Source organism: Alosa pseudoharengus, unplaced genomic scaffold (assembly GCF_046254945.1).
Source record: "Alosa pseudoharengus isolate Yale_2024_CS ecotype anadromous, Long Island Sound unplaced genomic scaffold, YU_APseudo_1.1 YU_APseudo_1.1_scf_21, whole genome shotgun sequence".
NCBI lineage: Eukaryota > Metazoa > Chordata > Actinopteri > Clupeiformes > Clupeidae > Alosa > Alosa pseudoharengus.
The window spans coordinates 8,654,839-8,726,927 of record NW_027468674.1 but is presented as its reverse complement, the minus strand read 5'-3'; the positions used below and the strand labels follow the sequence as shown (position 1 = coordinate 8,726,927).

At 39.4% G+C, this 72,089-nt stretch overlaps 1 protein-coding gene, 2 long non-coding RNA genes and 1 other non-coding gene across 4 annotated transcripts; all 4 read left to right on the top strand.

Moving 5' to 3' along the window:
- The first annotated feature begins 26,847 nt into the window (after positions 1–26,847).
- Positions 26,848–28,786, top strand: LOC143137555 (uncharacterized). The gene is made up of 4 exons (XR_012990015.1): positions 26,848–27,053; positions 28,350–28,458; positions 28,548–28,610; positions 28,756–28,786. It is a non-coding gene; the product is annotated as an uncharacterized LOC143137555 (long non-coding RNA).
- Positions 28,787–36,769: 7,983 nt separating this feature from the next.
- On the top strand, positions 36,770–36,851 carry trnas-cga (transfer RNA serine (anticodon CGA)). The gene has a single exon. It is a non-coding gene; the product is annotated as a tRNA-Ser (tRNA).
- Positions 36,852–38,799: 1,948 nt separating this feature from the next.
- On the top strand, positions 38,800–62,483 carry LOC143138712 (complement factor B-like). Its single transcript, XM_076299130.1, has 8 exons — positions 38,800–38,863; positions 41,271–41,486; positions 42,535–42,720; positions 44,166–44,339; positions 46,727–46,804; positions 47,272–47,411; positions 62,070–62,217; positions 62,479–62,483. The coding sequence occupies exons 1-8, from the start codon at positions 38,800–38,802 to the stop codon at positions 62,481–62,483; spliced, it is 1,011 nt and encodes a 336-aa protein (XP_076155245.1).
- A 554-nt stretch (positions 62,484–63,037) lies between these two features.
- On the top strand, positions 63,038–64,315 carry LOC143137553 (uncharacterized). Its single transcript, XR_012990014.1, has 3 exons — positions 63,038–63,146; positions 63,259–63,348; positions 64,265–64,315. It is a non-coding gene; the product is annotated as an uncharacterized LOC143137553 (long non-coding RNA).
- The last annotated feature ends 7,774 nt before the right edge of the window (positions 64,316–72,089 follow it).

Here is a 72,089-nt window from a genome sequence, read left to right as displayed (position 1 = left end):
AAAGATCTAGGATTGACAGTGGCTTAGTGGGATAATGCCTTGTACTGGTCATCCTTAGGTTGAGAGTTCAAATCCCACCTGAAGCATTAGTGTTCAAATACTGTTGGGTTGTGGAGGTTAGCATACTAGAATAGAATGCTGTTGAGTTGTGGAGGTTAGCACACTATAACATTACAGCATTACAGCTACTTGTCAATATGGACTTGTAGTGAAAGGCAAGTATAACTGTATAATTATAGGCTGTTTATCTTATTGACACCGACACAGAACCCACCACCACAAATACAATTCAATTCTGTGGGAAACACTGCCTTCCATTATCAAACCCTTCATCTTATCCACAACAAATATATAGTCCTGTAGAATCAAGTATTGTTAGAATACTGTTGGGTTGTGGAGGTTAGCACACTATAACATTACAGCACAGGGTAATCCTAATTTTATGGATCAAATTTATTCCAATCTAACTCAAAAGTTTTGAACAACACAAAGGTTTTATCCAGATCATAACCAAGAATAGATTATGTTATTTAATCCAATTTCAGGATCCTTGTTTCCTTTTGAACAACCCATTTTCAAGATTTGATCCAATCCGATAGCCGAAATCCAGTAAATGAAATCCGATAACCGAAATCCAATCACATTTCTTTTGAACAATTGTGCCCAAACAATCAAAGCATATGTAAAACTAAAAAGCTATGCTACCTCATGTTCGTTTTGCTCGGACCCCGTAAATCACCGCTTGCGGTTATATTTAGGGGTCCGAGCAGCGTAGCTGCAGGAACCCTATTGTTTCTGTACCGTTCATTTTTTGGCCAAAATTCTGTAAAAATCATACTGCAGCCTAAACCGTAACTCCAAAACTCTTGAAATTTTCAGGTATGGTTACCAGTACCCCCCTCTACCCATAACCCAAAATTTGGGGTACTGCACCCAAAGGTGGCGCTATTGAAAAAAAAAGTTAATTATGCTTATTTCTCCTTACCAGATTCACCTAGACTCAAAATTCTTTCAGAATATTAATCTCTAAACTCAGATGCATCTTTTTGGCCCTGGTCTTATGGTCTACAAATGTTTACTTTTTCCACAATTTCATGGAAAAGCCAAACATTATAAAAAGTTTCACACTCTTCAAAAATAATCGAATCTTCACCAAAATTCTCACAGACAATGTTTAGACCAAGCCTCACAAAAGTTATCGCTCAGAATTTTGATATTTTGTTCCATTTCAGAGATATAGGCCAATAAAGTTAGACCACTTAGGCCTTTTTTCCTAGATCACCTATATTCCTATAAACCGTAAGTCCTAGAAACTTGACATTTTCAAGTATTGTTACCAGTACCCCCCACTACCCATAACCCAAATTTGGGGTACTGCACCCAAAGGTGGCGCTCTTGTCAAAAACGCTTATTTCTCCTTACCAGATTCACCTAGACTCAAAATTCTTTCATCATATTAATCTCTACATTCAGATGCATCTTTTTCACCCTGGTCTTATGCTCTAAAAATGTTTACTTTTGCCACAATTTCAGAGAAAAGCCAAACATCATAAAAAGTTTCACAGGCTTCAAAAATTATCAAATCTTCACCAAAATTCTCACAGACAATGTATAGACAAAGCCTCACAAAAGTTATCAAAAGAATTTGGATACGTTGTTCCATTTCAGAGATATAGGCCAATAAAGTTCGACCACTCAGCCCATTTCTCCTATATCACCTATATTCCTATATGAGTAATTTTTTTTTCTTGGATAACAACCATACAACCATCATTAGGTGGATACCATTAACAGTGCACATTTTCAGATATGTACTCTTTTTTATAAAGCCCTTAATTCTATTGTCAAATGTATGCTAGGAATTTTCTTGATGTTGTGTGTTTGCCAACACACATTTTCACCATTTGAATGTGACTGCTCAATGTGTATGATTGTCAGTGGCTGAGTGGGATAATGCCTAGTGCTGGTGTTTGTTAGGTTGAGAGTTCGAATCCTGCTAGAGCTTTAGGCTCAAGATGCACATGCTATTGGTTATTGAAGATTCACACTATTGAACAGCACCTGAATGACATCAGACAATTAACATTCACACTCATTAGTTGCCAAGAATCAGAATGCCGACACACTCTATGACATATAGGGGAACTTCTTTGTTTACTATTTTTCCTTCATCATTAAGTCTATCATATTTATATTTCATCCATTACTGTTCTTCTCTATAAATGTCTAATTGCCCCAGAATATCCAAAAGTTTTCAGGTGTACTCTTTCAGGAAAGCCCTTCATTTTATTGTCAAATGTGTACTTGGAGTTTTTCTTGTGTGTTTACCAACACACATTTTCACCATTTGAATGTGACTGCTGAATGTGTATGATTGTCAGTGGCAGAGTGGGATAATGCCTAGTGCTGGTGTTTGTTAGGTTGAGAGTTCGAATCCTGCTAGAGCTTTAGGCTCAAGATGCACATGCTATTGGTTATTGAAGATTCACACTATTGAACAGCACCTGAATGACATCAGACAATTAACATTCACACTCATTAGTTGCCAAGAATCAGAATGCCGACACACTCTATGACATATAGGGGAACTTCTTTGTTTACTATTTTTCCTTCGTCATTAAGTCTATCATATTTATATTTAATCTATTAGTGTTCATCTCTACAAATGTCTAATCGCCCCTCCATGCTTGGAGTTTTTCTTGTGTGTTTACCAATACACATTTTCACCATGTGAATGTGACTGGCCAACATGTAGGATTGACAGTGGCTCAGTGGGATAATGCCTTGTACTGGTGATCCTTAGGATCCTTAGGTTGAGAGTTCAAATCCCACTTCAAGCATTAGTGAGTTGTGGATGTTAGCATACTACAACAGAATGCTGTTGGGTTGTGGAGGATAACACACTATAACATTACAGCTACTTGTCAATATGGACTTGTAGTGCAAGGCAAGTATTACTGTATAATTATAAGCTGTAGCCTATAATTATTTGTTATTCTTATAATATTTGTCATTTCTTATACATATTTAGTCGGCTCTTCCACTTGACAGAACAACTCTATATCGGTTAAGGATGTCACGCATGAAACAATGCTGCAGAAACACGAAAATACGACTTTGAGTTTAGTAGGCTATAATTTTCAGTTCCTGTTTATCTATTGCACAATGGGTAATAATTTAAAGGAATCATGTTGCAGTCTTGTAAATAGTGAACCTGCAAGATCCCTAGTCATTGCAAAATCATAGTCTGTGACTTAAAACTCTACTACTTGTCTTTAGATGTGAGAGGGTCTGAGACTGTAGTCTTTCAAAAATCTTTTCCAAATCTTTGCAAATCTTTCCAAAGTTTACCCGCTGGGAAACCCTGTAGCTCCGGAGCAGGGGCTCAGACCAGGATAAATTGTTTGCTCGCCCTCAGTTCGCTCTTTTGTTCATCTCAACCCAGCACTCCAGTGTGTCCTGCTCTGTGTGCGTCTTTGAGTTAACGTAAGTCATCACTTTAATCACCCTCACTATGACTTTTGTGATGTTTATCAGTTTGTAGAGTAGCTCTGCCATCATGTGTAAAGTTAAGGTCTTTGTTTGTTGGTTTGGTGTGTTGGAGTCCCATGTGAGAGATGACTAGGTGATGTTGGTTGACTTGGGATGTCAAGTATTGTTTAGTTGTACCTTATATAGCCATATGATTTCAGTTTATTGTTCAAATGTCAATTGGTTTGTTTGTGAGTTGGGATCTGTACTGATTTACCCCATTTCACTGATTACTCCATTTTCTGTTTGTTTCCTCTTTGATGCAGCACACATACAAGTAAAGAACAAAAGAACAGATGAATTGAAACTCAAATAAAGTTAACTTGTGTTGCACCGAAACCTGCCATCTCCGTGTCATCACTCCATACCATTGAGCCTTCTGAGTCACACCATTGAACAGCACCTGAATGACATCAGGCAATTAACATTCACACTCATTACACACTGCTGGTGTTTGTTAGGTTGAGAGTTCGAATCCTGCTAGAGCTTGAAGCTCAAGATGCACATGCTATTGGTTATTGAAGATTGACACCATTGAACAGCACCTGAATGACATCAGGCAATTAACATTCACACTCATTAGTTGCCAAGAATCAGAATGCCGACACACTCTATGACATATAGGGGAACTTCTTTGTTTACTATTTTTCCTTCATCATTAAGTCTATCATATTTATATTTCATCCATTACTGTTCTTCTCTATAAATGTCTAATTGCCCCAGAATATCCAAAAGTTTTCAGGTGTACTCTTTCAGGAAAGCCCTTCATTTTATTGTCAAATGTATACTTGGAGTTTTTCTTGTGTGTTTACCAACACACATTTTCACCATGTGAATGTGACTGCCTAATATGTCGGATTGTTAGTTGCTCAGAGGGATAATGCCTAGTGCTGGTGTTTGTTAGGTTGAGAGTTTGAATCCTGCTAGAGCTTTAGGCTCAAGATGCACATGCTATTGGTTATTGAAGAGTCACACCATTGAACAGCACCTGAATGACATCAGGCAATCAACATTCACACTCATTAGTTGCCAAGAATCAGAATGCCGACACACTCGAAGACATATAGGGGAACTTCTTTGTTTACTATTTTTCCTTCATCATTAAGTCTATCATATTTATATTTCATCCATTACTGTTCTTCTCTACAAATGTCTAATTGTCCCAGAATTTCCAAACATTTTCAGGTGTTCTCTTTCAGGAAAGCCCTTCATTTTATTGTCAAATGTATACTTGGAGTTTTTCTTGTGTGTTTACCAATACACATTTTCACCATGTGAATGTGACTGGCAAAGATGTAGGATTGACAGTGGCTTAGTGGGATAATGCCTTGTACTGGTCATCCTTATGTTGAGAGTTCAAATCCCACCTGAAGCATTAGTGTTAAAATACTGTTGGGTTGTGGAGGTTAGCATACTAGAATAGAATGCTGTTGGGTTGTGGAGGTTAGCACACTATAACATTACAGCATTACAGCTACTTGTCAATATGGACTTGTAGTGCAAGGCAAGTATAACTGTATAATTATACGCTGTTTATCTTATTGACTCCGACACAGAATCAAGATTTGATCCAATCCGATAGCTGAAATCCGGTAACTGAACTCCGATAACCGAAATCCGATCATGTTTCTTTTGAACAATTGTGCCCAAACAATCAAAGCATATGTAAAACTAAAAAGCTATGCTATTATGGTCGTTTTGCTCGGACCCCGTAAATCACCGCTTGCGGTTATATTTGGGGGCCAAGCAGCGAAGCTGCGCGGCAACCCATAGTGATTCTACGTATTCTTATTAGGGGTCCGAGCAGCGTAGCTGCAGGAACCCTATTGTTTCTGTACCGTTCATTTTTTGGCCAAAATTCTGTAAAAGTCATACTGCAGCCTAAACCGTAACTCCAAAACTCTTGAAATTTTCAGGTATGGTTACCAGTACCCCCCTCTACCCATAACCCAAAATTTGGGGTACTGCACCCAAAGGTGGCGCTATTGAAAAAAAAAGTTAATTATGCTTATTTCTCCTTACCAGATTCACCTAGACTCAAAATTCTTTCAGAATATTAATCTCTAAACTCAGAATCATCTTTTTGGCCCTGGTCTTATGGTCTACAAATGTTTACTTTTTCCACAATTTCATGGAAAAGCCAAACATTATAAAAAGTTTCACACTCTTCAAAAATAATCGAATCTTCACCAAAATTCTCACAGACAATGTTTAGACCAAGCCTCACAAAAGTTATCGCTCAGAATTTTGATATTTTGTTCCATTTCAGAGATATAGGCCAATAAAGTTAGACCACTTAGGCCTTTTTTCCTAGATCACCTATATTCCTATAAACCGTAAGTCCTAGAAACTTGACACTTTCAAGTATTGTTACCAGTACCCCCCACTACCCATAACCCAAATTTGGGGTACTGCACCCAAAGGTGGCGCTCTTGTCAAAAACGCTTATTTCTCCTTACCAGATTCACCTAGACTCAAAATTCTTTCATCATATTAATCTCTACATTCAGATGCATCTTTTTCACCCTGGTCTTATGCTCTAAAAATGTTTACTTTTGCCACAATTTCAGAGAAAAGCCAAACATCATAAAAAGTTTCACAGGCTTCAAAAATTATCAAATCTTCACCAAAATTCTCACAGACAATGTTTAGACAAAGCCTCACAAAAGTTATCAAAAGAATTTGGATACGTTGTTCCATTTCAGAGATATAGGCCAATAAAGTTCGACCACTCAGCCCATTTCTCCTATATCACCTATATTCCTATGAGTAATTTTTTTTTCTTGGATAACAACCATACAACCATCATTAGGTGGATACCATTAACAGTGCACATTTTCAGATATGTACTCTTTTTTATAAAGCCCTTAATTCTATTGTCAAATGTATGCTAGGAATTTTCTTGATGTTGTGTGTTTGCCAACACACATTTTCACCATTTGAATGTGACTGCTCAATGTGTATGATTGTCAGTGGCTGAGTGGGATAATGCCTAGTGCTGGTGTTTGTTAGGTTGAGAGTTCGAATCCTGCTAGAGCTTTAGGCTCAAGATGCACATGCTATTGGTTATTGAAGATTCACACTATTGAACAGCACCTGAATGACATCAGACAATTAACATTCACACTCATTAGTTGCCAAGAATCAGAATGCCGACACACTCTGACATATAGGGGAACTTCTTTGTTTACTATTTTTCCTTCATCATTAAGTCTATCATATTTATATTTCATCCATTACTGTTCTACTCTATAAATGTCTAATTGCCCCAGAATATCCAAAAGTTTTCAGGTGTACTCTTTCAGGAAAGCCCTTCATTTTATTGTCAAATGCATACTTGGAGTTTTTCTTGTGTGTTTACCAACACACATTTTCACCAATTGAATGTGACTGCTGAATGTGTATGATTGTCAGTGGCAGAGTGGGATAATGCCTAGTGCTGGTGTTTGTTAGGTTGAGAGTTCGAATCCTGCTAGAGCTTTAGGCTCAAGATGCACATGCTATTGGTTATTGAAGATTCACACTATTGAACAGCACCTGAATGACATCAGACAATTAACATTCACACTCATTAGTTGCCAAGAATCAGAATGCCGACACACTCTATGACAAATAGGGGAACTTCTTTGTTTACTATTTTTCCTTCATCATTAAGTCTATCATATTTATATTTCATCCATTACTGTTCTTCTCTATAAATGTCTAATTGCCCCAGAATATCCAAAAGTTTTCAGGTGTACTCTTTCAGGAAAGCCCTTCATTTTATTGTCAAATGTATACTTGGAGTTTTTCTTGTGTGTTTACCAACACACATTTTCACCATGTGAATGTGACTACCCAATATGTAGGATTGTCAGTGGCTCAGTGGGATAATGCCTAGTGCTGGTGTTTGTTAGGTTGAGGGTTCAAATCCCCGGTAGTGCTTTAGGCTCTAGCTCGAATACTATTGGTTATTGAAGATTCACACCATTGAACAGCACCTGAATGACATCAGGCAATCAACATTCACACTCATCAGTTGCCAAGAATCAGAATGCCGAGACACTCTATGACATTCAGGGGAACTTCTTTGTTTACTATTTTTCCTTCGTCATTAAGTCTATCATATTTATATTTAATCTATTAGTGTTCATCTCTACAAATGTCTAATCGCCCCTCCATGCTTGGAGTTTTTCTTGTGTGTTTACAATACACATTTTCACCATGTGAATGTGACTGGCCAACATGTAGGATTGACAGTGGCTCAGTGGGATAATGCCTTGTACTGGTGATCCTTAGGTTGAGAGTTCAAATCCCACTTCAAGCATTAGTGAGTTGTGGATGTTAGCATACTACAACAGAATGCTGTTGGGTTGTGGAGGATAACACACTATAACATTACAGCTACTTGTCAATATGGACTTGTAGTGCAAGGCAAGTATTACTGTATAATTATAAGCTGTAGCCTATAATTATTTGTTATTCTTATAATATTTGTCATTTCTTATACATATTTAGTCGGCTCTTCCACTTGACAGAACAACTCTATATCGGTTAAGGATGTCACGCATGAAACAATGCTGCAGAAACACGAAAATACGACTTTGAGTTTAGTAGGCTATAATTTTCAGTTCCTGTTTATCTATTGCACAATGGGTAATAATTTAAAGGAATCATGTTGCAGTCTTGTAAATAGTGACCCTGCAAGATCCCTAGTCATTGCAAAATCATAGTCTGTGACTTAAAACTCTACTACTTGTCTTTAGATGTGAGAGGGTCTGAGACTGTAGTCTTTCAAAAATCTTTTCCAAATCTTTGCAAATCTTTCCAAAGTTTACCCGCTGGGAAACCCTGTAGCTCCGGAGCAGGGGCTCAGACCAGGATAAATTGTTTGCTCGCCCTCAGTTCGCTCTTTTGTTCATCTCAACCCAGCACTCCAGTGTGTCCTGCTCTGTGTGCGTCTTTGAGTTAACGTAAGTCATCACTTTAATCACCCTCACTATGACTTTTGTGATGTTTATCAGTTTGTAGAGTAGCTCTGCCATCATGTGTAAAGTTAAGGTCTTTGTTTGTTGGTTTGGTGTGTTGGAGTCCCATGTGAGAGATGACTAGGTGATGTTGGTTGACTTGGGATGTCAAGTATTGTTTAGTTGTACCTTATATAGCCATATGATTTCAGTTTATTGTTCAAATGTCAATTGGTTTGTTTGTGAGTTGGGATCTGTACTGATTTACCCCATTTCACTGATTACTCCATTTTCTGTTTGTTTCCTCTTTGATGCAGCACACATACAAGTAAAGAACAAAAGAACAGATGAATTGAAACTCAAATAAAGTTAACTTGTGTTGCACCGAAACCTGCCATCTCCGTGTCATCACTCCATACCATTGAGCCTTCTGAGTCACACCATTGAACAGCACCTGAATGACATCAGGCAATTAACATTCACACTCATTACACACTGCTGGTGTTTGTTAGGTTGAGAGTTCGAATCCTGCTAGAGCTTGAAGCTCAAGATGCACATGCTATTGGTTATTGAAGATTGACACCATTGAACAGCACCTGAATGACATCAGGCAATTAACATTCACACTCATTAGTTGCCAAGAATCAGAATGCCGACACACTCTATGACATATAGGGGAACTTCTTTGTTTACTATTTTTCCTTCATCATTAAGTCTATCATATTTATATTTCATCCATTACTGTTCTTCTCTATAAATGTCTAATTGCCCCAGAATATCCAAAAGTTTTCAGGTGTACTCTTTCAGGAAAGCCCTTCCTTTTATTGTCAAATGTATACTTGGAGTTTTTCTTGTGTGTTTACCAACACACATTTTCACCATGTGAATGTGACTGCCTAATATGTCGGATTGTTAGTGGCTCAGAGGGATAATGCCTAGTGCTGGTGTTTGTTAGGTTGAGAGTTTGAATCCTGCTAGAGCTTTAGGCTCAAGATGCAAATGCTATTGGTTATTGAAGATTGACACCATTGAACAGCACCTGAATGACATCAGGCAATTAACATTCACACTCATTAGTTGCCAAGAATCAGAATGCCGACACACTCGAAGACATATAGGGGAACTTCTTTGTTTACTATTTTTCCTTCATCATTAAGTCTATCATATTTATATTTCATCCATTACTGTTCTTCTCTACAAATGTCTAATTGTCCCAGAATTTCCAAACGTTTTCAGGTGTTCTCTTTCAGGAAAGCCCTTCATTTTATTGTCAAATGTATACTTGAAGTTTTTCTTGTGTGTTTACCAATACACATTTTCACCATGTGAATATGACTGGCAAAGATGTAGGATTGACAGTGGCTTAGTGGGATAATGCCTTGTACTGGTCATCCTTATGTTGAGTGTTCAAATCCCACCTGAAGCATTAGTGTTAAAATACTGTTGGGTTGTGGAGGTTAGCATACTAGAATAGAATGCTGTTGGGTTGTGGAGGTTAGCACACTATAACATTACAGCATTACAGCTACTTGTCAATATGGACTTGTAGTGCAAGGCAAGTATAACTGTATAATTATACGCTGTTTATCTTATTGACTCTGACACAGAACCCACCACCACAAATACAATTCAATTCTGTGGGAAACACTGCCTTCCATTATCAAACCCTTCATCTTATCCACAACAAATAAATAGTCCTGTAGAATCAAGTATTGTTAGAATACTGTTGGGTTGTGGAGGTTAGCACACTATAATGTTACAGCACAGGGTAATCCTAATTTTATGCATCAAATTTATTCCAATCCAACTCAAAAGTTTTGAACGACACAAAGTGAAGGTTTTATCCAGATCAAAACCAAGAATAGATTATGTGATCTAATCCAATTTCAGGATCCTTGTTTCCCTTTGAACAACCCATTTTCAAGATTTGATCCAATCCGATAGCTGAAATCTGGTAACTGAAATCCGATAAACTAAATCCTATCACGTTTCTTTTGAACAATTGTGCCCAAACAATCAAAGCATATGTAAAACTAAAAAGCTATGCCATCATGTTCGTTTTGGTCGGACCCCGTAAATCACCGCTTGCGGTTATATTTATTATTGTTATTCTACTTTTTTGCTTTCCTGTTTTTGAGGTAGTTAACATGGTCGAAAATTCTTGAAATTTGGCACACACCTCAGGTGTCACGCAACGCAGTTAGGTACAAGAGCTTGACCCCGGGCGTGGCCCAGGGACTCGCTAGCGCCCCCTTAGGTGACTGATCCCGTGGTTGACATATATTTTGAGGTGGTTAACATGGTCGAAAAGTCTTGAAATTTGACACACACATCAGGTGTCACACAAAGCAGCTAGGTAAAAAAGCTTGGCCCCGGGTATGGCCCAGAGACTCGCTAGCGCCCCCTTATGTCACTGTGATTTGTGGTTGGCATATAGTTTTAGATACACACACCAAATTTGGTGGGTGTATGTAACTCCAAAAAACAAACAACTTTTGTATTAACATGGCATTAGCCACGCCCACAGGAAGTGAGGTAATTGAGAATTTGTGCGTTGTGGACATGATCAATTTTAACGTACTCCTCCTAGACGGTTGATCCGATTCATGTCAAAGTTGGTATACATGACGCCGAGATGTTCCTGATTCTAAATTGTGAAGCCTTTTTTTGATATGTTGTAATTTGACAAAATGGCGAAAATGTTAATTTTAATACCATTCCACACAAACAATAAATGTGTCATAATTCACCATGCATGGCTTGAAATGTTTTAAATTTCACAGGTCATTGAAGACCATGTTAATGATAATATTCTCATGCCCATAATGCATGTTTGTCATAGCGCCACCAACTGGCAACAGAAAGAATGACAATTATACTGATGTCACATGATCAATTTGAACATACTCCTCCTAGACGGTTTGTCAGATTCATTTGAAATTTGGCAAACATTATGCCAAGATGTCGCTGATGTTAAATTGTGAAGGGATTTTTGAATGTTGTAATTTATTTGATATGATTTTAATATCTCACCACATAAACAGGAAATGTGTCATAAATCACAGTGCATTGAATGAACGGTCTGAAACTTCTCAGATTAATAGATATCATGATTATGATGATATCCAGACACCCAATGGGCCTGCCTGGCATAGCGCCACCACCTGGCCAAGAAGGAAATGTGCCAGAAATGGAAAATGCCTTAAGTAATTGATCTGAAACTTTATAAAATATTGGATATCATTATTGTGATGATATTCACATGCGTAATTCAAAGGCCTAGCATAGCGCCACCATCTGGCCAAGCAGGAAATGTGCCAGAAATGCTCTATGCTTTGAATAAATGGTCTGAAACTTCTCAGGTTAATAGATATTATAATTATAATGATATCCAGACACCCAATGGGCCTGCCTGGCATAGCGCCACCACCTGTTCAAGCAGGAAATGTGCCAGAAATGGACAATGCCTTAAGTGATTGATCTGAAAGTTTAAAAACATTTTGGATATCATTATTGTGATGATATTCACATGTGTAATTTTCATGCCTAACATAGCGCCACCATCTGGCCAACCAAAAAGTGTATCAGAAATGTTCTTTGCTTAAAATGAATGGTCTGAAATTTCTCAGGTTAATATATATTATGATTATGATGACACCCAATGGGCCTGCCTTGCATTACGCCCCCACCTGGCCAAGCGAGTAAATGTGGCAGAAAATAAAATACAAAAACAAATAGCACACGCATCAAATATGTACATTTCACAAACGCACCACGTCGGTGCTTTGTTGGATTCTGACATGTCACGGGTTGAGGCCCGCAGGTGCTCGGGCCCGCCATTGCCGCTTGCGGCTATATTTAGGGCCCGAGCACCGAAGGGCGCAAGGCCCTATTGTTTTTGTAAGGATTATTATTAGGGCCCGAGCACCGAAGGGCGCAAGGCCCTATTGTTTTTGTAAGGATTATTATTATTATTATTAGGGGTCCGAGCAGCGTAGCTGCAGGAACCCTATTGTTTCTGTACCGTTCATTTTTTGGCCAAAATTCTGTAAAAGTCATACTGCAGCCTAAACCGTAACTCCAAAACTCTTGAAATTTTCAGGTATGGTTACCAGTACCCCCCTCTACCCATAACCCAAAATTTGGGGTACTGCACCCAAAGGTGGCGCTATTGAAAAAAAAAGTTAATTATGCTTATTTCTCCTTACCAGATTCACCTAGACTCAAAATTCTTTCAGAATATTAATCTCTAAACTCAGATGCATCTTTTTGGCCCTGGTCTTATGGTCTACAAATGTTTACTTTTTCCACAATTTCATGGAAAAGCCAAACATTATAAAAAGTTTCACACTCTTCAAAAATAATCGAATCTTCACCAAAATTCTCACAGACAATGTTTAGACCAAGCCTCACAAAAGTTATCGCTCAGAATTTTGATATTTTGTTCCATTTCAGAGATATAGGCCAATAAAGTTAGACCACTTAGGCCTTTTTTCCTAGATCACCTATATTCCTATAAACCGTAAGTCCTAGAAACTTGACATTTTCAAGTATTGTTACCAGTACCCCCCACTACCCATAACCCAAATTTGGGGTACTGCACCCAAAGGTGGCGCTCTTGTCAAAAATGCTTATTTCTCCTTACCAGATTCACCTAGACTCAAAATTCTTTCATCATATTAATCTCTACATTCAGATGTATCTTTTTCACCCTGGTCTTATGCTCTAAAAATGTTTACTTTTGCCACAATTTCAGAGAAAAGCCAAACATCATAAAAAGTTTCACAGGCTTCAAAAATTATCAAATCTTCACCAAAATTCTCACAGACAATGTTTAGACAAAGCCTCACAAAAGTTATCAAAATAATTTGGATACGTTGTTCCATTTCAGAGATATAGGCCAATAAAGTTCGACCACTCAGCCCATTTCTCCTATATCACCTATATTCCTATATGAGTAATTTTTTTTTCTTGGATAACAACCATACAACCATCATTAGGTGGATACCATTAACAGTGCACATTTTCAGATATGTACTCTTTTTTATAAAGCCCTTAATTCTATTGTCAAATGTATGCTAGGAATTTTCTTGATGTTGTGTGTTTGCCAACACACATTTTCACCATTTGAATGTGACTGCTCAATGTGTATGATTGTCAGTGGCTGAGTGGGATAATGCCTAGTGCTGGTGTTTGTTAGGTTGAGAGTTCGAATCCTGCTAGAGCTTTAGGCTCAAGATGCACATGCTATTGGTTATTGAAGATTCACACTATTGAACAGCACCTGAATGACATCAGACAATTAACATTCACACTCATTAGTTGCCAAGAATCAGAATGCCGACACACTCTATGACATATAGGGGAACTTCTTTGTTTACTATTTTTCCTTCATCATTAAGTCTATCATATTTATATTTCATCCATTACTGTTCTTCTCTATAAATGTCTAATTGCCCCAGAATATCCAAAAGTTTTCAGGTGTACTCTTTCAGGAAAGCCCTTCATTTTATTGTCAAATATATACTTGGAGTTTTTCTTGTGTGTTTACCAACACACATTTTCACCATGTGAATGTGACTACCCAATATATAGGACTGTCAGTGGCTCAGTGGGATAATGCCTAGTGCTGGTGTTTGTTAGGTTGAGGGTTCGAATCCCCGGTAGTGCTTTAGGCTCTAGCTCGAATACTATTGGTTATTGAAGATTCACACCATTGAACAGCACCTGAATGACATCAGGCAATCAACATTCACACTCATCAGTTGCCAAGAATCAGAATGCCGACACACTCTATGACATATAGGGGAACTTCTTTGTTTACTATTTTTCCTTCATCATTAAGTCTATCATATTTATATTTAATCTATTAGTGTTCATCTCTACAAATGTCTAATCGCCCCTCCATGCTTGGAGTTTTTCTTGTGTGTTTACCAATACACATTTTCACCATGTGAATGTGACTGGCCAACATGTAGGATTGACAGTGGCTCAGTGGGATAATGCCTTGTACTGGTGATCCTTAGGTTGAGAGTTCAAATCCCACTTGAAGCTATTAGTGGGTTGTGGATGTTAGCATACTACAATAGAATGCTGTTGGGTTGTGGAGGATAACACACTATAACATTACAGCTACTTGTCAATATGGACTTGTAGTGCAAGGCAAGTATTACTGTATAATTATAAGCTGTAGCCTATAATTATTTGTTATTCTTATAATATTTGTCATTTCTTTGACAGAACAACTCTATATCGGTTAAGGATGTCACGCATGAAACAATGCTGCAGAAACACGAAAATACGACTTTCAGTTTAGTAGGCTATAATTTTCAGTTCCTGTTTATCTATTGCACAATGGGTAATAATTTAAAGGAATCATGTTGCAGTCTTGTAAATAGTGACCCTGCAAGATCCCTAGTCATTGCAAAATCATAGTCTGTGACTTAAAACTCTACTACTTGTCTTTAGATGTGAGAGGGTCTGAGACTGTAGTCTTTCAAAAATCTTTTCCAAATCTTTGCAAATCTTTCCAAAGTTTACCCGCTGGGAAACCCTGTAGCTCCGGAGCAGGGGCTCAGACCAGGATAAATTGTTTGCTCGCCCTCAGTTCGCTCTTTTGTTCATCTCAACCCAGCACTCCAGTGTGTCCTGCTCTGTGTGCGTCTTTGAGTTAACGTAAGTCATCACTTTAATCACCCTCACTATGACTTTTGTGATGTTTATCAGTTTGTAGAGTAGCTCTGCCATCATGTGTAAAGTTAAGGTCTTTGTTTGTTGGTTTGGTGTGTTGGAGTCCCATGTGAGAGATGATTAGGTGATGTTGGTTGACTTGGGATGTAAAGTATTGTTTAGTTGTACCTTATATAGCCATATGATTTCAGTTTATTGTTCAAATTTCAATTGGTTTGTTTGTGAGTTGGGATCTGTACCGATTTACCCCATTTCACTGATTACTCCATTTTCTGTTTGTTTCCTCTTTGATGCAGCACACATACAAGTAAAGAACAAAAGAACAGATGAATTGAAACTCAAATAAAGTTAACTTGTGTTGCACCGAAACCTGCCATCTCCATGTCATCACTCCATACCATTGAGCCTTCTGAGTCACACCATTGAACAGCACCTGAATGACATCAGGCAATTAACATTCACACTCATTACACACTGCTGGTGTTTGTTAGGTTGAGAGTTCGAATCCTGCTAGAGCTTGAAGCTCAAGATGCACATGCTATTGGTTATTGAAGATTGACACCATTGAACAGCACCTGAATGAAATCAGGCAATTAACATTCACACTCATTAGTTGCCAAGAATCAGAATGCCGACACACTCTATGACATATAGGGGAACTTCTTTGTTTACTATTTTTCCTTCATCATTAAGTCTATCATATTTATATTTCATCCATTACTGTTCTTCTCTATAAATGTCTAATTGCCCGAGAATATCCAAATGTTTTCAGGTGTACTCTTTCAGGAAAGCCCTTCATTTTATTGTCAAATGTATACTTGGAGTTTTTCTTGTGTGTTTACCAACACACATTTTCACCATGTGAATGTGACTGCCTAATATGTCGGATTGTTAGTGGCTCAGAGGGATAATGCCTAGTGCTGGTGTTTGTTAGGTTGAGAGTTCGAATCCTGCTAGAGCTTTAGGCTCAAGATGCACATGCTATTGGTTAATGAAGAGTCACCATTGAACAGCACCTGAATGACATCAGGCAATCAACGTTCACACTCATTAGTTGCCAAGAATCAGAATGCCGACACACTCGAAGACATATAGGGGAACTTCTTTGTTTACTATTTTTCCTTCATCATTAAGTCTATCATATTTATATTTCATCCATTACTGTTCTTCTGTACAAATGTCTAATTGTCCCAGAATTTCCAAACGTTTTCAGGTGTTCTCTTTCAGGAAAGCCCTTCATTTTATTGTCAAATGTATACTTGGAGTTTTTCTTGTGTTTACCAATACACATTTTCACCATGTGAATGTGACTGGCAAAGATGTAGGATTGACAGTGGCTTAGTGGGATAATGCCTTGTACTGGTCATCCTTATGTTGAGAGTTCAAATCCCACCTGAAGCATTAGTGTTAAAATACTGTTGGGTTGTGGAGGTTAGCATACTAGAATAGAATGCTGTTGGGTTGTGGAGGTTAGCACACTATAACATTACAGCATTACAGCTACTTGTCAATATGGACTTGTAGTGCAAGGCAAGTATAACTGTATAATTATACGCTGTTTATCTTATTGACTCCGACACAGAACCCACCACCACAAATACAATTCAATTATGTGGGAAACACTGCCTTCCATTATCAAACCCTTCATCTTATCCACAACAAATAAATAGTCCTGTAGAATCAAGTATTGTTAGAATACTGTTGGGTTGTGGAGGTTAGCACACTATAATGTTACAGCACAGGGTAATCCTAATTTTATGCCTCAAATTTATTCCAATCCAACTCAAAAGTTTTGAACGACACAAAGTGAAGGTTTTATCCAGATCAAAACCAAGAATAGATTATGTGATCTAATCCAATTTCAGGATCCTTGTTTCCCTTTGAACAACCCATTTTCAAGATTTGATCCAATCAGATAGCTGAAATCCGATAACCAAAATCCGATCTCATTTCTTTTGAACAATTGTGCCCAAACAATCAAAGCATATGTAAAACTAAAAAGCTATGCTATCATGTTCGTTTTGCTCGGACCCCGTAAATCACCGCTTGCGGTTATATTTAGGGCCCAAGCACCGAAGGGCGCAAGGCCCTATTGTTTTTGTAAGGATTATTATTATTATTATTATTCATTATTCTACTTTTTTGCTTTCCTGTTTTTGAAGTGGTTAACATTGTCGAAAACTCTTGAAATGTGGCACACACGTCAAGTGTCTCGCATCGCAGTTATGTACAAGAGTTTGACTCCGGGCGTGGCCCAGGGTCTCGCTAGCGCCCCCTTAAGTGACAGATCTTGTGGTTGGCATATATTTTGAGGTGGTTAACATAAACGAAAAGTCTTGAAATTTGACACACACATCAAGTGGTACAGTGTATAGACAGGGATAAAAGCTTGGCACCGGGCGTTGCCCAGGAACTCCATAGCGCCCCCTTACGTCACAGTGACTTGTGGTTGGCATATAGTTTTAGATACACACACCAAATTTGGTGGGTGTATGTAACTCCCAAAAACAAACAACTTTTGTATTAACATGCCATTAGCCACGCCCACAGGAAGTGAGGTAATTGAGATTTTGTGCGTTGTGGACATGATTCATTTTAACGTACTCCTCCTAGACGGTTGATCCGATTCATGTCAAAGTTGGTATACATGACGCCGAGATGTTCCTGATTCTAAATTGTGAAGCCTTTTTTTGATATGTTGTAATTTGACAAAATGGCGAAATTGTTAATTTTAATACCGTTCCACACAAACAATAAATGTGTCATAATTCACCATGCATGGCTTGAAATGTTTTAAATTTCACAGGTCATTAAAGACCATGTTAATGATAATATTCACATGCCCATAATGCATGTTTGGCATAGCGCCACCAACTGGCAACAGAAAGAATGGCAATTATGCTGATTTCACATGATCGATCAATTTGAACATACTCCTCCTAGACGGTTTGTCAGATTCATTTGAAATTTGGCAAACATTATGCCAAGATGTTGCTGATGTTAAATTGTGAATGGATTTTTGAATGTTGTAATATATTTGATATGATTTTAATATCTCACCACATAAACAGGAAATGTGTCAGAAATGCTCTATGCTTTGCATAAATGGTCTGAAACTTCTCAGGTTAATAGATATTATGATTATGATGATATCCAGACACCCAATGGGCCTGCCTGGCATAGCGCCACCACCTGGTCAAGCAGGAAATGTGCCAGAAATGGACAATGCCTTAAGTGATTGATCTGAAAGTTTACACAAATTTTGGATATCATTATTGTGATGATATTCACATGTCTAATTTCCATGTCTAACATAGCGCCACCATCTGGCCAACCAAAAAGTGTATCAGAAATGTTCTTTGCTTAAAATGAATGGTCTGAAATTTCTCAGGTTAATATATATTATGATTATGATGACACCCAATGGGCCTGCCTTGCATTGCGCCCCCACCTGGCCAAGCAAGTACATGTGGCAGAAAATAAAATACAAAAACAAATAGCACATGCATCAAATATGTACATTTCACAAATGAACCACGTCGGTGCTTTGTTGGATTCCGACATGTCACGGCTTGCGGCCCGCAGGTGCTCGGGCCCGCCATTGCCGCTTGCGGCTATATTTATTATTATTATTGTTATTCCACTTTTTTGCTTTCCTGTTTTTGAGGTGGTTAACATGGTCGAATATTCTTGAAATTTGGCACACACGTCAGGTGTCACGCAACGCAGTTAGGTACAAGAGCTTGACCTCGGGTGTGGCCCAGAGACTCGCTAGCGCCCCCTTAGGTGACTGATCCCGTGGTTGGCATATATTTTGAGGTGGTTAACATGGTCGAAAACGCATGAAATTTGGCACACACATCAAGTGGTACAGTGAATAGACAGGGATAAAAGCTTGGCACCGGGCGTTGCCCAGGAACTCCATAGCGCCCCCTTATGTCACAGTGACTTGTGGTTGGCATATAGTTTTAGATACACACACCAAATTTGGTGGGTGTATGCAACTCCCAAAACCAAACGACTTTTGTATTAACATGCAATTAGCCACGCCCACAGGAAGTGAGGTAACTGAGAATTTGTGCGATGTGGACATGATCAATTTTAACGTACTCCTCCTAGACGGTTGATCCGATTCATGTCAAAGTTGGTATACATGACGCCGAGATGTTCCTGATTCTAAATTGTGAAGCCTTTTTTTGATATGTTGTAATTTGACGAAATGGCGAAATTATTAATTTTAGTACCCTTCCACATAAACAATAAATGTGTTATAATTCACCATGCATGGCTTGAAATGTTTTAAATTTTAACAGGTCATTGAAGACCATGTTGATGATAATATTCACATGCCCATAATGCATGTTTGGCATAGCGCCACCAACTGGCAACAGAAAGAATGACAATTATACTGATGTAACATGATCAATTTGAACATACTCCTCCTAGACGGTTTGTCAGATTCATTTGAAATTTGGCAAACATTATGCCAAGATGTCGCTGATGTTAAATTGTGAATGGATTTTTGAATGTTGTAATATATTTGATATGATTTTAATATCTCACCACATAAACAGGAAATGTGTCATAAATCACAGTGCATTGAATGAATGGTCTGAAACTTCTCAGGTTAATAGATATCATGATTATGATGATATCCAGACACCCAATGGGCCTGCCTGGCATAGCGCCACCACCTGGCCAAGCAGGAAATGTGCCAGAAATGGACAATGCCTTAAGTGATTGATCTGAAACTTTATAAAATATCGGATATCATTATTGTGATGATATTCACATGCGTAAATTCACAGGCCTAGCATAGCGCCACCTTCTGGCCAAGCAGGAAATGTGCCAGAAATGCTCTATGCTTTGAATAAATGGTCTGAAACTTTTCAGGTTAATAGATATTAATATTATGATGATATCCAGACACCCAATGGGCCTGCCTGGCATAGCGCCACCACCTGGTCAAGCAGGAAATGTGCCAGAAAATGGACAATGACTTAAGTGATCGATCTGAAAGTTTACAAAAAATGTGGATATCATTATTGTGATGATATTCACATGTGTAATTTCCATGCCTAACATAGCGCCACCATCTGGCCAACCAAAAAGTGTATCAGAAATGTTCTTTGCTTAAAATGAATGGTCTGAAATTTCTCAGGTTAATATATATTATGATTATGATGACACCCAATGGGCCTGCCTTGCATTGCGCCCCCACCTGGCCAAGCAAGTACATGTGGCAGAAAATAAAATACAAAAACAAATAGCACACGCATCAAATATGTACATTTCACAAACGCACCACGTCGGTGCTTTGTTGGATTCCGACATGTCACGGGTTGCGGCCCGCAGGTGCTCGGGCCCGCCATTGCCGCTTGCGGCTATATTTATTATTATTTTTCTATATTATTATTGTTATTCTACTTTTTTGCTTTCCTGTTTTTGAGGTGGTTAACATGGTCGAAAACTCTTGAAATTTGGCACACACGTCAGGTGTAACACATCGCAGTTAGGTACAAGAGCTTGACCCCGGGCGTGGCCCAGGGCCTCGCTAGCGCCCCCTTAGGTGACTGATCCCGTGGTTGGCAAATATTTTGAGGTGGTTAACATAATCGAAAAGTCTTGAAATTTGGCACACACATCTAGTGATACAGTGAATAGACAAGGATAAAAGCTTGGCACTGGGCGTTGCCCAGCAACTCCATAGCGCCCCCTTATGTCACTGTGACTTGTGGTTGGCATATAGTTTTAGATACACACACCAAATTTGGTGGGTGTATGTAACTCCCAAAAACAAACAACTTTTGTATTAACATGCCATTAGCCACGCCCACAGGAAGTGAGGTAATTGAGATTTTGTGCGTTGTGGACATGATCAATTTTAACGTACTCCTCCTAGACGGTTGATCCGATTCATGTCAAAGTTGGTATACATGACGCCGAGATGTTCCTGATTCTAAATTGTGAAGCCTTTTTTTGATATGTTGTAATTTGACAAAATGGCGAAATTGTTAATTTTAATACCGTTCCACACAAACAATAAATGTGTCATAATTCACCATGCATGGCTTGAAATGTTTTAAATTTCACAGGTCATTAAAGACCATGTTAATGATAATATTCACATGCCCATAATGCATGTTTGGCATAGCGCCACCAACTGGCAACAGAAAGAATGGCAATTATGCTGATTTCACATGATCAATTTGAACATACTCCTCCTAGACGGTTTGTCAGATTCATTTGAAATTTGGCAAACATTATGCCAAGATGTCGCTGATGTTAAATTGTGAATGGATTTTTGAATGTTGTAATATATTTGATATGATTTTAATATCTCACCACATAAACAGGAAATGTGTCATAAATCACAGTGCATTGAATGAATGGTCTGAAACTTCTCAGGTTAATAGATATCATGATTATGATGATATCCAGATACCCAATGGGCCTGCCTGGCATAGCGCCACCACCTGGCCAAGCAGGAAATGTGCCAGAAATGGACAATGCCTTAAGTGATTGATCTGAAACTTTATAAAATATTGGATATCATTATTGTGATGATATTCACATGCGTAATTCACAGGCCTAGCATAGCGCCACCTTCTGGCCAAGCAGGAAATGTGCCAGAAATGCTCTATGTTTTGAATAAATGGTCTGAAACTTCTCAGGTTAATAGATATTATGATTTTGATGATATCCAGACACCCAATGGGCCTGCCTGGCATAGCGCCACCACCTGGTCAAGCAGGAAATGTGCCAGAAATGGACAATGCCTTAAGTGATTGATCTGAAAGTTTACAAACATTTTGGATATCATTATTGTGATGATATTCACATGTGTACTTTTCATGCCTAACATAGCGCCACCATCTGGCCAACCAAAAAGTGTATCAGAAATGTTCTTTGCTTAAAATGAATGGTCTGAAATTTCTCAGGTTAATATATATTATGATTATGATGACACCCAATGGGCCTGCCTTGCATTGCGCCCCCACCTGGCCAAGCGAGTAAATGTGGCAGAAAATAAAATACAAAAACAAATAGCACCCGTATCAAATATGTACATTTCACAAACGCACCACGTCGGTGCTTTGTTGGATTCCGACATGTCACGGGTTGTGGCCCGCAGGTGCTCGGGCCCGCCATTGCCGCTTGCGGCTATATTTATTATTAGGGCCCGAGCACCGAAGGGCGCAAGGCCCTATTGTTTTTGTAAGGATTATTATTATTATTATTATTATTATTATTATTATTTATTATTGTTATTCTACTTTTTTGCTTTCCTGTTTTTGAGGGAGTTAACATGGTCGAAAATTCTTGAAATTTGGCACACACGTCAGGTGTCACGCATCGCAGTTAGGTACAAGAGCTTGATCCCGGGCGTGGCCCAGGGACTCGCTAGCGCCCCCTTAGGTGACTGATCCCGTGGTTGGCAAATATTTTGAGGTGGTTAACATAATCGAAAAGTCTTGAAATTTGGCACACACATCAGGTGTCACACAAAGCAGCTAGGTAAAAAAGCTTGGCCCCGGGTATGGCCCAGAGACTCGCTAGCGCCCCCTTACGCCCCCTAAGATGACTGATCCCGTGGTGGGCATATACTTTCAGCTACACACACCAAATTTGGTAGGTGTCTGTATCTCCCCAAGATGAACAACTTTCGTATGTACAATGCATTAGCCACGCCCAACAGGAAGTGAGGTATTTGGGATTTTGTGCAGACTAATATGTGATGAAATATGTGATGAATCATGATGTCAAAAGAGGTGCTTCCCATCGGTGAAAACGCATGAAATTTGGCACACACATCAAGTGATACAGTGAATAGACAGGGATAAAAGCTTGGCACCGGGCGTTGCCCAGGAACTCCATAGCGCCCCCTTATGTCACTGTGACTTGTGGTTGGCATATAGTTTTAGATACACACACCAAATTTGGTGGGTGTATGTAACTCCCAAAAACAAACAACTTTTGTATTGACATGCCATTAGCCACGCCCACAGGAAGTGAGGTAATTGGGATTTTGTGCGTTGTGGACATGACCAATTTTAACATACTCCCCCTAGACGGTTGATCCGATTCATGTCAAAGTTGGTATACATGATGCCGAGATGTTCCTGATTATAAATTGTGAAGGTTTTTTTTGATATGTTGTAATTTGACGAAATGCCGAAATTATTAATTTTAATACCCTTCCACATAAACAATAAATGTGTCATAATTCACCATGCATGGCTTGAAATGTTTTAAATTTCACAGGTCATTGAAGGCCATGTTAATGATAATATTCACATGCCCATAATGCATGTTTGGCATAGCGCCACCAACTGGCAACAGAAAGAATGACAATTATACTGATGCCACATGATCAATTTGAACATACTCCTCCTAGACGGTTTGTCATATTCATTTGAAATTTGGCAAACATTATGCCAAGATGTCGCTAATGTTAAATTGTGAAGGGATTTTTGATAAATTATATATTTGATATGATTTTAATATCTCACCACATAAACAGTAAATGTGTCATAAATCACAGTGCATTGAATGAATGGTCTGAAACTTTTCAGGTTAATAGATATCATGATTATGATGATATCCAGACACCCAATGGGCCTGCCTGGCATAGCGCCACCACCTGGCCAAGGAGGAAATGTGTCAGAAATGGACAATGCCTTAAGTGATTGATCTGAAACTTTATAACATATCAGATATCATTATTGTGATGATATTCACATTTGTAATTCACAGGCCTAGCATAGCGCCACCTTCTGGCCAAGCAGGAAATGTGCCAGAAATGCTCTATGCTTTGAATCAATGGTCTGAAATTTCTCAGGTTAATATATATTATGATTATGATGACACGCAATGGGCCTGCCTTGCATTACGCCCCCACCTGGCCAAGCGAGTAAATGTGGCAGAAAATAAAATACAAAAACAAATACAAAAACAAATAGCACACGCATCAAATATGTACATTTCACAAACGCACCACGTCGGTGCTTTGTTGGATTCCGACATGACACGGGTTGCGGCCCGCAGGTGCTCGGGCCCGCCATTGCCGCTTGCGGCTATATTTATTATTATTATTATTATTATTGTTATTCCACTTTTTTGCTTTCCTGTTTTTGAGGTGGTTAACATGGTTGAAAACTCTTGAAATTTGGCACACACGTCAGGTGTCACGCAACGCAGTTAGGTACAAGAGCTTGACCTCGGGTGTGGCCCAGAGACTCGCTAGCGCCCCCTTAGGTGAGTGATCCCGTGGTTGGCATATATTTTGAGGTGGTTAACATGGTCGAAAACGCATGAAATTTAGCACACACATCAAGTGGTACAGTGAATAGACAGGGATAAAAGCTTGGCACCGGGCGTTGCCCAGGAACTCCATAGCGCCCCCTTACGTCACAGTGACTTGTGGTTGGCATTTAGTTTTAGATACACACACCAAATTTGGTGGGTGTATGTAACTCCAAAAAACAAACAACTTTTGTATTAACATGCCATTAGCCACGCCCACAGGAAGTGAGGTAATTGAGATTTTGTGTGTAGTGGACATGATCATTTTTAACGTACTCATCCTAGACGGTTGATGCGATTCATGTCAAAGTTGGTATACATGATGCCGAGATGTTCCTGATTATAAATTGTGAAGTTTTTTTTTGATATGTTGTAATTTGACGAAATGGCGAAATTATGAATTTTAATACCCTTCCACACAAACAGTAAATGTGTCATAATTCATCATGCATGGCTTGAAATTTTTTAAATTTAACAGGTCATTGAATACCATGTTAATGATAATATTTGCATGCCCATAATGCATGTTTGCTATAGCGCCACCAACTGGCAACTGAAAGAATGACAATTACACTGACTTCAGATGATCAATTTTAACATACTCCTCCTAGACGGTTTGTCAGATTCATTTGAAATTTGGCCAACATTATGCCAAGATGTCGCTGATGTTAAATTGTGAAGGGATTTTTGAATGTTGTGATATATTTGATATGATTTTAATATCTCACCACATAAACAGGAAATGTGTCACAAATCACAGTGCATTGAATGAATGGTCTGAAACTTCTCAGGTTAATAGATATCGTGATTATGATGATATCCAGACACCCAATGGGCCTGCCTTGCATAGCGCCACCACCTGGCCAAGCAGGAAATGTGCCAGAAATGGAAAATGCCTTAAGTGATTGATCTGAAACTTTATAAAATATTGGATATCATTATTGTGATGATATTCACATGTGTAATTCACAGGCCTAGCATAGCGCCACCATCTGGCCAAGCAGGAAATGTGCCAGAAATGCTCTATGCTTTGAATAAATGGTCTGAAACTTCTCAGGTTAATAGATATTATGATTATGATGATATCCAGACACCCAATGGGCCTGCCTGGCATAGCGCCACCACCTGGCCAACCAGGAAATGTGCCAGAAATGGACAATGCCTTAACTGATTAATCTGAAACTTTATAAAATATTGGATATTATTGTGATTATATTCATATGTGTAATTCACATGCCTAGCATAGCGCCACCATCTGGCCAAGCAGGAAATGTGCCAGAAATGTTCTATGCTTTGAATGAATGGTCTGAAAAAAATAGCACACGCATCAATTTATTAGATTAATAGATATTACGATTATGATGATATCCAGACACCCAATGGGCCTGCCTGGCATAGCGCCACCACCTGGCCAAGCAGGAAATGTGCCAGAAATGGACAATGCCTTAAGTGATTGATCTGAACGTTTACAAAAAATGTGGATATCATTATTGTGATGATACCCCACTAACACAAAACGTTAAGGGAACGTTCGGGAACGTTAGTGTATGGTTCCCTAAAGGGTAGTTCGAACCAAACCAAAAACTAACGGTTAGGGAACGTTACCTAAGGGTTTCTTAACGTTCCTAAACGTTAAGGGAACCAACCAACCAAAACGTTTTCCTGTGGTTGCACAGTACCTTCACACAACGTTCCCGTTTAGTTGTTATTGGTTGTTTTTGGTTGTTCTGAGTGCACCCCCACGCCAGTAGGGGGAAGACGCCTGGTCTGCATTCAGAACCGATTGCAGTTTCACGTTGGATTAAACAAACAATAATACTTCGGTAAATAAAATATAAAATATTTTTATAATAGTTTTCTGCTATCACTAGAATACATTCAGAACATGTTTCATTTGTTCCTGTAGCCTACCATTACCATTTTACATTCACACATTTTACATTATTTGCATTCGAGGCTTCTGATTAGGTGGCAATGACGTCAATGGTAATGCGTCTCTATTCATTCCAATTCCATGCCGTGTTAAATGTGTTGGCATTGTGTGATTGATTGCGCCTCTATCAGCTTTAGAAACTGGAGACAATAACAGCTATAGTCGATACTAACACAAGCTCCATTTCAGTTTTTGAAGTAAGATACAAAATGTTTGCAGTCACTTGATTTAGATCCACTCAAATGATTGGTCTTATAAAATCTAAGTAAGGTAAACATCATATCAAGATAATATTTATTTTAGGCTAATATCAATTTTACTAAATAAAAAATATATACTTTTGTGCTTTTTTTTACGTATTAGGTGAACTTTAAACAAAAATCTATCAATAGAACACTTTTCACAACTAAGAAAATTCACTTCTTTCATTTCACAATTCACTTCAGTTCAATCAGACAGGCTCTCCCTTACACGTAGGCCTACCCCCACGCCAGTAGGGGGAAGACAGCGCCTCTGCTTTCAGGTGATCGATTGAAGTCTTGTCCTGACTTCCGTAAACGGGCTCTGTTTGAATTCCGTGATTCTTGAACGCCGCTGGAAGAAGTCTTGGAATGGATTACACTCGTCTTGAATTCGATTTCACGAAAGTAAGTGAAATATGTTACAGTTTCATGATGTAGGCCTAGTGGTTGTAATGCAAGAGTTTGAGGTTTAACCTTAAGTCCTTTCACTTGTAGGGCTTTGTTATATTCCGATTCTGCCAAGTTTGTAATTTACCAGAGCACATTGCTCGTTCGTCTTTGTTTGAGCTGTTCTCAACGTGTTATGTTTTGCAGCATTGTATGTTTTGTGTCATCGTGTTAACCTGCTCGCGTTGATGTTACAAATAATAGCACTAGGCTACCGTTTCTTTTAATTAGTTTTAGTGTACAGTCAGTCCTTTTAGGCAAGTCACTCGGCAGCAGTGGTGTAGGCTAGTGGATATAGTCCTACTGTATGTAGCTGGATCTAGGCTACTGTGATGTAGGCTAGTTAGCTGTAGTGGGTAGGCTATACTGTGATCAACCCCAAATGTATCCTAGTCTATTTTAAGTGGGTATACTGAGATGGTGATGCTTTTTAAGTTGGTATAACCTACTGAACAGTCCTGCATATGTAGGCTACACTAGAGCCATAGAGATGGCTATAGATAATGTCAGAGAATGTCTAATAATCCTTAGAAGGGCTCTGATAATGTATAGGCTACAGTACACTGTCGGCGGCCATTTTGTAACACAGTTGATCGGATAGACGATTCAAGTGAATAGACCTCTGAATTTTGCCTTCAAAAAGCTGAGATCCGGTAGCCTATCTTGCAATTTTTGCTATGGGAAAATAACATGGGGAGAGAATTATTGCACTCTCCCGGGGACGAAGAAGTCTGAAATGCAGACATTTTGCTCAACACACGTTTGTCCTCTGCCTTCGAGTGGTAGGCTAACTGTGATCTTCAACAGGCCTACGTTAAGACAGCAACTTAGATTTTTGCTACCCCAGACCTAACTTGCAATGTAACTTGTCATAGGTAGTTAGGTTAAATTAACACCCTGATCTCCTTATAGGCAAAGATGGCAGTTTTGGTTCCTTTTTGTAGGCAAACTTCAGAGGTCTGTTGGGAAGCATACAGGAAGGGGCGGAATGTGTGTAGTAGGCTATACACAGCTGCCATACTGGCTTTACAAACTAAGCCCATGCATTTCTATGGATGCTGTGTCTCCCCATTAGAAATTCTCTGGGCTACAATACAAAAATCAAGTCAAAAGTTGGGCCAAATATCCAGTCAAGAAAATCTGGTTGTGTACAGATGACTGATTGCTACAATACTATCAATAATAGTTTTCTCTATATGGAAATACTGCTTTGCTCTACTACTGGCTCACAAAAACGTTGTTCTCTTAACGTAGATTCATACACCAAAGCTATGGAAAAATGTCAGCGGCTGATGGACACTTCTAGCATTGAGGCGGAAGAAGATGCGAGCGTCCACAAAAGGCAGTGCATGGTCACGTGATGGTAAGACCTCTTAAATACAGACTACATTATTTGCACAATTCAAATATTCTTTTTGCAATCAGTGCAGATTGTATGGTCTTTTATTTCAGATGAATCCGTTCCGCAAGCAAGAAAGCATTCCAGGATGGTGCGTGTGCCTGGAAGCCCTGTCTGTAAGTTAACATTTATACATGTATTATTTAAGAAAACCAGTTGAGTCATATTTCCTACCATGGAACTACTGACATTCATGTTTATTAACCTAGTGCATATCATGTTACTGTTCTGATGTATTTGTCTCTTCCTGCCTTTTATTAGGTCAGCAGATGTCACTGCCTCCACCACCTGCATGTGAGTTTTTCTTTTTAGCGATTGTTTAATGTAACAGCATAGGTTTATCTTTTGCAAATGTCATGTGCAAGAAACCTACCATAAATTAACTGACCAATATTCATATTTACTTTCTTTTTAGATGAGTCAACACCACACAGGCAACCAGCTCATTGCCCAGAGCTGGATGGGTCTATTATAACGCCTGCCACTTCATCTTGGGACCCAGTTGAAGGTACAGTGTCTTTGAATTTTCCATTTCCAAGTAAATACAATTTCATGACAAGGAACTTGAGAGTAAGTAACTTTTTTTGTTGTTGTAAACAGCACAAGTGACTCATCACACAGAGGGAGGTGGCTTGGCTGAGCTGCAGGAGAGGAGGAACAAAATGCCCTCCATCCAGGACTTGGGTGCCAGTTGAAGGTACAGCGGCTTTGAATTTTCCATTTCCAATTAAATGCAATTTCATGACAAGGGATTTGAGTGTAACTTAACTTTTTTGGTTGTAAATAGCAGAACACGTCGCACAGAGGGAGGTGACTCCTCGCACAGAGGGAGGTGACTCAGCCATCGAGATGGAAATGAGAGGTAAGAAGACTCGCTTAATTTGTTTACATATGTAATTTTATAATGTATAACAACTAACACTATCAACTTTTCCATAGCTGTGAGGACATCCATGGTCCGCATGGCACAGCGAATCGACTTGATTGAGGGCAAGATCGAGGAGGTGCTCAGCCTCTTAAGGGGCTCACAGTCACTTCCCTCTGGTCCGGTTGAAGACCTTTTGCTGTCCCCCTGCTCGACAGTCACCGAGCTGCAAGACTTGGACCAGAGTCTTGGTAACCAGGAGAGGAGGAACAAAATGGTAATTAAATGGCCATAGTCCTGCCCTTAAGATAAACACTATGTAATTGCATAAATTCAAATCATTATAACTGAACTGACTTACAATATGAGATTGTATAAGCTCTCCACTTTCTATATGTTGTTCTATATAATTTGTATTTCTATGTTTTACAGCTACTTTTCTTGGCGTCCCTTGGAGGGTTGACTCCAGGTGCTGCCATCCGTCGTATGCTACGGTGGGTGGCAACCAACAACGTTCTAAAGGAGTACAGCCTGCGGGGCAGGAAGGCCAAGAAATCCTTTCAGGACCTAACCCTCTGCAGGGTTTTAACAGGCAGGTGTTATTTTATTGTTCACATCAGTATTATGCTTAACTTGGCTGATAAGAAGTTTTAATTTGACTTAACTTTTCTCATTTGTTGATTTCTACTATAGCTGCGGCCCAGAAAAACTTCCCTGCGCTAAATGCTGCAGAGGCGGAGGACCTGATTGGGCTAGCACTGAAGTTTGCCCCACACAGACGGTAAATTGAAATTTGTTCATAACAATCAAAGGAATGGGAAAACTACTTTTTTTGTGATCAGAAAAAAAAGGGTTGTTAGTAAGGCACTTTGTCTTGTTTTTTTCAACATGTTCATTCTTAGTATGACATCAAACTTTTTTTTTTCTTTTTAGGCAAGCTGAGGACTGATCTTGTTGAGACTCGACTCGGACTTGAAGGACTGGAGCTCTATTTTTTTTTAATTATTTTTAAAGCTTTTGTATTTTTTTGTTGTTGTATTAAACCTTTTGTATTTTTCTTTAATTAAAGCTATAGTATTGTCTATCAAAGCTATAGTATTTTTTTGTATTACAGCAATTGTATTTTTTACACACAAAAACAACCACACACAGGAGCAGCTTCTTTCGCACTGTTATCACTCTGTGGATAAGTGGAGTCATCCCCACTTTGACCACACCTGCACATTACTTACTTTATCATTCCAATATACGTCTTGCACTCTACATTTGCACTATTACTTTGCACTCAACAGCCCACTCCATGTGTACTTGTATTGGTATTATGTCTTTGTATATTGTGTTGGTATCTGCCACAATGTATATTGTTGTCTATTGTACAGTGTGTCTATTTGTTGAATGTAGCACCTACCAAAGTCAAATGCCTTATGTTAATATACTTAGCTAACACTAAGTCTAATTTATATATATATATATATATATATATATATATACAGTGAGGCCTTTTATATTGTTTTTTTTGTCTTTTGATAATTTTATATTAAAGTTATAAGTTCCATCGATTTTGCCTGTTCATTCTTTCCTGCTAATATATAATAATGCATTCCTGCTCGTGCTGTTTAAAGTAATTGGTATGCAAAGGTTGCAATGTTAGGGGAGGGTTTCCTAAAGGTTGCAATATTTAGGGAAGGGAACGTTCCCTAAATGTTAGGGAACGTTATGGGAACAGTTAGGGAACGTTAGGGGAAGGTTTTTTAAAGTTTGCAACGGTTGGGGAACGTTAGGGGAAGGTTCTCTAAAGTTTGCAACCTTTAGATAACGTTAGGGGAACGTTCAGGGAACGTTTTATATAACCAAGAACTAACGTTTCCGGAACGTTCAGCAAACTTTCCATGGGAACCAAAACTTGCTCAAAAACTAACCTTAGGGTAACGTTTGGGAACCAAAAACTAACGTTTCCGAAACCAAAAACTATGGTTCCCAGAACGTTTTGGAAACCATAAATTGTTAGCTGGGTATTCACATGTGTAATTTCCATGCCTAACATAGCGCCACCATCTGGCCAACCAAAAAGTGTATAAGAAATGTTCTTTGCTTAAAATGAATGGTCTGAAATTTCTCAGGTTAATACATATCATGATTATGATGACACCCGCCTTGCATTGCGCCCCTACCTGGCCAAGCAAGTAAATGTGGCAGAAAATAAAATACAAAAACAAATAGCACACGCATCAAATATGTACATTTCACAAACGCACCACGTCGGTGCTTTGTTGAATTCCGACATGTCACGGGTTGCGGCCCGCAGGTGCTCGGGCCCGCCATTGCCGCTTGCGGCTATATTTATTATTGTTATTCCACTTTTTTGCTTTCCTGTTTTTGAGGTGGTTAACATGGTCGAAACCTCTTGAAATTTGGCACACACGTCAGGTGTCATGCATCTCAGTTAGGTACAAGAGCTTGACCCCGGGCGTGGCCCAGGGACTCGCTAGCGCCTCCTTAGGTGACTGATCTCCTGGTTGGCAAATATTTTGAGGTGGTTAACATAGTCGAAAATGCATGAAATTCAGCACACACATCAAGTGGTACAGTGAATAGACAGGGATAAAAGCTTGGCACCGGGCGTTGCCCAGGAACTCCATAGCGCCCCCTTACGTCACAGTGACTTGTGGTTGGCATATAGTTTTAGATACACACACCAAATTTGGTGGGTGTATGTAACTCCCAAAAACAAACAACTTTTGTATTAACATGCCATTAGCCACGCCCACAGGAAGTGAGGTAATTGAGATTTTGTGCGTTGTGGACATGATCAATTTTAACGTACTCCTCCTAGACGGTTGATCCGATTCATGTCAAAGTTGGTATACATGATGCCGAGATGTTCCTGATTATACATTGTGAAGTTTTTTTTTGATATGTTGTAATTTGACGAAATGGCGAAATTATTAATTTTAATACCCTTCCACATAAACAATAACTGTGTCATAATTCACCATGCATGCCTTGAAATGTTTTAAATTTCACAGGTCATTGAAGACCATGTTAATGATAATATTCACATGCCCATAATGCATGTTTGGCATAGCGCCACCAACTGGCAACAGAAAGAATGACAATTATACTGATGTCACATGATCAATTTTAACATACTGCTCCTAGATGGTTTGTCAGATTCATGTGAAATTTGGCAAACATTATGCCAAGATGTCGCTGATGTTAAATTGTGAAGGGATTTTTGATATGTTATATATTTGATATGATTTTAATATCTCACCACATGAAGAGGAAATGTGTCATAAATCACAGTTCATTGAATGAATGGTATAAAACTTCTCAGGTTAATAGATATCATGATTATGATGATATCCAGACACCCAATGGGCCTGCCTGGCATAGCGCCACCACCTAGCCAAGCAGGAAATGTGCCAGAAATGGACAATGCCTTAAGTGATTGATCTGAAACTTTATAAAATATTGGATATCATTATTGTGATGATATTCACATGCATAATTCACAGGCCTAGCATAGCGCCACCTTCTGGCCAAGCAGGAAATGTGCCAGAAATGCTCTATGCTTTGAATAAATGGTCTGAAACTTTTCAGGTTAATAGATATTATGATTATGATGATATCCAGACACCCAATGGGCCTGCCTGGCATAGCGCCACCACCTGGTCAAGCAGTAAATGTGCCAGAAATGGACAATGCCTTAAGTGATTGATCTGAAAGTTTACAAACATTTTGGATATCATTATTGTGATGATATTCACACGTGTAATTTTCATGCCTAACATAGCGCCACCATCTGGCCAACCAAAAAGTGTATCAGAAATGTTCTTTGCTTAAAATGAATGGTCTGAAATTTCCCAGGTTAATATATATTATGATTATGATGACACCCAATGGGCCTGCCTTGCATTACGCCCCCACATGGCCAAGCGAGTAAATGTGGCAGAAAATAAAATACAAAAACAAATAGCACACGCATCAAATATGTACATTTCACAAACGCACCACGTCGGTGCTTTGTTGGATTCCGACATGTCACGGGTTGCGGCCCGCAGGTGCTCGGGCCCGCCATTGCCGCTTGCGGCTATATTTTATTTTACTTCAGTAAAATAGTATTTGGATAGTATTTTTGCATTACATTACAATGTTATCTATATTAATGTTAGAATGTGCAAAACTGGCATGGTTGTACTTGAGTACACTGCTAGTGTGTTTTTGGTAACTTTGCTTACTTATGTATGCTCACAAACTGGGGGATCAGACATGGACATTCAACCCATGGTCATTTTCATGCTTCTCAATTAGGAGAGTATTTACTGAAAGCCTTGTTGTGCAACAACCATCCTCAAATGGTAGAAAGACTGTAATTTTGAACGCTATCTCTCTGATGTACCATTGGTCATTACACAATGGTGCTTTCGGGAAAGGCATCCAAACTCCAGTTGAACCCGTAGTTAAACAGTTACAACGGGACATTGACAGATACTCTATCTACAGGAAAAATGAACCTCGTACTCTAGTGAGCTTGGTATGTAGGTTAGCTGTCCAGGGGCCCATTGCACAAAACTAGTATAAGGGATTAAGCCGGGATATCTTGGTTATCCTGGCTCAATTTATCCGTGATCCAGTTGCACAAAAGCGGGATCAGGGGCAGTAGGATATGTTATGGTATAAGTTACCATGGAGATTTATTCTGTGTAGCTAGTCTGCTCCAGACCAGGCTAAGTTCCAGGATCTATTTCATTTCATCCCTTATCTCAGTCAGCAGTCACCACAAACGGAAAACAATAGTTATTCCACTGCCCACTACACATTGTTATCACATATAACTAGACCCACTGTCATTATATAAACGTTTGTGATCATTCATTTAAATCATTTTGGATAAATTATGATTTTTAGATGATGTAGCAATCATTAGATAATTTACAGTTTCCCATATACTATAAGGCTATATATAAAATGATGGACTATTAGGGCCACGTAAAAAAAAATCTAAATTTCTCTGCCACTGCAGGACATATTTAACCTAAATTTAAAGCACGCATATTAACTAATTTAACACATACAGGTCCCTCACCAACCGACCACTGTTGTCATCAGGGAAGATTGCTTTGCTTTATCACTGTGGCGGTGTTGCCTTTCTTTTTAATTATGTGTTTACATACTCGCCATTCCCGACCTGTCGTGCGCCAATGTAACGTCACGGGAGCGCCGTAACCATACTCGTGTGTGGTGGTTGCAATATTCTCCTAAACAGAAGTGTTGCTGTTGGCTATCGCTACCTACTGTACACCGTAGAAGAAGTCATGAAGCCACTCCACACTTGGGTGGTGGCTAGAAGGGATACAGCTAAGGGTTAGGTTACTTCCTGTCCTGATACTGTTTATTTCTATGGAGATTTCACTGGAGATTTCACTATTTGTTACGTGACTTCCGTTCTTAGCTGTATCCCATCTAGCCACAACCCTCTACTTGCCATGGTGAATCAGTGAATCTGTGATCGGAGGCGGGGTCTATTTGAGGGTGCCGTGAGCGCGCACTTATCCAGGATCGGTTTCACCTGGCTTGATGAATCCGTGTCTGCTCATCCTGGCTTGGTCTTTGTGCAACCAATTAAGCCTGGACGACCAACGGGCCTCTGAGCTTGATTCGACATGGCGAAAAAAAATTGTGGACTTTGATTATAGTGTCTTCTCTTGTGCTAGGTAAGCCTTAAAGGTTGTATCAGCGATAGCGGGAATATGTCACTTCTGTTGGTGTTCAAACAAAACAGAGAGCTAGCTCACTACTCCCTTCCCCTCCCTCCCGTGTAATTAAAACTCTCCTAAACGCGCATCTCGCATTTTGCTTTTGTGGGGTTGCCAACCCTTGTTGGTAGCAATTGTTTTTGTGTACAGATCTCAGAGCCTGCTTATGGGGCAGGCAGCTAGCGGATAGTTAGGAAAGTTAGATGAATGTGATCATTTATGTTTGGGCCTTTTTCGGGCCTGAAATCGCTGATACAACCTTTAACAGAGCAAAATTTTAATATAAACTGAATATTTTAATCCATGAGTTCATTATGTGAAAAAAAAAAAACATTCCCTATAATTCTTATGTACCCATGTATATGCAACCCTTCCTCATGCCATTAATGATCTGGTTTGTAATGATCTTGTAATGAACTGGTTTGCCTTCCTTTGGAATGATTAAGAGGAAAGGATGTACAGTCTGGTTGCATTATGTTTTTTACATGTATAATTACATTTATTGTTTTAAAATATTAGATATGTAATTTGCATATTACATTTGTATTGTTTAGAAATGTATGCACTGTACATCAAAACCATGTAGTGTATTATGTAGCTGGGTAGTTGCTATGAAAACACTAGTATGCCATTCAGGAAATTCATACCTACTTTATTTCTGATACCATAAAGAGTAAATTAAAAGTAGTAATTAAAAAGCTATTTTATTCAATTATTATTTACGTAAAAAGATCCCACTTCCCATTTCCCAGACAGCGTTGACTTCTGACGGGACAGTGGTAGACCAGCACACTGCCAACCTCAACGCCTTTACTTAGAGTGTAGTGTAGTGCCCACCTTCAATAGGCAGGTTGTCCTCTGAGCAACTGGACACACATGATGGCCCTCTAGAGTACCCCTCTAGAGGGCCATCATGTGGTAACAGAAATTAAGAACTGTATGTGGATTTAAAGATGAGCTGGCTCTTGAACAGAATGATTTCATTACTTATAATTCCTTATACATGACAATAAACTAGGCCTACTACTAGGAACTAGCCAGAGGAAATGTGCAAGTCTTTGTAATCAGGTTTTCTTAGTCTCAGTAGTAGAATTTATCCTCTCTAACTGAGGCACAATGTCTCCATACAGTACACTGAAATTTGTGAAGCCTTAACTTAAACAGTATTATAAGGTTTTTTTTTTTTTTTTTTTTTTTTTTTTTTTGGGGCTTTTTATTCCGACATGACAGTGAAGATAGACAGAAAGTGAGTGGGAGAGAGAGAGATGGGGTGGGATGGGCGGGACATGACCGCATGATTCGAACCTGGGTCCCCGTGGGCACTTGGACCCGTACATGGTACAGGCTTTGTAGTCTGCTGCTCCACAGCGCCCCCCCAAGGTTGTTTTTTATTTATTATTTTTTACCAGAGATACAGTATGAATATGTAAGTGGAAAAATAATGTGACACATCCATCAGTTAGCACACTTTGCTTGACATCATATTTTTATTTGTGAGTATTTGTCTGTTTGTGGTTATTTATCCTTGTTGTATTACACTTTGTTATTTGTCCTACAGGAAGGGGGAGAAATATAGGAACTGATATCGCAGCAGCCTTTTCGTCCATTTACTGTATGAAAAGATGAGTTGGATAAAAGCACATCTGATGCAGCTGTGATGGCCGAGAGGTTAAGGCGTTGGACTCGAAATCCAATGGAGTTTCCCCGAGCAGGTTCGAACCCTGCTCACAGCGATAACTTTGGGGGCAGCCGTGGCCTACTGGTTAGGGGTTTGGGCTTGTAACCGAAGGATTGCCAGTTGCCAGTAGGAAAAATGTGGGTGGGGGAAGTGGTTGAGCACTGCTCTCCTATACCCACATCCACGGCTGAAGTCCTCTTGAGCAAGGCACCTAACCCCTCACTGCTCCCCGAGCGCCGCTGTAGCAAGGCAGCTCACTGCTCCGGGTTAGCGTGTGCTTCACCTCATTGTGTGCTCTGTGTGTTCACGAATGGGATAAATGCAGAGACCAAATTCCTTGTATATGCAAGTATACTTGGCCTTTAAACCTGATTTACATTTACAAAATCACATGACGACACGGATTGAAGAAAAAGTTTGGTCTAACAACAACCTAGGGTTTATTTTTAGATGCAACACGTGTAAACTGGCATTGGGGACGTTAACAACATTAATTGGAGTAGTTTTGAATGAGACCGCAATTTGCATTTTCAACAAAATAGCATACTCATTTAGCCTGGGGATTACTTCAGGCACATTTTGGATTTGCTCTGCAGGTCTGTTTAGCCAAGAGGCCATTGAAGCCCATTACCAATGTCCCTAAAAGACGGGCACGCAAATACAATCGCTAATCCGGCATGGACGTGTATTTCTTTGGAACTAAGGACCACAAATGAGTCATGTAACACTTACAGCGTTATAATTAACTCTCAGATTCTTTTTGTAATTTAATCCTTTACAATGTAACATTTTAGCACTTTTTCATAATCTAGCGCTGAGCCAGACTATGAAAAGGCACACTGTCGTCTGTCACTTGACATATAAGATATAAATAAAATATGTCCCAAATATAATATACTAGTGGAAACATAATAAAGTTTTCAAATTCCAGAATTCATAAAGAAGATAAGAATGGGTATTATTGATAACCTTGATATATTTTAATGGCTGCGTGTATTTTAGTGGCTGCAGTGCATTGCATGTTTATAAGAGAAAGTTATTAGTTGTCGACTGATGTAGGCAGCTTATTAAATAAATAAGACAAAAGTGATCAATTGAATGCTCTCACTTTAAAGGAGCGATTTGTAGGATTGTTACTGAACGTTCTGTAGGCCAAAATCAAAACACTGGTGAACGTTCTCAAGACTACCAGACGCTAGCCTCTTCTGGGTTGCCAGATGTAATGCAGACTTGGCTAACGTTAATTGACCTGCAGCTGCTTTAACGTTTCTCCAACCATGACCCAGCTACACATTACGGAAACAGTGAAAACAAAAAATACCTCTCTAACCAACGTAACATATTTAGCTGAAGTTAGTGATGCAGATGAAATTTAGCATAGGCTACCCGTTGTGGAGAAATATGGCCAGCTCTGCGTCAGACTTGATATTCTTTGTTTCACGAAGACGTCACCATCTCAGGAAGATCCACCGATGTCAACTTAATTTGTTTATTGTTTTAATTTTGGAAATTTGCCTGCCTCTCGTAGGCATTCATGACTACAACTGATAGCTGTTGGCCTTTGCTAATTTGGCAACCCAAATAGGAGGACGCGCTAGCCCATTATTAATACGCTATTCTAGAATTAATCGTTCAAAACATAAATGAAAATTCCAAGAGATTCCGCCCCGTAACTCATTTTTTTCATTGGTTTTACGGGGTTTTACAGGTTAGAGTAATGTTGTCAAATCAGCCATTACTTCAATTTATCCGTGTTTCCTTACTCTCTGACAGCATATGGTGATCATCTTTGGAATGGTTACTGTTTATTTTCCATTATTTCCTACATACTGGTCCTTTAAGATACAGTTTAACGTAACGGTTGCACAATGGCGCTTTCGGGAAATGCACCCAAACTCAGCTGAACTCTTGGTTAAATAGTGACGGTGCCAATAGTGATAACAGTCTCTCAGTTCATGAAACATAGAATCTCCTGTGCTGCTTGGTCCAGAGATTGTGTCATCATGGCAAAAATATGTTTGTGGACTTACCTGTTTACCCTGATCAGAGTGTCTTGTCTTATGCTGGGTAAGTTTTGACAGTTGAAAACTAAAAAAAAGACCTGAATGGTATCATTATGTCTGATATATCATTGTTTATGTCCTTAGAATTCTCTCATATTTTTTTCTTCATTTGGACACAGACCAAACGTCTTAGTACCACATAGCAAACCTTTTTCTTTTTTTTTCAAAATGCTGTCTTAGCACAGCTGAAGTCATCTCTTGCAAATGTGTAGGATAGACTAGGATAGTCTTTACAGTTTTTTACAATTGTTTACACACATTTTCAAAACTCTGTGTCTATTTTTCAAAACTCCACACACAAAACCCACAATTGCTCACACAAAATGCAAAATACCTCAAATCTCCAGCAAAATGACACACAACATTCAAAATGTCAAAAACACATCTTTAAAGCAAACATTCACCTCACATTACAAACACTTTTGTCATAATATGACATTTTGGATACATCATGTACACACTGTTGCTCAAATTTCAACCGTAAAACCTCTAGGAGCAGATTGAGAGGGTCCATACCTACATAGAGTGTACAGTATGTCTACTCATAGGCCTATACTAAGGCATGTGTGTTAAGTAGAAATTGTGTGTGGTGTTTTGCAAAATGTGTTTTAGTCAATTGAAAACTGAGTTAAACACTGAGAATTAGTGTATGGTTTTGCAGATTTGGTGTGGGGTTATGATGTTTGGAAGACATGTTTAGAAAATTGTGTGACAAGCAAAGATTTAAGCTTTTGAAAAAAACTGTAATGTTCCCTAGGGGCAATTTGGTTCACAGCCAGCAGTGTGTGTGGGTGGGTGGGTGGGGGGGTTGTGTATGTATTCATAGGTCTATAGACAAATGTATTGAGCTAATGGTAACCTGGGGAGAAACAAAAAGAGAAAAAAGACCATGTCAAGTTTGACATAAAGTCAACTTTTTGTAGAATATTACTGTAAGCTAAAGTCCGATTACTGTAATTTCCCTTTCAAAGTATCTGCATTGGTTCTGAACATTTCAACTGGAAGCAGATTGAAAGGGTCCATACCTACATATAGAGTATATCTATTCATAGGCCTACAGTATACTAAGGCAATGATTGGATGGTGTTCAGTAAAGTAATGAGTGTTTACACATGTGAAGAGAGAGAGTGAAGTACTGGTGATTTAGTGTGGCATTTTGATGGGCATTTTGTGGGTGTTTGCTGTAGGACTATTTCAATGAAAAATGACAAGTTGTAGTTCAATGGAATTTGTCTTGTCTAGATGCTTACTATAGATCTTGCCTGTCACTGACTGTCATCTTGGGAGGAATGAATTGGCCAGAGGAATGAATTTGGCCAGAGTGTGTCTGTATAGACCTGTGTGTTAATTGTTTTGAAAATGTGTTGTCAAGTTGACACAAGTATTAAAGTGATCGAGAAAAACTGTAACTCTGGTCAAAATGGCATTTTTGTCTCAGAACTCTTTTGGTCTTTTTACTCTCCATTTAGATAGCAGTGTCTTCCAAAATAAAATAATCCAATATGTTTGTAATCATGCACCAGGAAACTGTGTCTTCCAAAATAAGATAATCCAATATGTTTGTGTAACCTGCGTTGTGTTGAACCTGCGCTATTCAGCCCTGCACACGCCCGGACTCGAACCCGCTCGGATCGGGAGGCGAGTGCGCTAACAATTGAGCCAATAGCCCAGGCTACTGGCTCACATGCCAGCAGCACTCTTGAGGCGTCGGGGAGTGAGGTTTACCAACGTTCCACAAGCACAGCTAAGCTAGCTGGCATCCGTTACATTTGTAATCATGCACCAGGAAACTGTGTTTCAAAAATTGTGTTTTAGATTGTCCACGACAACAAAGCTAAATGAATTGGTAGTTTTGATGATTGCGCAATAAGCACCAGTTTAGGTGTCTTAGCAATACATACACAACATATCATATCCTTTACATCTTCCTGAAACAGTTTGGATTTCTGTGTATGTCACTACAGGCTTCTGGCACATAAATCAATTTTGTTTGCCGCAAACATCTTATTTTTGAAAGGATCATTTCAATCCTGGGCAAAAAAGGAGAAAAAATCCATGTAAATCCAAAATGTATAATTAGTAAGATAATAGTTGCCATGTGATCATTTTGGTGCACAACGATTGTTATTTTGTAACATTTTGATTGGACTGAAAAAGGACTTTAATGACATCAATTTTTATTTAATTTGTATCTCAGTTCATCGTTTCCCCCATTGAATTGTGGGCTGGTGGTGAACATTAATATATTTGTACCATAAAAGTTTTAGGAAACTAACAATTTCCTTCACAAACTGAAAGGACCCCTGAGGAAGGACCCATATTTACAAAAAAGCATTTCTGTTTAACTACATGTTCTATAGTTAAGCATCTGTTTAACTACAAAACTTTTCATTCTAAACTCCAATCTATAGGTGCAACAGCAGACAGCGATTGCTCAGAGGACAACCTGCCTATTGAAGGTGGACACTACACTCTAAGTAAAGGCGTTAAGGTTGGCAGTGTGCTGGTCTACAACTGTCCATCTGGGTACTATTCTCCCGTCAGAAGTCGACGCTGTCTGGGAAATAGGAAGTGGGATCCTCTTCCAAAGCGCTCAAGACCTACCAGACCTGGACTGCAGTGCAAACGTGAGGGCTTCGCTAAGATGACAGTTCTCAATCACATTAGCTTAATCAGTTTGTTGGAAGCAGTCATTTTAATCAGTTTGTTGGAAGCAGTCATTTTAATCAGTGTGTTGGAAGTAGTCAATTTTAAAGCAACACCAAAGAACTTTTCCTCTGTCGAACGCACGCTATTTGTTTATCCAGCAACGGCTTTGCAAATAACGATGTCCATAGACAAGGTAGAATATGTTGCATGATTTTATGAAAGTACGATGTATTGCGACATCATGCAAGTCAAATTTGTAGTTTCTTATGTCTCATTCCATCAAACTACAAACCTGCTACCCGATCTGGCAAACTTACATAGTGCGGTTACAGCCGATAGAGGGCCGCAAAGCGAATGCAGAAGTGCCGTTCACCCTGTTACGAGTTGATGAACCACGGAAACAATTTTGGAAACATTATTTTAAGGTACAAAAAACTCTTTGGTGTTGCTTTAAGTTACTGACGTGTCCTGAATCAGTGGCTTTTTCATCAAAGATAGGAAACCCAGAGGGGCAGAGTCAGAAAGTAAAGGTCCCACCCCATATAGTATATGTTCCAATCATTCAGTAAACACACTGATTCCGATCAGCACACATCTTCAGATAGAGAAGCTGATTGGGGAAATTGCATGTGTTCAGTAGAATCACAGGTAGAAATTAACAGGTAACACTTTACTTGACAGTATTGACATGACAATGTCATGACACATGAATCCTAATCCTCTATTGTTGTCTATTGACCGTTTACAAAACTAAAGTAGATAGCAGCTCCTGGCCCACCATCTATAACCCTAATCCTAACCCTAATTTGTTATGACAAAAAACGAATGTCACTTAATAACAGAAGCGTTATGTCATAAACGTTTATGACTTGTTTATGACACGTTCATGACAGTGTCATGTCACTCTTATGTCGATACTGTCAAGTAAATTGTAACCAATTAACATAGCAATAGAGAACACCTCTCTGCTGTTTACTGACACTTTCCACAACAATCAGTGTCCTTCTCTTCTTTCTGACCCTACAGTTGTCAGATGTCCTCACCCCCTTGGATTTCAGCATGGATCAGTTTCACCGTTGCAGGACAAATACTATGTGAATGACACTACGACGTATGAATGCTTTTCAGACTACAAACTCTCTGGGTCTGAGACTCGTGTTTGCAATGCCAATGGAAAGTGGAGTGGTAGCACACCAATATGCAGTCGTAACAGTGAGTTAAAGCACAAACAAACAAATAAACAAATCAAATATAATATTTCTTTTCTGAAATATCCATCAAATAACTTTACAATTGAAAATGAAATGGTTTACTTCAGAGAGTCATGACAATACGTCAACTTGTTTTGAGTTCATGAAATTAAAGGTGCTCTAAGCAAACATCACTTCTGTTGATGTTCAAACAAAACAGAGAGCTAGCTTGTGGCATCACCACATAAGTTTATGATTACCTTTCTTTTGTATGCATGGTCATTGTGAAATGTTTACTAGCATAAAAGGACAATTCATATGCATTATGTGGATCTCTGTAGAGCACTGCTGTCTCTGTCATTTTACCGATCAACGTGACTTTGTTTATGTTGTTGGGCTAGATCAGCTGACTAGTGTGACCTGTCAAACCCCGTCCGCTGACTGGAAATGTTTTGTCAGGAGAATGACGCGCTAAGTTTGAAGAGAATAAAAAGCGAGGAAGTGCGCTAAGGGAGAAGCTTAACATTTACGCAGGGAGCCTACGAGAGACCTGTTACACATAAGCTTACAAGGAAAAAGGTTTATGGGACTTCGCTTACTTACCAACGACCCGGGTCTGTTCGGAGAGAATCCAACCTCCTTCGTGGTGGATAAAAACATCCGATACCGGTGAGAAGGATCCTTTTTTTGTTCTCTATCGCTGGAGTTATTTTTTTCTATTTGTTTCCTTCCTTTTGGGCAATAACGTGGTTAATTACTTGTTTTCCCTTTTCCATTGGATTATTAAGACTGTTGCCGTGGAGTTTTTTTCATTTGTGTCGTGTACTTTGCCGTGGAGTTTTGAGAGACTTTGAGACACTGTTTCCGCGCTGGCGAAGGTGTGTGGCCTGCGCGCATAGACATTTAAACTGGCAGCACGATCCAGTTGGATATGTTTTGATTAATACTGTGTGTTGGTGTATTTGTGATATCATGTGTCTGGGAAATACATGTCACATTAAGATCTATTGCAATCCCAGTGTCTTCCTGAATTAATTAATTTAAAAGAAACAATTTCATTAGTTGTAACTCAGTCCATGAATTCCGTGATATTTTGTTAATAATCTAAAACTCCCAAGCAGATTGTTACAAGCTCATCTCTCCCTCCCCCTAACTCCTGTGCAACTGAAACTCCCCTGAACGCACATCTCATCGGTGATTGGCTGGAAAAGTTTGTTATATTTCATGGTCCTGGCTGAACCAGGATGTTTTTATTGCCGTTTTTGGAGCCTAGGCTATCCAAAGAGTGTGACAAAAAATGTTTTAACTTAAAAAGCGCGTAACATCGCTTAGAGCACCTTTAAACGTTTTTCTCATACTTAATCATACACTATGCACACATAATCATACACTGTAGCCTACACATGCAATCGTGAACTATGCTCTATAATTCTGTGTTTCTACCTCACTCTCTCTGCTGTGGGATAGGTGATCACTGCCCAGATCCTGGAGTTCCTGCAGGAACTCGCCGGACAGGTAACGAATTCTACATCGGCGACAAAGTCACCTACCGCTGTGAGGATGCGCTGACGCTTATTGGCTCCAATGAGCGGACGTGCAAGGAGAGCGGCGAGTGGACTGGACAGGAGCCAGAGTGCTACTGTAAGGGACAAAACATCCGTCTCTACATACACACCCCATTTTACCCCCCACCCCACCCAAACACACAACATACACCCTCCCCACACACACACACACGTGAAGTAGTTCAAGTTCAAGTTTATTGTCATGTACTCATAAAAGGAATTATAAGTAATGAAATTATTGTGCTCAAGAGCTAGCTTAACTTTAAACAATAAATTAAAAGTAGTTATTAAAAAGGTATATATTGGTGGGGGGTAAAATGGGGTGTGTAGGGGGGGGGGGGGTTATATGGTGTGTGTGTTTGGGGGGTAAGGTGTAATGTGGTGTGAGTGTTTGTGTGTGTATGTGGGGTGTAATGGTGTGTGTGTGAGAGGGGGTTCATGTTGTGATGATGTGTGTAGGTGGAAGGGGGGTACTTGTATGTGGGGAGATTGGGGCAAGTGGCAAGAGAGATAGAGAAAAATATATAAATAATAAATAATAGGGCTGTCAATCGATTAAAAAAAATTATCTAATTAATTACATACTCTGTGATTAATTAATCTAAATTAATCGCATATATATAATTTTTGCTGTGAAAGTATTTTAAATATTTAAATTCAAATGAATCATTGAATAATCAGCATTAGTGACATTAAAGTTCAAAGACTCTTTTATTGTTATTTTCAATGTTCAAATAATTGCCATAATAATCTATGATATGACCTAATATGCTGAGGAAATAAATTCAAAAGTGCTTCGGGAAGAAGTTTTTTTTTTTCACATACAAGGCATTTCAGGCCACAGATATAACCTAGGGGACACAATGAAAATAAATTAACACTCCCCTCAATGTCAACACTTATTTCTTTGCATTGATGTGCGACTATAGAGTTGATGAACTCCGGTGATATGCAAATTCCTTGCTGCAGACATTGCAGAGGACTTTATTTTCAACACTTTATTTTTTATCAACACCATCAGGCCGTTTTTTAAAAGTAAATGTTCCAATCAATGATCCAGGCAGCACGTTTTCTTCTCTCTCCTTCATTTTACAGTCTAATTTTTACTGACTAGAACGGCTCGGGGTCAAAGGTCATACGGAATCGATTAATCTGCACTAATTGTTTTAATCAGTTATTTTTTCTCAAATGAATTAATCGAAATTAATCAGTTATTTTGACAGCCCTAATAAATACATAAATAAATAAAACCCTGAGGTTTGAAGTTGATTAGGTATGAGGGAAGAGAATGAAAGTTCAGCATCCTAGTGGCTTGTGGATAGAAACTGTCTCTGTATCTGCTGGTACAGGTCCACACTGTTGTACCTTCTACCAGATAGTAGGAGGGTGAAGAGACGGAGGGGTCAGCGCGGATCCGTTTGGTGTTTCTCCTGCAGCGCTGGCTGTAAAGGTCCTGAATAGTTGGTAACTTTGCAGAGCTTTGCGGTCATGGGCGGTGCTGTTACCATACCATGCTGTGATGTCAGGCCACTCTCAATGGTACAGCGATAGAAGTTGGTCAGTATTTCACCATCCATACCAAACTTTCGCAGCCACCGAAAAAAGAAGAGCCGCTGTCTTGCTGACTTTGTGACCATACCTACATGATGTGACCAGCTCAGATCCTCACTGATTATTAATTCCAAGGCATCTGAAGCAGCTGACTCTATCCACTGCTGTGCACCCTAATGTAGATGGGTGTGTGTTCCTCTTCCTGCAGTTGTCAGGGTTTCCACCTCTGCTCTGTGAGCAGACTCATCATCACTCGTGATACAGCTGATAATGGTGGTGTCATCAGCAAACTTAATGATGGTGTTTGAGGTGTGAGTTGCCATACAGTCGTGAGTGTACAATGAATATATCTGGGGGTTTAACACACATCCCTGCAGAGCACCAGTGCTGAATTTTGGAGTGGTGGAGATGATGTTACCCAGCCTGCTGTGTCCTGTCAGTCAGGATGTCAAGGATCCAACTGCACATGGAGGAACTGATGTTCAGGTCTCTCAGTGTGATGATAAGCTTGGATGGAACTATGGTGTTAAAGGGAAACTTGGCAGGATTAGCTATATAGCCCCCTCTGCTGGAGAAATTGTGCATTATGCTATTTCAAACTGTGAAAAATGGTAACGATAAAGCACATGGATTTGTTTACAAGCGGCAATTAAATATAATTATCATTGTGGACAATATTTTAGCGAGACTCTCACTTCTCTCTCTCTTCTTACCTGAATGTATGTGCTTGCATTATTTGTTTCAGCTATAAATTATATTTTACATTACATTTTTTGCATTTGTATGCACTGGTAATTCTTTGGAATTAAAAGACTAAATCTGGTATTGAAATTTGAGTGTTAAAACGAATATGTGGTCCAGTTTCAGACACTATTATTTCAGAGAGATTTTAATGAACATGTTTTGTTTCAGATGAGTATACATATGACACACCAGAAGAAATTGCCGAGGTATTCAGCAAATCCATTCAAACGACCTTAACCGAGGACAGTGAGTTCCAGTTTATTTCCTTTCTTTTAGATTGGATTATCAGATATATTATAGCAGCCATAACCAGGTGGATCATAGGTCATAAGGGTGTGTCAGCCTAATATAGGCCACCAATTTCAGTGATGTCAGATGTTTGCTTAGTTGTCTAGAAAATACCATTCTGTAAACTAGTTTTGTTATAGGACAGTTAACCAAAAGACTGTCTTAAATTACATTTAAATCACTAATCAATACACATAAGAAGAGAGATACTGTTCTAGTATCACTGTGTTATATTGCGGTTGTGGAGTATTTACTTATTTTGTAATTATTGAAACTGAAGGAGGACTTGTTGAATTTATTTAGGAATGAAAAAATGGTATCTTTTGTTTCTTGCTCTGTTTTTTTTCAGAGACCCTGTTGACAGGGTGGGTCTTGTACGTGAGATAATACATATACATATATATAACTCTGTTCCATATTTTCAGTGAATAAACAACAAGGGAAGAAAATAAACCTGGATAAGGATGGGAATCTCCACATCTACATTGCCCTTGATGCTTCGGATAGTATTGATATCAGTATATTTAATCAATCGAGGGATGTCATTAAGCAGCTCATTGAGAAGGTAAAATATGATGTGTTATGACAGTGCTTTTAGTAGTTGTGCTCATTTTAAGACATTTTGTTCAGATAGTTTGCAGGAGTTCCTCAGACGGGACACATTGGGCCCTAATTTCATGGTCAAAAATGTGGCGCACAGCGCATTCTCATCACGACGCATTCTCATCACGACGCTATCGTACGAGTTTTATGCCATGCCCGTCTCTTTTATTGAGCAAGGCGCTCAGGGGTGTGGCAATTAACGACCTAAGGAGGGTCTGGCGCTTGATCTAAAAATCGTCATCGTACACTACCTAAAACGCATTGCGCCACTGACCGAGACAAACCTGGTCTATAGCACATATGAAGCACAGCTACCTTAAAGACGAACTAGATGTCACAAGATGTAAGCAGCAACTCCTCTGTGGGGTAAATGTCCTTAGGTTTTTATTTAGTCATTCGAACATTATTATGACCGCCGCGCTTTTTCGCATGTCCAAATTTCCGTCAAGGATTCCCGGGACACTGAAAGACCGGGGTACACGAAACTTGGTGGGCATGTAACCCCACATGGATAGCATGGAACCATCGTTTTTCGTTTTGATCTGTATTCCCCCTGCTGGACTGGAGGGTAGGGCAGACACAGTTTTCTGCGAATATCTCGAGAACTGTAGGGTTTTTTGTATGTTGATCTCAAGGGGCCATGTCAACCCATTCCATAACCACTCATTTCATGTATAGCGCCACCTAGTTAAACACAAAAAAGTTAAAATGAGGTGTTGTAATCGCAGGTATCTGTGACCTAACATAGTCAAAACTGCATGAAATTGGAAGTGTAGGATCATTATGACACCCTCTGAATGCACGCCAAGTTTCGTGGAATTCCGTTTATGGGGGGCCACACAATAAATTAATTTATGTTACTATACACCAACTGGCCTATAGGTGGCCGGAGACAGTTTTCTGTGAATATCTCGAGAACCGTAGGGCCTAGGACAGGGGTGGGCAAACTTTTTGGCTCAAGGGCCACATTGGGTTTTGAAAATTGGCCGGCGGGCCGCACAACCCCCCCCCACGACACACGCGTAAAAAAATAAATTTTTTATAGCCTATAATTTAGTATGAAAAGTATTTGTTTTAAAATACTGCTAATTTGTTTTAAAAATACTGCTAATTTTATGCTGTTTAACAAATGTATAAATTGTGCACTGTCGCTTTAAGACAGTCGCTTTAATTCACGTTTATTTCTCAATGATCTTCTGCCTGCTCCGCTATGGCTAGTGCTGTACCTACGGCTGGGCCCTCTCACAGTTTTTAAATGGTCAGTAGTGGGAACTACTGTTGCCTTCATAATTTCCTTTTAAAACTTTCTTATAAGAAGGAGATATCAATTATCAACAATCACAAGCCAGCTGAAACCTGCGGCTCTCTCTCCCTCTCGTGAGTGCAGACGCGTTCCCAATTAAATGGGTTGCATAATGTTCACGTTAGATCTGCTGCAAAGGAGATAACTAAGAGTTAACTTAGAGATAACATCATGTAAAACTATTTAAGGGACCGTTCGTTATTTATAAATGGGGTCACCGGAGGAAAATAGGGGAGGGTCATGTCTTTTTATTCTTTGTTGAGGGGAGGGTCACCTAACTTTTTTTTGTCTAGGAGGGGGGGTCACCCATCTTTTGTATTAATGAAAACAGCAAAAAATCAAAGTGGCTTGTTTGATTGTTGATTTCTGTCGCCATATAACGTTCTCTTTCGTTCCATAGCTCTGTCAACATTGAACAATGAATATACGGGTTTCTCACGCAAAATACGGAAAATGTCAACATCCGTCCCCATTAACGTTGGAAGGGTTGGCGCAACAAAGTAGCCTACTTTATTCACGCCTAACAGCCTATATCCATTTGGTCAACTTTATCCAGCCATAAAAAAGCTAACTTTGGTTTACTTGTAGTTTACCGTGTAGCCTAGCCTAACTTTAAACAGTGTGCATGCTTATAACGCATACTTGTGCTTCATTCATCCACACATCCAGCTCCTAACGTTTTGACAAGCATTTTCTACCAATTGACCTTGTTCCTGCCCATCTCTAGCTTTGCTGTCTCCATCCTTTCTGTTTTTGTTGTTTGCAAAAAAATATATAGTAGCCTAGGACCTATTTATTGGTAACCAGCAACAAGTGCAATTTGTTAATCGCTGTCATTCTCTCTCCTGCCAACAAAAATGTGTTACGTTCCAAGTAGCAGTGCGTAATTCTGCTTCATAAAGCAGAATACAGAATACAAATACATTGGTCATATAAATAGCCAGTTTATGGTCTACTACAGTGTAGGCTAGAGTTGGTAAGTTATGGTAGGCCAACTTGGGGTGAATATACAGGGGGATTTCTTTGGCTCTTAGTCTGGCAGGTGCGCACGTAGACATAGCCTACGGCCGAACACTGCAAGCGCCAATGAATCGTGCTCACGACAACCACGTCGTTAACTTAAATAGGCCTACTGTAGGTTAACATCACTCTGAGTTCGCATTCAAGCAAGCAAAACGATTATTTGAATACATCCGTTTCTCTGGAAGGGCAAGGGGTAACAACAGGACAACACAGAGACAGGCCAGAATGCAGGACTAATGTTATGAGAGTATTACAGTAATATGGGATATTCTACGGGAAAATATTAAAACGGCAAGACAGCGGGGAAAAGTTAAAATGATATGCCTAAACCCAGAAAAAGTTGGTATGTTAGGTATTTTTCGGTCCCTGTGATTATTTGTGAAGTTGTGCAAACGGCCTTTTCAAGTCATTTGAGAAGGGGTCAGGGGAAGGAGTGTAGCAAGCTCCCAAATTGACGCTAGTCTGAGAAATTGAGTTTTGGATAATGTTCAGCTTCGGCAGCTTTACAATGACTGAGGAAGCCTAGAGACGAGTCCATAGCAACAAGTTCATGTGTTGAATTTGTTATTACCCAGTGTGCTTTGTTTAATGGTCTCAATGTTTTATTGTTTTATTTCATGTGAATACTTAGGGCCCGTCCACACGGAGACGCTTTTTAGGTTAAACGCAGAGGTTTTGCTTCGTTTTGGCCGAGCGTCCAAACGAATCCTGTAAACGCACTGCCCGAAACCGCACCTTTCTGAAACCTGGTCCCAGAGTGGAGAAATCTGAAACCGTAGCCCGTTTGAATTCGTTTAGACAGCGAAACCGCACATCCTGCGATGATGTCATTGCCACACCTCAGCTGCCCTGGACTTGCACTTATAGTAGGCTATTGCCTAACAATACTAGTTTTCATACATGACATTACCTACGATTACACTCCGTAAGATAAATATCACAACTGGTGCTGCGCAGCGCCGATAGCTTATGACTTGGTGGACTGAACACTGTTTTTCCCGGTGTTTTTTTATGCATTCTAGCTACTGTCAGTGACTCGAGAGAACTTAAGTTATTAGGAAAGTGCGGTGTAAGTTTAGGCTACATTAATTTGTGCGTAGTGCCAGTGTCATTCATTTATTTTACATGTCTTACAACATATATACATGCATTCACAGTCGAGTGAAATCAGATATAAGCATACAAACACGCTTAGAACTCACGTCAAGCCGATGGTAGCACACTGAATGCGAATGCGCGATTTGATGCAGACAAAAGTATTGACTGTTACTAACGAGGGTTTTATAGCAATAGTATAAATGTGGCGACAGAATAGCCTAGAACTTGGGTAAGCCTTGTGTTTAGTAGCCTAATTGCGGTGAATCTAATGTGAATCACGGACTATCCTACAACCAGAGAATGTCTAATAAGGGGAGAACTGCCACTCTCGGAAAACTTCCGGTTTCTGAACTGGTTGCAGTTCCTTCTGTGGTTCCACATGAGGGCGCTCGTCCACGAGTGCAGAATGCATGGAGGTCTATGGAGCTGTACCCCTCAAAATCCACTTTTCTCTGGATATAATTTTTTTCCAAGTAATTTGAATATTGTTTTCGAAAGGGGAGGCAAAGAAAATACACTTGGTTGAGTATTATATTTTTTAAAGTCACTTAATTGTTCTAAAAAGCCTTTCAAACGTGTCAATGACGTCATTCATTAGCACAATGCTAGCGTGTTATGGGCAACAACGACCCAACCTGTAAGAAATCAAAAGGACATAAGTACTCGTTCATTCAACTTTTGACCTATAACCCATGTTGAAGTTATACAAACTACAATCAAATCTGAGATTTGTCAACGACAATCAGGTGAAAGAGGCAAATTTAGCCGTCTAGCTCCATTTACTCCCATTCATTCTGCACTCATGGCGATCGCCCCCAGTGGAAATCTAGTGGAACTGCAACCAAAATTCGGTACAATGGGACTTAATACGGAGTGGCAAGGCTCTCCGTAGACGGGCTCTGCTACAACCAAAGAAAGTAAAGGTGATTAGTAGGCCTACCTGCATTAGCCAAATAAAGGACGGGACTGCACCCTTCACAAACCGTAAAATAAAGTTTATTAGTTTTACAGTTGACTACAGTTGACAGTTCACCATCAGTCCACACAAACAATTCTGGTTTCCTTGCACTAGCCATTTGGTCGTAGCCTATCTATCTATCTATCTAGCCTATTCTGTCTGTTTGTAAAGTGCAAATTTTGGTTAATTTCTGTAAAGAAACAGTGCCACCTATAGGCCTGGGGTATGAAGTAACGTGTTGAGTCGTGTTGAGATGGATCCGTTTGGACGCAAATATTCTTGATGCGGTTTCAGGGAAGACGGAGGAAAAAAAGATCGGTTTCGTACGTGTGGACTAGCCCTTAGAGGAGTAAATTATTTCAAGTAGGCTAATGCAGTTGCAGGAAGTGTGCATTTAGTTTCCATGCTTATTGTGTTTCCACAACAATGTTAGTGAGTAAATCTACTGAAATGGCCACCATCTTGGTGAAGTGTGATGTAAGATCAGAAAGCAGAGGGTGAGTTATGTTGATGTATTTTCATAGCGCTCTATAGCGTGGGCGGAAGATATCGACATTTGGCCGGGGAGGGTCATGTCTTTTTTGAAAAGACTGCTGGAGGGTCGTTGAAAATTTTCTTGCAGGCAGGGGAGGGTCATGCAACTTTTGATTGAAGCACTCAAAATCCCTCCGGTGACCCCGTTTATAAATAACGAATGGTCCCTAACATGATGTTTTGACATTGACATTGTAAACGTTATCTAAGGAGAGTGAAAAGCAGTTTGCAGTAAAGCTAACCAACGTCATCTCTATCGCAGGAAAAAAATAGCGAGCAGCCTGATAACTAAATGAAATGCTCGGCGGGCTGGATGAAAGTGCTTGGCGGGCCGCGGGCCGCAGTTTGCCCACCCCTGGCCTAGGAGGTCCACCTTTTTTTGTATGTTGGTCTTAAGGGGGCATGTCAACCCATCCCATTACCACTTATTTCATGTATAGCGCCACCTAGTTAAAAATTAAAAAGCAAAAAATTAGGTGTTTTCATCACAATATCTCTGGCTGACATGGTCAAAACTGCACGAAATTGAAAGTGTAGGGGAGGGGGGTGTCGATTTTGTCCAGCCTCTTTTTTTTGTCAAAGTTCACAAGCCCACAGCGCAAGAACTAAACCATGTAGGAGGCTCAGATTTTGCATGGTGGTACATAAATAGGAATAGTATGTAGCAAAATCATCACGTTGATGTCAATGTAAGCAGCAACTCCTCTGTGGGGTAAATGTCCTTAGGTTTTTATTTAGTCATTCAAACATTATTATGACCGTCATGCTTTTTCGCATGTCCAAATTTCCGTCAAGGATTCCCGGGACACTGAAAGACCGGGGTATTGGTATTGATGTCAATGGTGCATTTTGCCCATGTTCAGGGTGGAAAGTGAAAAAGAAAGATTTGCATAAGACAAGTCAAATTGGTGTTTTGAGCCCGAACAAAATCGACACCCCCCTCCCCCTGTAAAACTGGCTGTATCTTGGAAAGTATTGATCTTACATAAGAGTAATTTTACAGTGTGTCTCCTGGGTAACATAGGTACACCTGGTAATTTTTTCAGAATTTTTTGAGACCTAAGTGCGTGGGCCCTGGTTGAATTGACGTGGAATGACCCATAGGCTATTGCATCAAACACCTTTTGATACACTCAGTCAGGCATCCTCTGTAAGATGCGAAGAATTTGTAGACTTCTTCAAAAACAAAGTAATTTCTATAAGGGAGGCTATTGGTAACACAAGTAATATGTTTGATAGTACACCCAAATACAGCCCCCCAAAATTAAGGTTCTTTAGCACTATTACTCAATCTGAGCTTGGTAAAATTATAACTCAAACCGGCTCCTCAACATGTGTTTTGGATTCAATCCCTACTAGATTCCTCAAAAATGTATATGATAGCTTAGCTCCCTTTATTCTCAAGGTAATAAATACCTCATTAGAAACAGGTATATTTCCAACTGCTTTTAAAACCGCTGTTGTGAAACCTTTACTTAAAAAGTCGAATCTTGACCATACCAATCTGAGCAACTACAGGCCTATATCAAATCTACCGTTGCTGAGCAAAGTACTTGAAAAAGTCGTTTGTAATCAGTTAAATACCTTCCTCAACGAAAACAGTATCCTTGAAAAATTTCAATCAGGTTTTAGATCAAATCACAGCATGGAAACAGCTCTAGTAAAAATAGTCAATGGTCTTAGACTGGCTACTGACTACTGGCTACTGTGTATGAAAGGTGCTATACAAATAAAGCTTATTATTATTATTATTATTATTATTATTATTATTATTAACTATGATGCTGATAATGGAACTCTCTTGAAAGGGTCTATAGGCCCTATCCCTACACCAAATTAGTAGAGCTCCCATGAGAGCACTGATACTTTAGTTAGTAATATTCAGTATACTGCCAGTTTTGTGAGAGCTGTTCTGAATTGACCAGAGTTGAAATTTCACTCCCTATTGAACACCACAACTCTCTCTCTTTCCACTCAGGCACACAGGTTAGATGTTGTCTGCTAAATCCTTTCACTTTGTCTGTAGCATGTTTCCAATTGGTAAAGCCCACAGCTGTAAAAGCCAAATCACTGCCTCCAAATTATCTACATGGAAAACAAAACGCAGCATCTGCTTCAATAGAATATTCCAGCTAACCCCTTTCCTTGTACCAAGTGCATACAAATGACCAGAAAGAGTAATTTTTATGCAATTGTCTCTTTGGGTATTGCTTCAGGTTTGGCTGAGCGAGACTCTCGCAGCCAAGGTCGGCAGGCTGAAGCCTCACATTACCACTGTTAGCAGGGTTCCCATGAGTGAGCGACAGCGTCGGACTCAGATCTCCTATAGTTGTTGGTGTAACGAATGCCAGCTAGCTTCGCTGTGCTTGTGGAACGTTGGTAAACCTCACTCCTCGAGGCCTCAAGAGTGCAGCTGGCATGTTAGCTAGTAGCCTGGGCTTTTAGCTCAACTGTCAGCATGCTCGCCTCCCGATCCGAGGTGCTGTTGTTCGCGGGTTCGTGTCCGGGCGTGTGCAGGGCTGAATCGCGCAGGTTCAACACAATGCAGGTTACATTGACGTGCCTGTGTCTGTTGTCGGTGGTATGCTTGGTCCAGGGTCCTCTGCAGATATATTTGAAACCCCCTTTAAAATCCATTTACAGATATGTCCATTTTAAAACCGCTAGTCCTGCCTCACTATTACAATAACTGTAAATTCCAACAAAATGTAACACATCTCCGAACTTCTAGCTCCCCTGCACCGAACAGCCAATCAAATGGATTTGAAAATTTAGACTTTGGATCTAAAATGTTTTGTTCAAGTATGTAGTAAGTATATATACTCAGATACTCAATAACCAACTCTTCCCTTAGGAGTGCTGGTCGTCAAGGAGTGCTACTTCACTTTTTCTGCCAAGTAGGTGCACTTCGGCTTAAGGAAAAAGTAACTTAAAGATATGGCTAAACTCAACTTCAGTAGTGACTGCGGTTAAAGTCTTGCCAAAGATTCCAAAGGCACACTGCTTGATACAATTTAAAAAGCCTTTAATATACTGGGCTAACGCGTTGCGACTACTGTCTTCTTCAGAGCCTAAACACTGACTAATTCCCAAGTCCCACATCAAGTTAGAAACAATTATACTACTTATGAGGACTACAATAATTATTTCATACGGGCTACAAAAAACGGTTCACCTTGAAATATTCAGTTAAGCTTAGAAGAGAATGGACAAAGTAGCATTACATATAGGACGAACTGTCTCCCTCTTGTGGCCATTTTGTACACATTTCTTATTCTACCCAAATATTTAAAAAAAAAATAGTTAACAATGTAAACATTGAGTTACCTATATTAAGTGCTCTGAAGAAGACATACAATCTTACAGTTACAATTAGCAAATATTAGAATGTCTTTATAGAAAGGGGGTATAGTCCAAGTCTTCATTAAGTCCTGGGTTTATGAGGGCTTTTAGTGTATAGATCCAGTAGGTCTCCCTCTGTAATAATTTTTTAAGTTTGTCTCCTCCCCTTTTGGATAGCTCAATTGTTTCTATTCCCATTGCCCTTAGTGACTCTGGGTTGCATCCATGGTGTTGCTTGTAATGCTTCGCCATTGGGTAATCCTCATTTCCTGTACGAATAGCATATTTGTGCTCTGCTACCCTTTGTTGTAATTTTCTTTTTGTCCTTCCGATGTAGAAATGTCCACATGGGCAATAAAGGTAGTACACCACATAAGTGGTATTGCAGTTGATGTATCCTTTGATATACTGGGTTTTCTGAGCATGCACATCTGTAAATTTCTTAGTTTGCTGCATAGTCGTGCAGTGGTTACATCTCCCACATTTAAAGAACCCTTGCGGTCTCCGATCGAGCCATGTGTCCTTTTTGTCCCCGGGGAGATAGCTCTGGACAAGTTTATCTCCGATGGTCGGTGCTCTTTTGAAGCTTATGACTGGTGCATTGGGGAATATTTATTTTAGTGTAGGATCACATTCAATCATTTTCCAGTTATTGTTTATGATTTTCTTTAGTTCATTTGCTCTGGTATTGTACTGTGTCACAAGGTACACTTGTTGTTCTCCGGGTGTTTTTTGTTTGTGTTGTAGGAGGTCTTGTCTTTTCAGAGATTTTGTTTTGTTATATGCTTCATTTATGATTTTACATTTGTACCCTCTGTTTTTGAATCGTAACTTCATTTCCTCTGCCTTTATCTCAAAATCTGACTCCTGATCACATATTCTTTTCAGCCGTTGGAACTGCCCATACGGTATATTTTTCTTAAGTGATGGAGGATGAAAGCTGTCTGCCCGGAGCAATGTGTTACGGTCAGTTGGTTTTCGGAAGACTGTGGTGTTAATGCGTCCTTCCTTGTCCTTCTGTATAGTGAGATCTAAGAAGTCAATTTGAGTCAGGTCATATTGCATACACAATTTTAGGTTTTTATTGGTGTTGTTGAGGTATCTATGAAATGAAGTTAGTTCTTGTTCAGTACCAGAGAAAAGGAACACTAGGTCATCAATATAGCGTCCGTAAAAAGTGATCATGTTCCTGTAAGGGTTGTTGCATGAATAAACAAAGTGTTCTTCCCATAGGCCCATGAATAAATTGGCTAGGCTTGGTGCATAACATGCTCCAATTGCTGTTCCTTTTATTTGTTGGTACAAGTCATTTTGAAATAGAAAGACATTGAAACAGTGTGCCTTTGGAATCTTTGGCAAGACTTTAACCGCAGTCACTACTGAAGTTGAGTTTAGCCATATCTTTAAGTGACTTTTTCCTTGAGCCGAAGTGCACCTACTTGGCAGAAAAAGTGAAGTAGCACTCCTTGACGACCAGCACTCCTAAGGGAAGAGTTGGTTATTGAGTATCTGAGCCTTATGTGGACACAACAAGGGTGTTCTAAGAAGGAGTAGCTCCACTCTACTGAGTGTTTTCACAACATTATTGAGAACCTCTATACAAAATATAATGCCTGACAGAAAAACACCGGAGTTATTCTCATACTCCACAGAAGAAGGAAGAAATATAATAGTCCAGGACTCTTTGTTCAGTGGTGCCAACCAAACGCATCAAGAAAAGGACCTCAACAAAATGTTTTGGGACCTACAGAAACTTTTGGAAAAAGACACAAAGCTACATCTACATGCAATCACCCTCTCTGACTATTGGAGAGAAGGACGAAATCCTAGAGGATTAAGGATTAAAAAATTCCCTTCAACAGGATTCGGTAATGATGATTTCAGACAAAAATGGGAAGCTATACTAAATAAATGTTCATCGGATCTCATACTGTTGATCATTGAAGAAGCTAAGAAACAAAAAGAACAACTACAGGCCGAAATCGAGGAGATCAAGTCCAAGATTGCATCCTCCCAAGAAAATCACTTGAAAACATCACTAGAAGAGAAGCTCTCCAAAGATATGGAGGCATTGACAAAAAAGCTAAAAGAGCTAAAATTAAAGAAATATAAAAGAGATGAAAAGGACTATGAAGATGGAATGGTCTACACCTGGAACCCCAGACTGAAACAAAGAAGACAGAGAACAGTGTCATTTAACTTCACCAGTAAAGTGGACGAAGATAATCAAACTTATGGAGCCGTGGGTACAAGCCAGTCTTTTTTGGATTATACAACAGAACCACAAGCACCCCCCAAAAAAGGAAAAGGAAAACAAGGAGGGGCAAAAGGAAACCAAGGTTACACTCCCAGATCGAACCTCAGGAGCAACAGGAACCCCAGGTAGTAATCAACATTTCTGACACCCCATTGACTGATGACTGTGTTGCAGTATTGTCAAAAGGCTTAACATTTGCACCTACCAACTATGCCAACTGCTTCAATACCAAAGTAGACCTCTTTAGATTTTATCGCAGCTTACACTTGAGACTTTGGTATAATCAGAACCCAGGCACTTCAACTGTTGCCAATACCAGTGACTGTAAAACTGCTTTCTGCCCCAAGTCATATTTCTGTCCTCTTAGCAACAACCCTGTTCTCGCAACTTTCTGTAGAAAAACTGATGTGGATATTGAAAGACTGTTTAGTAACAAAGAGGACTCGATCAAACACAACCTAACAAAGAAGGAAAGAATAGCACTAGATTCTTTGACAAAGAATGAAAACATAGTCATCAAGCGTGCTGATAAAGGAGGTTCTGTAGTAGTGTGGCAAAAAACGAAATATTTGCAAGAAGCCCACCGCCAACTTGACAATACTGCATTCTATAAAAGTTTGAAGACTAACCCTATGGAACAAATGAAAAATGACTTGAAACAAATTTTGAGAGGTGCTATGGATAATGCCTGGATAAGCAAAGCGGAGCATGATTATCTATTTTGTCCTAATCCTGTACTACCCTGCTTCTATATGCTACCAAAAGTGCACAAAGACCTGCATAATCCTCCAGGGAGACCCATAATATCTGGCAATGGATCTCTGACAGAACCCATATCAAAATTCATAGACCACTTCATTCAACCTTATGTTTCCAATCTATCATCATTTATCCAGGATACAACACACGTACTTAACAAGTTGGCCCTTCTGAAGAACATTGGACATTGCTACCTTGTCACAATGGATGTGGAGGCTTTATATACGAACATAGACCATGAAGAAGGCCTCAATGCTCTGTCCTATTATTTGAACACACGCCCAGCTTCTAGTACACCACCCACAGAGTTTCTGCTCACATTAACTAAATGGACACTTGAAAACAATGTCTTTCTATTTCAAAATGACTTGTACCAACAAATAAAAGGAACAGCAATGGGAGCATGTTATGCACCAAGCCTAGCCAATTTATTCATGGGCCTATGGGAAGAACACTTTGTTTATTCATGCAACAACCCTTACAGGAACATGATCACTTTTTACGGACGCTATATTGATGACCTAGTGTTCCTTTTCTCTGGTACTGAACAAGAACTAACTTCATTTCATAGATACCTCAACAACACCAATAAAAACCTAAAATTGTGTATGCAATATGACCTGACTCAAATTGACTTCTTAGATCTCACTATACAGAAGGACAAGGAAGGACGCATTAACACCACAGTCTTCCGAAAACCAACTGACCGTAACACATTGCTCCGGGCAGACAGCTTTCATCCTCCATCACTTAAGAAAAATATACCGTATGGGCAGTTCCAACGGCTGAAAAGAATATGTGATCAGGAGTCAGATTTTGAGATAAAGGCAGAGGAAATGAAGTTACGATTCAAAAACAGAGGGTACAAATGTAAAATCATAAATGAAGCATATAACAAAACAAAATCTCTGAAAAGACAAGACCTCCTACAACACAAACAAAAAACACCCGGAGAACAACAAGTGTACCTTGTGACACAGTACAATACCAGAGCAAATGAACTAAAGAAAATCATAAACAATAACTGGAAAATGATTGAATGTGATCCTACACTAAAATAAATATTCCCCAATGCACCAGTCATAAGCTTCAAAAGAGCACCGACCATCGGAGATAAACTTGTCCAGAGCTATCTCCCCGGGGACAAAAAGGACACATGGCTCGATCGGAGACCGCAAGGGTTCTTTAAATGTGGGAGATGTAACCACTGCACGACTATGCAGCAAACTAAGAAATTTACAGATGTGCATGCTCAGAAAACCCAGTATATCAAAGGATACATCAACTGCAATACCACTTATGTGGTGTACTACCTTTATTGCCCATGTGGACATTTCTACATCGGAAGGACAAAAAGAAAATTACAACAAAGGGTAGCAGAGCACAAATATGCTATTCGTACAGGAAATGAGGATTACCCAATGGCGAAGCATTACAAGCAACACCATGGATGCAACCCAGAGTCACTAAGGGCAATGGGAATAGAAACAATTGAGCTATCCAAAAGGGGAGGAGACAAACTTAAAAAATTATTACAGAGGGAGACCTACTGGATCTATACACTAAAAGCCCTCATAAACCCAGGACTTAATGAAGACTTGGACTATACCCCCTTTCTATAAAGACATTCTAATATTTGCTAATTGTAACTGTAAGATTGTATGTCTTCTTCAGAGCACTTAATATAGGTAACTCAATGTTTACATTGTTAACTATTTTTTTTTAAATATTTGGGTAGAATAAGAAATGTGTACAAAATGGCCACAAGAGGGAGACAGTTCGTCCTATATGTAATGCTTATTTGTCCATTCTCTTCTAAGCTTAACTGAATATTTCAAGGTGAACCGTTTTTTGTAGCCCGTATGAAATAATTATTGTAGTCCTCATAAGTAGTATAATTGTTTCTAACTTGATGTATGTATGATATTTTTATGTGTGATATGGTGCACCAGTAATTGACTGATAGGTGGAGTCTATGCACCTGCCACTTAGTCCTACTTAATTGCCTGCACCTTCTCTTTGTTATAGGGACTTGGGAATTAGTCAGTGTTTAGGCTCTGAAGAAGACAGTAGTCGCAACGCGTTAGCCCAGTATATTAAAGGCTTTTTAAATTGTATCAAGCAGTGTGCCTTTGGAATCTTTGGCAAGACTTTAACCGCAGTCACTACTGAAGTTGAGTTTAGCCATATCTTTAAGTATATATACTATTTTGATCCCGTGAGGGAAATTTGGTCTCTGCATTTATCCCAATCCGTGAATTAGTGAGACACACTCAGCACACAGTAAACACACAGTGAGGTGAAGCACACACTAATCCTGGCACAGTGAGCTGCCTGCAACAACAGCGGCGCTCAGGGAGCAGTGAGGGGTTAGGTGGCTTGCTCAAGGGCACTTTAGTCGTGCCTACTGGTCGGGGTTCGAACCGGCAACCCTCCAGTTACAAGTCCGAAGCGCTAAACAGTAGGCCACGGCTGCCCCCCAGTAGGTCCTGCTGCCCCCCAGTAGGTCCTGCTGCCCCAAGTGAGTAGGGCCAAGTGAGATCATTTTTTTAAGTATTATTTTGTACATTTTTCTAACTTAATAAATGATAATGTTCACTAAAGGGGTGGGGTTATATGGGGCCGACGCCCCCTCGTGACACCGGCCTTGTGATGAGTATATTGTGAATGTGGATAATATAGTGTGATTTTTTAATGTTAAAAGTTGCAATTGGTGAATAAACTCTTCTCAGAGGTGGATACACTCTAATAAGAGGTGGATTAACTCTATTTCTGAAATGTCTGTAGATAAACGGCATTTACTTGCGTTTAGCCTCCACATCAGACCTGGTGGGAGCAGGCACAGTGCAATTTCGGGCAAAAGTCTGGTCTAGGCATGGGCTTAAATCTAGATAGTTTTAAGCGGATATTAGGATTTTATACAGACTGGGCAAGCTGCATCAGCACTGAAAAAAGTCAACAAACAGAAGGTACATAGGTGCTGGACAGAGAGAAAAAGAAGAAAAAAGAGAAAAGATACAAAAGGATATTAAATATTAAAATATTTAATGTTTTCAGGAACAATATTTGATCAATCAAGATGCATATAATAACATAATAGATGGTAGAATAGAGTATACATCATTCAAGGATGGCAGGGTTGATTTGTTATTGAACTTAAAACATTATTGTTGATAATATTTGTCATTACAGTATACTTAAAGTATTATTGCTAATAAGATTTGTTATTTTTATTATACTTAAAGTGTTATTCTTAATAATATTTGTGAATAATGCTTTTAATTGCCAATCAGTAATTATTCTCAAATGTCAATCTAATGCTTGTAAATATTTTATATTCCAACAGATTTCTGACTATGAGGTGTCCCCCAAATATGATATTGTAGTTTTTGCCACAAAGGTGACCAAAATTGTAGACATAACAGACTACTATAAACGGACTGCCAAGAAACTTTTCGAAGTCATCGAAGATTTGGACAGGTTTGATTATGGCAGTAAGTCAAGGCCGTCGCCATTGTTTCAACACAGTGGGATATCATTATTTACGTTTTCTTTTTTTACAATAATCTCTAATAGTATTATCCCAATTTTACCTCATCTCTCTCTTCACTTCAGATTATTGTGGCCAAAAGAAAGGCAATTAAAAAAAATATTGACTGAAATCTAGAGCATTGTTTTTAGTTCATTGATAAGGTCCAGCTATGGAGCCCGGGATGTGTCATTGCAGGATTGTATTTGTATATTTGTTGTTGTAGCATAACATAATTGCGTTGGGGTTCCAGCAGGCTTCAACCAAGTTAAATTGAAGACCTTTTTTGCACCATTACGAATGAAATATAAAGGCCTATGCCCACTGACACCAAAGTGCATGTTTAACCATCTAACATCCTGACATTTAAAACGAGACATTGAGAACTTTGAAAAAGCATACTGTCTGTATAAATTGTCCTGTAAGGAAACTACCAGTGCTTTTTCAAAGTTTTCAATGTCTCGTTCTAAATTCGTTTAAAAAGGTTCCCTGGCAGTTGCACAAAAGCAGCTGTAAGGGGACGTTCTGGGAATGTTCTCTGAAAGCTACACAACACAATTCCTTAAGAGGACGTTCCCAAAACGTCTTTTAAAGGTTTATTTTTCTTCCTGGAAGATTGGTGTTTGCAGGGTATCACTAGCCTGGAAAATCCAGACCCTGAAACCTGAATCAAAATACCTGTGTATTTCCTACATATGTTTACTTTACATATGTGTTTATGTATTGTATACCTTTAATGCAGTGTGTTTGTTCTTTTGACAGAAATCAGTGCAGAAAATAATGCAGGAACAAATATTGCTGAAGCTTTTAACCACATTTACCATCAAATGAGCTGGATGAAGACTAGAGCTGAGTTTGAGAACAGCAGTCACACCATTATTATGTTCACTGATGGTAACAAGTTGTTATTTTCATAAGATAGAAATGAATTTATTATTATGACCATAACATAATCAATGACAACTACGGACATCTACTGTAATGGTATGTCATTAACTTTTTCAAGGTGAAGCCAACATGGGTGGCAAACCGGATGGTAAAATCAATCAAATCAAGGATCTAATACTCGGAAACAAAGACAACTCACGGACTCTTGGTGAGAAACGCTCTATTTTTTTGAAAATAACACTGAATGTCAAAGAGATATGTGCTGGGTGGCTTTGAAAAACAGATTATGGTCCAATATTCTGGGGAATAAATTCACAAAAGAAATTGTGCAGACTCTTGTGAAGTCCGATTGACTCGTGGCAGCTTGTGTATGAGGAAATACAAGAGTCTCAATGGAGGTGTGTATTCAATTTGAGGCTTGGCTAAACTCAGATAAATGTACCCCTCAGCTTGCAATGTTTTCAAGTCAGGTCAGGTTTATCTATGAAGCACTTTAAAAAAACAACAGTGACTAAAAATGCTTTAATGGTGAGATGACCTGAGGTCGTTTCAGTTAGCCTAGAAACCAGATCCATAGGCGTACGTTTATTTCCGGGTGGGAGGGCACAGTTTGAGGTTTAAAATCATTGGAGTTACTTTGAACCGCTTTGAACCAATCATAACAACCGGTGTTTCGTCATACAGAGAAGTTTCTCTGCATCACGCCCATAACAAGCAGGCGTGCAAACAATCCGCAAACAATCACACGTTTTATCTGCGTAACGTAACGTTGATGTATTCCAAGCAGTCTACTTTGGGGGCGGGGACGTAGTAATTGAAACACCATGCCTGGGTAACGTAATCGCTCTCAGGGACACCCTCTGTTCGCTGGTTGGTCGGCTGCCCAACCTCCGTAGTAAAGAGCACGAATCAACCGATACCAGACGGAGAACTGTAGGGAAAACAAATCGAGCAGAAGTACGTAGGCAGGCCGAGGCCAGGCTACGTTTCAGTAGCTATAGACCTATGAATCAGAAGTTTGTCTACAAAAAGGCCCCAAAGCTTTGAGAGGTATGTACGTAAATAGCTAGTCTGCAGAGGTATGCTGTTGTCTCAATTCTTAATGCTATCCTTTTCCCCCACAGAGATCTACATGTTTGGCGTGGGCGACATCGATGACATGCAGAAAGCTGATCTCAATAGTTATGCAACCAAAAAAGAAAAAGAAAAGCATGTCTTTTATGTGGACGACATGAGGAAACTGCACGAGACCTTTGACCTAATGCTTGGTATGGGCTCTCTTCCAAAATACCTTCATATCATAGAGCAAAGAGATGCAAAAACAGAAATATTAGGAAAATCTATTATGTGCATGTGATATTCTAAAGTATATTTTTTGATACATTTGCAGATATTAAAGGTTTGTTAATGTTTGTTTATGTTAATATTTAAAATTATTAGCAGATACTTTCGTCCAAAACAATGATCAACAATGATCAGGTCAATGAAGTCACCTAAATGTGGATTCCCATTGGTCAATGTTGAGTGAAGTCAACTGTAAGGGAACTGAACAGGGGGATTCGACTTTGTGCAGCCGCCTTAAGATGACTGCGTACGTGATTATTTCTGAGATTCTGATTCATTTTCAACCATGGCATATGCACAAGTCCGGGTTGAAAATGTATCAGAATATCAGAAAAAATGAAACATTTTCTGATGATTATTTCTCGGTTTTGTAGATGAGAGCACCAGTGTAGGTTTGTGTGGACTCCACAGGGACTACAGATATGAAGATCCAAGTCCTCCAAACCCGCCAAACCCGCGGAAACAACCTTGGCTGGTTGAAATCCGTGTCACGGTCAGTACATGTTCTGGAATGAATCATATTTCTTCTTTTTAGATTCATTAGATCATTAGATTCAGCATTGAGCCATCTCTGGGCCTGGTGTCCCGATAGAGATGGATCTATGCACTATGCACATCTTAAGATCATCTTATTTCTGTGTGTTTCCCAAATATACCCATTGCGCGAACACACATTCGCTGCTCTTAAGAAGTTCTAAGGGAAGCTGATATTCAACCATTTGGGGAATTACACTCATTTTCCACCCCCCTTTGTGTTAAACAATTGATTTTTACCTTTCTCCAGTTCATCCAGCCATTCTCTGAGTCTGGCAATACCACTTTTAGCTTCAGCCTAGCATAAATCATTGAATCGGATTAGACCATTAGCATCTCGCCTGCTAGCATCACGTTTAAAAGTGAATAATTGTCCTATTTAAAACTTGTCTCCCCTAAAGTTAGAAAATTTAATAAGACCAACAGAAAATGAAACGTGGCGATTTTCTAGGCTGATTTGACATGGAACTATACTCTCAATCAGGCATAATGATCCAGTCCCTAACCAATTTGTCTGCTGCAGCTCAACCTTGTTGCTGCAGATAGCCTACTATTTTCAGGTGCTGCATGATATCATTGTGCTGCTGCGCCCATGGTGTTCCTTGATTATTATGCTGGAAGGAGATTATAGTTACATGTCAAATCAGCCTAGAAAATCACCACATTTCATTTTCGTTGGTCTTATTACTCTTATTACAAGGAAATCTGCAAGTGTTTTCACAACATTCTTAAAGGTACACTATGCAAGATTGTCACCTTAATATAACAAACTTGCCTTCATCTAGCATAGTTATACAGCATAGACGTAGTGAGTTGCTACCGAGAAAAGCAACCATGCAACTTCCAAGAATGGCGGCCCAACAAATCTCGCAAGAATCGTGAAACATTACCTTTTCAGTAAATATAGCTCTTTGGACAAAAACATTGTCATTGTGTACAAGGGAGATAAGTCACGAGAACTTTGCTATTTACAACAAGAGTAAAATATAAATATATCACGACTCTAGAGGAGCTCTACAGTCGCCAAAAATACCTAAACTTGCATAATGTACCTTTAAGTAATGATGGTTTCGGGAATAGGCCCGAAAGAGATGTTCATGAGAGTAACTTTGTGAACTTTAACAAATGGACCCTGGTCAATGTGTTGTCACTGTGCCAGTAGTTAAATCCCCTGCATGAAACCAAGCCAAACTACATTTCACTAAGTTTAGGCAAATAGCTAAAGGTATTGTCTCACCAGCAGTAATCACTAACCTCTGTATGGCCTTTATTCTATGCACCATGACAGTAAATTCTCCTAAATGTTTTCTCTTGTATACCTATATTATCTCTTCAGCATGACAATGGACTTTCCTCCAATTGTTTGGGTTCTCTCATCACTCCCCGTTGGGTCTTAACGGCTGCCCATTGCTTCAAGTTTGGAGACTTGAGCGAAAAAATCCATATAAAACTCAGCTCTGGCGAGATTGCAGGTGCTAGTGATATTTATACAGATTTGTACCCTGAAGAGCATACTGTATGTAACATCTTTCCCACATGATGTAATGATGCATTTCTTTCTCTTTTTTTTTTTGCTTTCCTCTAGTGGTGAACAATTTCACTCTGCATAAAGAATTTAATATAAGTTCGAAAAAGGATAAAGGAGTATCTGAATCTTATGACTATGATGTGGCTCTTATTGAACTAACTAAAACTATTAAGGTCTCTGACAAGAAAAGGTCAGTCCTTTTATCACATTTCATGCGATACCTGCGGCACTTTCAAAGCGAGCAGGCATTGAACCCCGGTCTTCTGTGTCAAGGATAACAACAGTTAACTAACTGTTAGTAATGAATTGTTAACTGCTTATTATGCACTGTTAATTCCTAATAAGCACATGTTATTCTAATGTGTTACCAAATCACATAGTGTCTGTGAGTGATATGTGCTTTGAGTGTGTGAGGCAGGCTCGGACTGGTAATCTGTACAACCGGGCAAATGCCCGGTGGGCCGGTCCACATGTGGGCCGGTGACCTCCGGGATTTATTTTTTTAAAAGTTTTTTAGCCTATTTGCGGCTCGTTGTGTAGGCCTAGGCCTAGCCTATAAATGCAGTTGCATCCATTTGGCTTGGGGGGTGACAGGTCAATCATTTTGGCCTCTTCATTACAGGTTCAGTGTGTGTTACGATCGCGCCCCCCTGCCCCACCCCTCAAGTGGATTTGTCCAAGCAGCCGCTAGTTCGAGTGCATGGTAGCCTAGGCTGTATAAGTGCCCTCCGTTGGCTGGTGTTCACATTATCGCAGTTTAACCGTAAACAGCAATCAGAGGTCTAGTTTTATTCCATATAGGCCTATAGACGTTAGATGCACGCGCTACCAAGAGCTTCCATTTACTGCACCATATACGCTACTGTAGTGCAGTTCTGTCAACATAAAAAAAAAAAAACTACGGGTAGCCTAAAAATTTTCGCACAACTTGGTGGAAAAGTGTAGCACAGGTTAAAAAAAACCCATTCATTGATCCTACTCAAAAGGCTCTTCAAAGTATTTCCCATATAGTAGGCCTAGCCTTTTAGCTCACAACAACAGTGAAAGTGAAACTTGGAAAGTGGTCTCTCCACCGAGTGTTACATTAGATGCACAATCAATCGCGAGTCGATGCAGGTAAAAAGTAGGCTATCAACTGGTAGGTTAGTAACGAAGGTAGCCTCATTTTGCAAAATGGGATGACGGCACACAAACTAGGGCAAAAACGTTTAGTATAGCCTACACTTGTGGTGATAGCCTACAGGTAATGTTAATCTTGCGTTTCTACAACATGTTGGCACAAAACGTAATTTCGGTCAACTATGACGATTTCCATGTTCAGTAGCCTATATTTTTCATTTAGTCAAGCAGTGACATGTGGTTTAATGCATGGGGTAACATGACGTTTTCCTAAATACTTACATGATTGGTGCCCTGTTTGTAGCCACAGGCTGCCTCTTGATAATGCGTGGTGATAGTGTGTATGGTGATAATGTGTGTTTTGATAGTGTGTGTGGTGATAGTGTGTATGGTGATAATGTGTGTTTTGATAGTGTGTGTGGTGATAATGTGTGTGGTGATTATGTGTGGTGATAAAGTGTGTGGTGATAATGTGTGGTGATAATGTGTGATGATAATGTGTGTGGTGATAATGTGTGGTGATAATGTGTGTGGTGATAATGTGTGTTGATAATGTGTGTGTAATGTGTGGTGATAATGTGTGTGGTAATAATGTGTGTGTTGATAATGTGTGTGGTAATAATGTGTGTGGTGATAATGTGTGTTGATAATGAGTGGTGATAATGAGTGGTGATAATGTGTGTGGTAATAATGTGTGTGGTGATAATGAGTGTGGTGATAATGTGTGTGGTGATAATGTGTGTGGTAATAATGTGTGTGGTGATAATGTGTGTGTAATGAGTGTGTTGATAATGTGTGTGGTAATAATGTGTGTGGTGATAATGTGTGTGTAATGAGTGTGGTGATAATGAGTGGTGATAATGTGTGTGGTGACAATGTGTGTGGTGATTGCCCACTCTCCCTTTCCCTCGCCGCCTCCCTTTTTCCTATTTTTAGACCTATCTGCATTCCCTGCACTAAAGAAACAAGTGCTGCTTTAAAACTGGTTGGCAGTGATGATACATGTGAGAGACATGGTGAGTATATTTATAGATTTAAACTAATATTAAATAATATCACAAAATAATTATGATAAATAAATATATAGAAATGTAACCTCAGTTCTCTGAAAGAGAACATAATATGTCACATTTAGGGGATATATAATAATAATATATTATTATTATGAAACATTCTTGAGATTAAATGAGTAAAATACCCACTCCTATCATTTAAAAAGGGACCCTATGCAGTTTTGGCAGTTTCTTCGCTGTTTGCTTTTTGCTCATAGTTTTCTCTACAGTGCTCCCCCTATAGTATCAGAGTATAATATTAGTAGACGAGAGGCCAAAACGCATAAAAAATCTCATTTTTTAAAAATAGCCAGCTACGTGTGGACATAGCCTTGCCTGGTTAGTACGCAGACCTTCTCAATTAGAATTGAGAGTGGGTCTGGAAAAGGTTAATTGACTTAACGACTTCCAGCAGGGCCGTAACTAGCAGTGAAATTAAACATAATTTGGTGCATTTAACTCTTACCAAATAATTTCAGAAGTGCAGCAATCTTGTAAACAAAGGTTAAAAATGCAGTTGTTTACTCAATGCCAAAGAAATACATGTCCATGCAGGATAAGCGATTGTATTTGCATGCCCGGGTTTTAGGGACATTTGGAAATGGGCTACAATGTCCTCTTGGCCAGACGGACCTGCAGAGCAAATCCCAAATTTGCCAAAGGTTCGTATGGGTATTCCCAGGCTAGACATGGCCTGCAATATGAACCAAAATGTAAATGTGTGTATTGTTGCAATCATGTCACATTTGGTGCCTTTTGCACTGGAAAAAAATCTTGTTCAACTACTTTTAGGGTAGAAAAGTAAAATAATACGAGTACAATAAGCCTTACGAATACAATAGCCTTACTGCTTGTACCCCTAAAATAAAATAAAATAAAAAATGTTCAATTAATCTGATTCCTATATGTTTTACAGACCATTTTCATTGTTGTAGGTTGTCAAATCAGTTGAAGCCCATTTTTTATTATTTTATCTTTAAAAAATTGGACTGACCAATATGCTACAGCCACAATTTCATCAGCCTTAAGATTCTTTAGAATTCTTTTGGTAAGCCTACCCATACATGTAGAAAATGAAGGTTTGGGATTAGCCAGGGAGAACCCAGATGAACCTGTTAGCACAATTTAATTTGCTCTACAAGTTAGTCTGGCAAGGTGGCCATTGACACCATTTTCATTTTCCAATGTTCCAAAAACCCAGGCACCAATCACAATCACTTATCTGGTATGGGATGGGCTTTATATGACAGATAGAGCAGTGCATTCAACACATATGAAGGCAACAGAGTTTGTGTATTTTCTTTGGAATTGAGTAAACAACTGCATTTAAAACCTTCGTTTGAGAGAAAGATTTCATTGCTGCAGTTATAAAACCATTTAGTAAGAGTTGCACTGTAACACCCACCAATGTAATTGACCAATCGCAAAAACCCCGCCCATCAAACGCAGATGAGCCAATGGCAGTCCAGTAGCTCCGCGCAGGCGGACAAACTCCGTCAACTTCATCTTACGGCTCCATAGAAATGCAGCCTTGATTTTTGTCTGGTTTTATGGGATTTTATAGTGATTTGAGTTGAACGCAACACCGATACACAGAATAATGCCTTTCAATCTTGATTAAGGTTTTTGTAATTATATTAAATTAGATTAAATTCTCTCCTCCCAACTCTCCACTATTTTAAGCAAAGGGTTACTCCTTAGCAAATCATAACGAAATTAAGCCACACAGTCAACTCAGTGTAAGTAAGATAAACAAGGACGTTAATTGTTTTCAGCATTGCCAGCAATGTGTATAATATGATATATAATATTGTATAAAATTGTATAATATAATATTGTCACTTGGAGGAGACTTGTACATAACTAACGTTAGCATAGATAGCTAGCCGCTGCTAACGTGCTAGCATCATCACGTCAGAAAAGCATGGGGCTGTGCACAGTAGTGTAACATTTATTCACCAGAAATTAATAAAGTTGAAGTGGCTCTACAATGTACAGTGGGCATCGCTTTCAAATGACCACTTCATTCGCGCATTACGAGGCCGTGAAGCTGCGTGAAGCTTTAGTACCACTTTCAGCCACTGTGCGTCGCTCTGCCACTGTACATCGCTCTGCCTACCGCCCCCCTTCTGAAAAAGCAGGAGACTCGCCGAGAGTAATCCCAGCCTACGAATTCAATAACAAATAAATCATGCATAATTAAACATTACCTCGATTTAGGCTACTTGGGTATGGCTTAAGGCTTGACTACACGGTGGTAACGAAAATCGAAATCGAAATTTGCTGTCTACATTATTGTCAGTGTTGGGTTAACGCAACTACGCAAATCAAAACAGTGGTGTGATAATTGAGCCAGTAGAGAAATAACTGTTCAGAATTAATCTGTAGCCAGCTTCTGCGACGTTTTTAACAGGCTACGCTATAGAGGCTTAGACAACTATTAGCGTGTTTCCATCCAACTTCCTAATGCGCATTTAATCTATTCGAATAAGAAATCCCGGTTGGAAACACGTGAAATGCCCATCAAAAATCCTAATGCGCATCTATATTTGATTCGCTAGAGGGGGGTGGATTAACTCTCGATGCGCATAAGGTATAATGCGAATAAAGTTGATGGAAACGGTTTATTCGCATCGTGTGACGTAACCTTCAGAGAATCTCAGCAATCTCTGGCGCTTCCCTATAAAATTAGGCAACTTGATGTGTTCTCTTGCTTGTTTCCGTAGAATAAAACTCAATACACGCATCGGTGCACAGCTGTTTTGCTGACGCTAAAGTTTTCGCCAACAACTCGATTGGCACACATCGCAAGTTTATACAACTAGTGCAGTGCCCGTTCAAACATGCCATTCCTGTAGAAAACCTGTAGCCCGATACATGCCCGCAGGTATGCCTGCTTTAACAATAGGATGATAGGGAAAAACATCATTCCAGCTAAGCATTCAATAATGTATACTGAATATCATAATATATTAGCCTATAATTAATGTGCAGTAGCCTAAGAAGAATTTAGGCATGACTGCATGTGATTTCTACAGATCGGAATGGAATAACAAATGTTTTGAGTTAAGGCTATAGGCCTAGCTTATTGCATAACTTTCCCGATAGTGAAGACAAGCCATTTTGTGATCGTTTGACATTTGCAACGATGTGACTCAAAAGCAGTGTTTGGTAGCATAAGTGACGTTTCTCTGTCTGCCACTTGTTGTCTAGCTGTGTGGCACGTCTTCTGAAACGTTAAATTCGGGACCATTAGCCCATCGCTTGTTTCAATTTGGGACCATGCAGTCGGAAATGTAGTTTGTTTATTCAAAGTCTCACGTCCAATGTAGCCTGGGCTATTCAAAGCATCAGTTTATTGCACATACTTTT

Coding starts and splice junctions, on each gene's coding strand:
- LOC143138712 (XM_076299130.1), top strand. CDS start 38,800: ATGGCAAAAATATGTTTGTGGACTTACCTGTTTACCCTGATCAGAGTG. Junction 38,864..41,270: donor AGTGTCTTGTCTTATGCTGG/GTAAGTTTTGAC, acceptor TCCAATCTATAG/GTGCAACAGCAGACAGCGAT. Junction 47,412..62,069: donor TTAAGCAGCTCATTGAGAAG/GTAAAATATGAT, acceptor ATATTCCAACAG/ATTTCTGACTATGAGGTGTC.